Source organism: Mustelus asterias, chromosome 16 (genome assembly GCF_964213995.1).
Source record: "Mustelus asterias chromosome 16, sMusAst1.hap1.1, whole genome shotgun sequence".
Taxonomy (NCBI): domain Eukaryota; kingdom Metazoa; phylum Chordata; class Chondrichthyes; order Carcharhiniformes; family Triakidae; genus Mustelus; species Mustelus asterias.
In genome coordinates this window covers 42449218-42521306 of record NC_135816.1, presented here as the reverse complement: position 1 = coordinate 42521306, position 72089 = coordinate 42449218, and the positions used below count along the sequence as shown (strand labels likewise).

The following is a 72089-nucleotide window of genomic DNA, read 5'->3' as shown; positions in this document are numbered from 1 at the left end:
TCCACCTCCGATGTACATTCTGGGGAGTCACTGAGACGTGGTGGTAGGCCACGGAAGGTTAGGAAGTTGTAGTTACACTAAGATGGCACGGGTGAAGGGCTGTACTAGTTAGATAGATATTTAAGCACCTTAACTTTTTCCGTTCACAAGTTTTTATGTTAGAACTTATTATTTAAACACCTTTTATTGCAATCATTAAATGTTTTTTCACCACCCACCTGTGACTAATTTGTCTTGAATAGGAATCCTCTTTCATTGATGATCGGCGGAGGGATGCTTCATGTTGATGTCAGTTGGGGAGGTCCCTCAATGCTGTGCCACTGAGAAAAGGAAGCCATTGGTTCCCCCAGAACCCACGAGTGATTCCCTCCTGACCTCCACCATACCTACCCTAGGGCCCTGTATGGGGGTTTCAGGTCCCTTACTCACTACACAGACATGGGCCCAGGTGCCAGCGTGCATGCAGAGCTCAGGTAGGAGTCAGACAATTTGCACCAGATCTTCATTATCATGGAGCTTAGTGAGTTGTCATCACCCTCCTGCCTGCCAAGAAACCTGCTAACACAGAGTATCAGGCCCACCACTCTGGTGTGACAATATTGCAAGAGAGAGAAGGACTTTAGGCAGGGGGATGAAACCCACAGACATAAGCCCCTAGTGACTGAACTGCCTGGTGATCAGGGCCTCCCGAGCCACCCTCGCATGCCTCATTTGAGCTGCCAGCCCTCCAGCACCTGGGTGGTCTTCCTCTTCTTCCTCCTCCTCTTCCTGCTGGTCAGCCTCCTCCCCAGCGACGCCCGGCTGGTCAGCCTCCATGTCCTCCTCCTCCTCTAATAGGTCACCTTTCTGCAGAGCCAGGTTGTGCAAGGCACAGCACACGACCACAATGTGGGAAGTGATCAGAGGGCTGTATTGTAGGGCCCGCCAGAGTGGCCCAGGCACCGGAATCTCATTTGAAGGAGCCCAATGCGCCTCTCCAGTATCGCGCGGGTGGCTACATGGGCCTCATTATAGCGGGTCTCTGCCTCAGACACAGCCTCTGCACAAGCGTCATCAGCCATGTCCGAAGCAGGTAACCCATATCACCCACGAGACACCCCCGCAGCCTGGGCTCAGCCTCAAATGCCTCCGAGATGTCAGAGCTCCTGACAATGAAGCTGTCGTGCGCGCTGCCTGGGTGTCTTACGCAGACGTGCATAATGTACATATTATAGTCACACACTAGTTGAACATTCAGGTAGTGGAATCCCTTTCTGTTGATGAATCTTTGTGGATTGTGTAGGCGGGTCTTGTGGCCTCCTGTACATTAGGCATCCCCGCAATGGCTGCGAACTCTACAGCTCAGGCTTCCTGATGGGTTAAATTTGATGTACTGCCCAGCCCGGGCACACAGGGCTTGTGTGACCTGCTTGACACAGGTGTGCACAGCTGACTGGGAAATGCCACATACATCTCCGCTAGGGGTCTGGAAGGAGCCAGTCGCATAGAACCTGCACACGCACCGCCCCCCCCCCCCCACCCCCCCCCCCACCCCCCCCCCCCCCCCCCACCCCCCCCACCCCCGCCACCTCTAGGTTCCAGCCTTTCAGGGGCGGAGACGTCGGCAGCATACGGTGTCCAACATCTGTTCAAATGACACTCATGCACGGAACTGCCGAGGTCTCTACTCCCTCCTTCTCCTGCGACCCCCTTCTGAGCAAATGGCGGCCACCTCCTGCCTCTGATGGTCATCTCCCTCTACACCTGCAAGTGGTAAGGCCCAGGTCTCCTGTGCCCGCAATTCTTCCTCCTGCTCCTCCTCAGCTCCAGCAGCAACCAAAAGAACATAGAACATAGAACAGTACAGCACAGAACAGGCCCTTCGGCCCACGATGTTGTGCCGAGCTTTATCTGAAACCAAGATCAAGCTATCCCACTCCCTATCATCCTGGTGTGCTCCATGTGCCTATCCAATAACCGCTTAAATGTTCCTAAAGTGTCTGACTCCACTATCACTGCAGGCAGTCCATTCCACACCCCAACCACTCTCTGCATAAAGAACCTACCTCTGATATCCTTCCTGTATCTCCCACCACGAACCCTATAGTTATGCCCCCTTGTAATAGCTCCATCCACCCGAGGAAATAGTCTTTGAACGTTCACTCTATCTATCCCCTTCATCATTTTATAAACCTCTATTAAGTCTCCCCTCAGCCTCCTCCGCTCCAGAGAGAACAGCCCTAGCTCCCTCAACCTTTCCTCATAAGACCTACCCTCCAAACCAGGCAGCATCCTGGTAAATCTCCTCTGCACTCTTTCCAGCGCTTCCACATCCTTCTTATAGTGAGGTGACCAGAACTGCACACACTATTCCAAATGTGGTCTCACCAAGGTCCTGTACAGTTGCAGCATAACCCCACGGCTCTTAAACTCCAACCCCCTGTTAATAAAAGCTAACACACTATAGGCCTTCTTCACAGCTCTACCCACTTGAGTGGCAACCTTTAGAGATCTGTGGATATGAACCCCAAGATCTCTCTGTTCCTCCACAGCCTTCAGAACCCTACCTTTGACCCTGTAATCCACATTTAAATTAGTCCTACCAAAATGAATCACCTCACATTTATCAGGGTTAAACTCCATTTGCCATTTTTCAGCCCAGCTTTGCATCCTATCTATGTCTCTTTGCAGCCTACAATAGCCCTCCACCTCATCCACTACTCCACCAATCTTGGTGTCATCAGCAAATTTACTGATCCACCCTTCAGCCTCCTCCTCTAAGTCATTAATAAAAATCACAAAGAGCAGAGGACCAAGCACTGATCCCTGTGGCACTCCGCTAGCAACCTGCCTCCAATCCGAAAATTTTCCATCCACCACCACCCTCTGTCTTCGATCAGACAGCCAGTTACCTATCCAATCGGCCAACTTTCCCTCTATCCCACACCTCCTCACTTTCATCATAAGCCGACCATGGGGGACCTTATCAAACGCCTTACTAAAATCCATGTATATGACATCAACTGCCCTACCTTCATCAACACACTTAGTTACCTCCTCAAAAAATTCTATCAAATTTGTGAGGCACGACTTGCCCTTTACGAATCCGTGCTGACTATCCCGGATTAATCCGCATCTTTCTAAATGGTCGTAAATCCCACCTCTAAGGACCTTTTCCATCAATTTACCAACCACCGAAGTAAGACTAACCGGTCTATAATTACCAGGGTCATTTCTATTCCCTTTCTTAAACAGAGGAACAACATTCGCCATTCTCCAGTCCTCTGGCACCATCCCCGTGGACAGCGAGGACCCAAAGATCAAAGCCAAAGGCTCTGCAATCTCATCCCTTGCCTCCCAAAGAATCCTAGGATATATTTCATCAGGCCCAGGGGACTTATCGACCTTCAGTTTATTCAAAACTGCCAGGACATCTTCCCTCCAAACATCTATTTCCTCCAGCCTATTAGCCTGTAACACCTTCTCTTCCTCAAAAACATGGCCCCTCTCCTTGGTGAACACTGAAGAAAAGTATTCATTCATCACCTCGCCTATCTCTACTGACTCCATACACAAGTTCCCACTACTGTCCTTGACCGGCCCTAACCTCACCCTGGTCATTCTTTTATTCCTCAGATAAGAGTAAAAAGCCTTGGGGTTTTCCTTGATCCAACCCGCCAAGGACTTCTCGTGTCCCCTCCTAGCTCTCCTAAGCCCCTTTTTCAGCTCATTCCTTGCTAACTTGTAACCCTCAATCGAGCCATCTGAACCTTGTTTCCTCATCCCTACATAAGCTTCCCTCTTCCTTTTCACAAGACATTCCACCTCTTTCATGAACCATGGCTCCCTCACCCGGCCATTTCCTCCATGCCTGACAGGGACATACCTATCAAGGACATCCAGTATTTGTTCCTTGAAAAAGTTCCACTTTTCATTAGTTCCTTTCGCTGACAGTTTCTGTTCCCAACTTATGCCCCCTAATTCTTGCCTAATCGCATCATAATTACCTCTCCCCCAATTGTAAACCTTGCCCTGCCGTACGGCCCTATCCCTCTCCATTGCAATAACAAAAGACACCGAATTGTGGTCACTTTCTCCAAAGTGCTCTCCCACAACCAAATCTAACACTTGGCCCGGTTCATTTCCCAGTACCAAATCCAATGTGGCCTCACCTCTTGTCGGCCTATCCACATATTGTGTCAGGAAACCCTCCTGCACACACTGCACAAAAACTGCCCCATCCGAACTATTTGACCTACAAAGGTTCCAATCAATCATAGAATCATAGAAACCCTACAGTGCAGAAGGAGGCCATTCGGCCCATCGAGTCTGCATCGACCACAATCCCACCCAGGCCCTACCCCCACATATTTACCCGCTAATCCCTCTAACTACGCATCTCAGGGACAATTTTTAACCTGGCCAATCAACCTAACCTGCACATCTTTGGACTGTGGGAGGAAACCGGAGCACCCGGAGGAAACCCACGCAGACACGAGGAGAATGTGCAAACTCCACACAGACAGTGACCCGAGCCGGGAATCGAACCCGGGACCCTGGAGCTGTGAAGCAGCAGTGCTAACCACTGTGCTACCGTGCCGCCCCGCAATATTTGGAAAGTTAAAGTCCCCCATGACAACTACCCTGTGACCCCCACACATATCCATAATCTGCTTAGCAATTTCTTCCTCCACATCTCTATTACTATTTGGGGGCCTATAGTAAACTCCTAACAACGTGACCGCTCCTTTCCTATTTCTAACCTCAGCCCATATTACCTCAGTGTGCAGATCCCCCTCGAAGTGCCTTTCCGCAGCCGTTAAACTATCCTTGATTAACAATGCCACTCCTCCACCTCTTTTACCAGCTTCCCTACACTTAGTGAAACATCTATATCCCGGAACGTCCAACAACCATTCCTTGTTCTACCCACGTCTCCGTAATGGCCACAACATCGTAGTCCCAAGTACCAATCCACGCCCCAAGTTCATCTACCTTTTTCCGGATGCTCCTTGCATTGAAGTAGACACACTTCAACCCACCTTCCTGTCTACCGGTACCCACCCTTGACCCTGATACCTTCCCCAATACCTCACCACCCTCACTGACTTCTGGACTACAACTCCTTTTCCCACTCCCCTGACAAATTAGTTTAAACCCCCCTGAAGAGCCGTAACAAATTTCCCTCCTAGGATATTGGTGCCCCTCTGGTTCAGGTGCACCCCGTCCTGTTTGTACAGGTCCCACCTTCCCCAGAATGTGTTCCAATTATCCACGTATCTGAAACCCTCCCTCCTACACCATCCCTGCAACCACATGTTTAACTGCATTCTCTCCCTGTTCCTCAACTCGCTGGAATAATGGAATATTGGCCTTTATCGCGAGGGGGATAGAATATAAAAGCAGGGAGGTCTTGCTGCAACTGTACAAGGCACTGGTGAGGCCGCAACTGGAGTACTGTGTGCAGTTTTGGTCCCCTTATTTGCGAAAGGATATATTGGCCTTGGAGGGAGTGCAGAGAAGGTTCACCAGGTTGATACCGGAGATGAGGGGTGTAGCTTATGAGGAGAGATTAAACAGATTGGGTCTGTACTCATTGGAGTTTAGAAGGATGAGGGGTGATCTTATAGAGACATATAAGATAATGAAGGGACTGGATAGGGTAGAGGTGGAGAGATTCTTTCCACTTAGAAGGGAAACCAGAACTAGAGGGCACAGCCTCAAAATAAGGGGGGGCCGGTTCAGAACAGAGTTGAGGGGGAACTTCTTCTCTCAGAGGGTAGTGAATCTCTGGAATTCTCTGCCCATTGAAGTGGTGGCGGCTTCCTCGTTGAATATGTTTAAATCACGGGTAGATAGTTTTCTGATCGATAAGGGAATTAGGGGTTATGGGGAGCAGGCGGGTAAGTGGAACTGATTCGCTTCAGATCAGCCATGATCTTGTTGAATGGCGGGGCAGGCTCGAAGGGCCAGATGGCCTATTCCTGCTCCTATTTCTTATGTTCTTATGTTCTTATCACGTGGCACCGGCAACATACCAGAGATGACCACATGTTTTGTCTTGGCTCTCAGCTTCCAGCCCAGCTCCAGAAATTCCTGCTTTAAATCCCCGTCCCTTCTCTTACCTATGTCATTGGTACCAATGTGTACCACGACTTGTGACTGTTTCCCCTCCCCCTTCAGAATCCGGAAAACACGGTCTGAGACGCCACGGGCCTTGGCATCCGGTAGGCAACATACCATCCGTGAGTCTCTTTTGCTGCCACAGAACCTCCTATCTATCCCTCTAACGAACGAGTCCCCAATAACTATTGCCCTCCCGCTCTGCCCCTTACCTTCCTGAGCCACAGAGACGGACACAGTGCTGGAGATCCTCTCACTGCGGCTCACCACTGGTATGTCATCCCCCTCAACCGTATCCAAAGCGGAATACTTGTTGCTAAGGGGAACGACCACCGGGGATCCCTGCACGGACTGCTTCCTCCCAGCCCCTCTCACCGTCACCCATCTGTTTTCATTCCTCGGAGTAACTGTATTCCTAAAGCTTCTGTCTATCGCCACCTCTGCGTCCCTAATGATCCTAAGTTCATCCAACTCCAGCTCCAGTTCCCTAACACGGTTTTGGAGGAGCTGCAGATGGGTGCACTTCCCACAGATGTAATCAGCAGGGACACTGTCATTGTCCCTCACCTCAAACATAGTGCAAGAGGAACATAGCACTGCCTGCACACCCATCCCCTCCAGATACCTTGCCAGTACCAGGTAGAAACAGCAAAAATGAATTAAACTCACCCCTGCTGGCCCTGTCCGCCGAAGCCCTGTGAGCCAAAGCACTCTGCTTCCCACTCACTACACTGCCCGCTCCCGACGCTGCCCGCTGTATACTGCAGCCTACCTTTTATACTTCGCACGCTTAAAAAACCCTTCCCAGACTCCTTAGCAGCCCACTTCCAGTTTTCACTTTAAACTTAAAATAGTACTACAAAAGTAAAGGCCAAAAAAAAACACACACTAGCTGACTAATTAAATAAATAAACAATTCAATCAATCTCTCACCAGCACTGCTGCCTCCAATCACCCCCGCTCAGCTTGCTCCAGTGGAACAGCAAGATCAATCAGTTGCATCGCAAAAGCCATCTCATCACTCTGAAGGGGAGGTGGGGCGGGTGGGGGATGGGTGATTGGAGATGGAGAGGAACACATGTAGAGGTTATGGAATGCTGCTTGCCCCTAGCCCATCAACAGTCACTGTCCATATTGCCCACTTCCCCCAGCCACATGCTCCCCAAAATCACAGCCCCCCCATTCCCCCAGCCACATGCTCCCCAAAATCACAGCCCCCCCCATTCCCCCAGCCACATGCTCCCCAAAATCACAGCTCCTTAAAAAGTTGAGAGGCTGCACCAGTGCTATTTGCAAGGGCTTTGTGCACATCATTTAGCTTGAAGTGAGCTGAGTGCACTAAGACCCAGCAGCATCCGTAAGATCCAAGGTCAGTGCTGAGACCTGGGTCCGTGCTGCAAATCGAACATTGGAGACCCTGCAGAGCAACAGCCCCCCACGCCCCAAACACTCGCAGAGCCCCCACCTACCCGAGACACAAAATGATCACAATGAAAGGACACCCATAAGCAGCACCTCTGTTGCCAATGGGAAGAGGCTATAGAGAAAGTTAATGCCAAAGGTTTAGTTTCCAGAACATGGTTGTATTGCCAAAAGAAGTTCAGTGATCTATCCAGTTGTCAAGATAGGAATCTAAACTCTGAGTGCTTACTCTCTCCTAACGATTTAACACCTATGACCACAATCCTCCCATTCGCAGTTTCACACTCTTAGAATTATTAGACCGCACTTTAATTCTTCTTATTTTGATACTCCTACTGTCTGCGCTATTGCAAATCTTAGACGTAACATACAAATGGCACAATGGTGAGCACTGCTGCCTCACAGTGCCAGGGACCCAGGTTCGATTCCTGGCTTGAGTCACTGTCTGTGTGCAGTTTGCACGTTCTCCCTATGTCTGCGTGGGTTTCCTCTGGGTGCTCCGGTTTCCTCCTACAGTCTGAAAGACGTGCTGGTTAGGTGCATTGACCCGAACAGGTGCCAGAGTGTGGCAACTAGGGGAATTTCACAGTAACTTCATTGCCGTGTTAATGTAAGCTTTACTTGTGATTAATAAATAAGCTTTACTTTTTTAAACTGCTTGATCATGATAGGAACATTTTCTAAATGCCTAATAAGGATATCATTAACATAATTATTTCTTGCAGCAGAAGTTATGCACAACTTGTGATAGGAGGCCATGAGAAGGCCAAACCTGCACATCCTGTCTCCTGTGGAAAAAGGCATGCTTATCGTTGCAGGTTAATGAAGAGTTATGTCTATGATGAATGGCTGCATTGGAAGGGACATTGCACAGGATTTCTTCATATTTATCCTCCTGGCAGGAGTCATGTGCCATATCTGAAGAAAAGAGGTATTGTCACCTTTCTCGACCTATGACCTGATACCCAAAATGAGATGGAATTTAGTTGAAGAGACATTGGTCCTGCAAATGCATTCAGAAGTGGATGGAACTTCTTTCATGTCGAGAAAAGCTGACCCATAGGTGATTAAGCATCAGAAAACAAAATACATCATGCAGAGGCATGGGCCCCAGCCAATTATGCAGCAAGGATGGGCAATAATTCAATGGATCTACTGTCAGCTGATGAGGTCAAAGGTTTAGGTGCCATTATAAGTGGCACCTGAACATGCATCCATGCCCCATAAACAGCAGCATCACTTCTGCTGTGTCTTCACCTACTGGAGAAATCATACACCTGATGCCATAACATACCTACTGAAGTTGATTACCTAATGCCATAACATACCTGTGAGAACTCACTGCTCAACCACTGAGTAAAGGAGAAATTTGAGGCCAGTCTTTCCTTAACATTGGTTTTTTTTCACAAGACCTAAAGAAAACAGGCACAGTTCCCACTTTTGTTTCTCCCAACAAGTCAGAATAATGCCCTCACCTTTCCCCAGTTAATAACAACAATTCTCACGTACAACTAAAAACGTTTATTTATTAGTCACAATAAGGCTTGCATTAACACTGCAATGAAGTTACTGTGAAATTCCCCTAGTTGCCACAGTCCAGCACCATGTGCCTAACCAGCACATCTTTCAGAATATGGGAGGAAACCGAAGCACCCGGAGGAAACCCACGCAGACATGGGGAGAATGTGCAAACTCCACACAGACAGTGACCAGGGTTCGAACCCGGGTACCTGGCACTGTGAAGCAGCAGTGCTAACCACTGTGCTACCATGTCATTCTATAGCATGCACTTCGCTGCACCAGGATTGCAAATTAACAGAGTTCCTTTTTCTTTAATATAAAACTAAATTAACAAGTACATATTTACAAGACAACATTTTTAAGGACTGAAGAAAGAAATAAATCACACACTATCATGTTTGGACTTTCCTCTCATTCACACACTTTATGGAGTACACATTATCCTAAAGATTGTTTGTATAACATTCTATTGGTACATTTTCTTCAGCATCTCCTTGATATTGAATTTCCCCTCGTATCTTTGATAAAAAGAGTGCCATGTCAACAGCCTCGACAAGTGCAAGATTTTCAGCATCCTGGATACTTATTTTATTTTCCTTATTTTCTTGTTTTCTCAAGCCAAGAAGCCTCATTTCTCACTTTCTCCCGTAAGAAATATTAGAAAACTGGCTGTACTTTAAAATGCAAAACAATCACTACAAACAAGCAATTTTATATTCTTAGGCTCACCAAAAGATGGAAATTCCAGCACAAATTTTCCTAACTTTAATTTGTTTGCCCGTAAAATGTCGTTAACCTTTGGATATTTCAACACGGTGCTCAGTTTTAAGACATCAAAACTTGCACCCAGCCTTGTCTGTGTGCCCAGCCAATTCAATTGACCAATTCAGCTTTGCATCTGGTCTGTCTCAGCTTTGGAAGCCCCTATATATTTTTGGGAGGACTTGGCACAATTGACTGTGATAGGGTTAATATTTTCTAAGAAAGATTATTTATTGGTATGAAGAAACATAAGACCTATACTGCCTTATTTCTTACTTAATGTATTCAAAGGCCCCTGACTTCCAATCTTAAATTCTGCTCTAGTCCTGTCAATAACATTGTTTTGGAACTCGCAAGTGCCACCCCAGAGAAGTCATCAACATTGCATCATAAGATGTCCAAGAATTTCCTGCCATGGTGCCTATAAAATATGATGTGGAGATGCCGGCGTTGGACTGGGGTAAACACAGTAAGAAGTTTAACAATACCAGGTTAAAGTCCAACAGGTTTATTTGGTAGCAAAAACCACAAGCTTTCGGAGCCTTGAGCTCCTTCTTCAGGTGAGTGGGAATTCTGTTCACAAATAGGGCATATAAAGACACAAACTCAATTTACAGAATAATGGTTGGAATGCGAATACTTACAGCTAATCAAGTCTTAAAGGTACAAACAATGTGAGTGGAGAGAGCATTAAGACAGGTTAAAGAGATGCGTATTGTCTCCAGACAGGACAGCCAGTGAGACTCTGCAAGTCCAGGCAAGCTGTGGGGATTATAGATAGTGTGATATGAACCCAATATCTCGGTTGAGGCCGTCCTCATGTGTGCGGAACTTGGCTATCAGTTTCTGCTCAGCGACTCTGCGCCGCCGTGTGTCATGAAGGCCACCTTGGAGAACGCTTACCCAAATATCAGAGGCCGAATGCCCATGACCGTGCTTGTTGGGGAGCACTTCAGCGGTCACGAGCATTCGGCCTCTGATATTTGAGTAAGCGTTCTCCAAGGTGGCCTTCATGACACACGGCGGCGCAGAGTCGCTGAGCAGAAACTGATAGCCAAGTTCCGCACACATGAGGATGGCCTCAACCGGGATATTGGGTTCATATCACACTATCTATAATCCCCCATCCAGAGTACATTTTGCACCCTTGCTGCCCTCAGTGCTTCCTCCAAGTGTTGTTCAACATGGAGGAATACTGATTCATCAGCCAAAGAAGGACGGTATGTGGTAACCAGTAAGAGGTTTCCTTTCCCATGTTTAACCTGAAGCTATGAGACTTCATGGAGTCCGGAGTCAATGTTAAGGATTCCCAGGGCAACTGCCTCCCGACTGTACATCATTGTGCTGCCACCTCTGCTGGGTCTGTCCTGCCGGTGGGACAGGACGTATCTAGGGATGGTAATGGTGGTATCTGGGGTGTTATCTGTAAGATATGATTGCGTGAGAATGATTATGTCAGGCTGTTGCTTGACTAGCCTGTGAGACAGCTCCCCCAATTTTGGCACTGGCCCCCAGATGTTTATAAGGAGGACTTTGCAGGGTCGACAGGGCTGTTTGTTTTGCCGTTGTCTTTTCAGGTGCCGAGGTCGATACCAGATGGTCCGTCCGGTTTCATTTCTTTGTTGAAACTTTGTAGCGATTGAAACAACTGAGTGACTTGCTAGGCCATTTCAGAGGGCAGTTAAGAGTTAACCACATTGCTGTGGCTCTGGAGTCACATGTAGGCCAGACCAGATAAGGATGGCAGATTTCCTTCCTAAAAGGACATTAGTGAACCAGATGGGTTTTTCCGACAATCGACAATGGTTTCATGGTCATTAGTAGACTCTTAGGGGCGATTCTTCCAAAAGTGCTGAATTGGCGGGAAAACTGTTCTAAACCCGACTGTTCTGACAGTTCAGCTTCTCACCTGAATCTCCGCACTCTGTGCACTGAAGAGGTCCCAGTCATGAATCTCATTAAAAACCCAGGTGGGCGGGGCCTATTCACGCTGGAGTTTGACAGTTCTGGAGCTCTGCACATGCACAGTGACCCCAAACTGTCAAACTCCCGTTTGCTGGCCAGCCCGATCGCACAACAATTCCCAGGCCAGCCCTGACCCCCCCCCCCCCCGCAGCCTGGAGCACCCCAATGCCCAGGCCCCACCCCCCCAGCAGTGGTGATCTCCCACCTCCCTCACCCTGGCAGACCCCCCCACCGCCCGCTGACCCCTCCCAGGGTCAGACCCCCCCACCGTAGGCAGGCCCCCCTGGCAGACCACCGCCCCACCCCCACCCCAGCACGCCCCAATCACTGCTCTCCCTCCATCCCAGACCGATCCCAATGCAGATTGGCAGCAGGACCCCCCCTCCCCCACTAATCGCACCTAGGCCCCACCCACAATAGGCCTCGCCTCCTTGGCACTGCTTGATGCCCGGTGGGCAGCGTCAATGTGCCCCCTGGACATGGGCACGTTGCCCTTTGGGCAGTACCAGGGGCACAGGCTGCTACTGCCAGGGTGCCCATGCCCAAGGGGCACCACGCCCCCGCTGCCCAACCCTCTGGAGAGCCCCGATTGCCCCCCCCCTTCACTCTGGCAGGGTCTCCCGCTAGCTCCCCGAATGTGGGGAGCTAGTCTGAACCCCGCCAGAATGAAGTACTCCTGGCGGGTTGGGAGATTCAATTGGGACCTGAAAGATCCTGATAATTAACAAACATATATTTTTAAAATAGATTAAAAACAGATTTAAATGACTTACCTGCCTTCCCGCCAGTTTCCAGCGTGGTCTGGCCGGCGACTGTTCGCCTGCTCTGGAAGATGCGCATGCACAAATCCCTGTTCAAGGCCACAGATGTCTGTCTCCCGGCCAGATCCACCAGAAAAGTGGCGGGCCGCAATGGGAGAATCGCAACCTTCATTTCAGATATTTTTAATTGAATTCAAATTCTACCACCTGCTGTGGTGGTGGAATTTGAACCAGGTCCCCAGAACATTATCTGGATTTCTGGATTAATAGTCGAACAATAATACCACTAGGCCATTGCCTCCCCCTTAGATAGTTGGCCTCCAGACAAAAAAAACATTTCCAGTTCATCATGATCAATTTCTCTGCTGGCATCTAAACCCTGACCTTTCATATCTTGTTTCTCTGGCTCTACCTCACAAAATATATGAGTATGCAATGCACAAGGTACTTCATCATCCTCTATTACATGTGTGGAGCACAGAAACCATTTACTAGGGAGACCTCATTCTCCCTCAGAGGGATATATGCAGCTAAGGGAGGTATCTGCCCATTGAGGTGACACTAAATCTCCTCTTCTGCTTGCAGTTAAAACTGCAAAGGAATGGGCGAAGACGGGTGGAGAAAAACAAAGCAGAGTGAAGATGTTTCCAAACTTGTGATGGCTTTTGGGCACACAGGAGCCATGATGGAAGTAAGGACTGTGATTAATGGGGACCTTATTCTTTGTGTTAGCCCTTGCATTCCAGAGGGATGGACAATAACCGGCAATCCATCCATGAGGGTGAGGGCATGGCAGACTCAATGGATGCACCGTCACATCTGTCCTCTGTACCCTCCTCCAGTGCAGACATAGTCATCTTGGAGGGGGGGGGCGGAGGGGCATACGCTCAGGGTGAGCACATCATAGGGGCCTGGAAGGTGGAATTAGCATGGGTGACTAGTTTATTTTTCAGCTGGCTCAGACACAATGGGCTGAATGGCCTCTTTCTGTGCTGTAATTTTTCTCAAGTTCGATGCACACATCACACCAGCTGATAGGACCTGGAATTCGGAGGACTGTTGAGACCAGGTTCTTGCTGATGATGGGCCTCTGGTCAAAGCCACAATAACCTACAGAAGATGCAGAGGCATGCTGGGGAACACTTGTCGAAACTACAAGTGGCCATGTACAGCCGTGCACTGATGGTGGAGAAATCCATTCAAGCTCTGAGTGCTGCCATGTCTAAGGCATGTCTTCTTTCATGGCGAGCTAGCTTTAACAGGTCACTCAGTGACTACCTGAAAGCATTTGGGTCTGTATTCTGTTGATCTGGTCATGGACTCATGGGCTGGCTGAGAGGGAATAAGGCACTTGGACCTACTTCCAGGTGCCCCTTCTCCTGTGGGAGTCAGGGATATGCCATCATGCACACAGAGGGAAGAATAGCAACAGCCAGCTGCCTTGAGGGTGTCATCTCAAAGGCAGAGACTCTCAGCACGCTGGAGCCAACCAGACCTTGGACAACCAGAGGACAGACATCAAGGTCCGCCTCAGGCAATGGGACATCATACTCAGCAACCTACCTCCACCTTAGCTGCGGATGTCAGGTTCACACTAAGGCATAGTGAGCGTAAGTGCAAGATATAATAGCACAAAGGAGAAATGACTGTTCGACCCCTTGATTGAATTTCCATGTTATGTGTAAATATATTATTTTGTTCACTCATGCACTGAGGGGTTATGTTGGTGGGATTTGGTTAGCCAGATGCATCATAAGTGGCAATCACTTATGGGTGATGGAAGTTAGTGACATCTCAGTTATTGGGTTGGCAAGGATGTAGTAGCATGCCTGCATTCATTGTTGATTGGATGTTGAGAGATCTGAAGGCCTGGAAAGAGGTGCAAGGAGGATTGGGCAGCAGTGAGATCAGAATCTTAGCTAAAGAGAGGATACAATCAAGGCAGAGTAGGTCAGCTATAAGGTGAGAGCTGGATGGAGTCAGAGGCCTTATAACAAAGAGGAAAGTAAAAGGAAATGTATGATATGCAAAAAAGGCTCTACTGGGAAGGGGAGTTGGATGCCATGAAAGAGAGCAGCAAAGTGCATCGTCATATATTATTGTGGAGAGCAATGATTGGACAACTGAGGGAAAATGTATTTAATGGAATACAGCACTATTGATAATACAAAAACCAATTCAGTAGCATTGAAAATAATATGGTTAAGGATTTTATTTGTTCCCTGTATGTAATTTTAAATATTTAAATGTTCTCTTGTTTTTTTTCTGATCACAGTTAGTACTAGGATGTATTTATATAGATACATTTTACTCATGAACCTGAAAGCCCATCACAGTCTTTGTGAGATAACATCATTTACAGAAATATTCTTGTTGCCACTGAAGCATGTCAGCCTGTACACCTGTTAACCAATCACATTGCAAAACGGCAAAACAATTTGCTTAACAGAAAACATAACTGTCATTTGGCTTGGGTGGTTAGGATGGATGATGATTCAAGGATTTATGCAACCGATGAATTTGTTTATCCAGCATAAAAACCTGCACGTTCCTGTACTTTACAGCGGCACTTGCTAAAGGTAAAGTGTAAATTTTGTAGTTTAACTTAGAGACAAAAAGAGCAGCATAACAGAAAAGAATTGTATCAGAATGAAAGACTGCCTGCCCTTTTAATTCGTAAGTATTTGAGTATTTTATGAATCGTTATACAAAGTGGACATTTTTTTAGTTTGAATTTTGGTTTCAGATTTTCTGTAACAGTTGCGAATATTGAACATGGAAACTGTGTGAGAATCTTTTGTCATTTTGCTTTCTATATTGTGTAGCAAATGATCAAGTTTGCTCTTGCGTTAAGGGAGCAATATTACTTTTCCATTTGTTGCTGCAGATTCATGGTTTCATAAAGATAAAGCATGCATGTTTGGGCCGATTTTCACATGGGAAAATTAATAACAACAGGGAGATAGGAGCTTAGAAATGAAGTAAGACTCACTGCCCTTGGACCCTAACAGTTGGCCCAGCTCAGCTGCCTGAAAGAGACTGGCACTGATCGGTCAAAGTGCCTGATTGTTTCAGGTTGTAGTATCCTTTTAATATCGAAATCTGTGGGTGATATGACATACATAGGAGATGGATTGACTTTTTATGAGAGAACTGATAGAAGCATACACTCTTTGAACAGTTCCATAGGTGATACAGAAACAGAAACCTAGCAAAAGTCGACTTGAAATTATTTTTGTGGCACCAGGAGAAGCAGATGTGATCCTCTCAGTCATAAAGCATAATCTGGACCACTGCTGCCCAGAGCAAATCCCACAGAACTCGCAATCATTCTCCTGCACTTGCCTCGCTGCCGGCTGAGCAAACCGACATCAGTCAGCCTTAAACTTGCAAGGTCCATTGGGACCTCAGTTTGTCTTTTGCAGCTCTTCTTGCAACACAGTATAAACAAGGGCAGGGCCTCAAAATTGCAGATGTCTCTTTGCCGCCGGGACGAATGGTCAATAACTGAACCCCTTAATATGTGTGTGTATGGTTGTCAATAATTAATCCTTGTGTGTGTGTGAGAGAGAGAGAGAGAGAGATAGAGAGAGGGAGAGAGAAAGAAAAATCCATGATCAGTAAATTGCAAAAGGTCATTTAGTCCTTTAGTCACTTGAAGATCAGGTGGCAGGCTTTAGATTGTGACCACAGTTGTGTGTTAAGGTTTCACTTCTGCTTTATAACTGCCTTGCAAATGGTAAACACTACTGGAGGAAGTGACTGAATGAGTAGAGATATAGCCTACCAATAACATAAGGTTGCCTTGTTGTTTTTATAAAAATTAAAATAATTTGTGTACTGCTTTAATTTTTAAATATTCAAAATGCATCTGCGTCTACTAGCAAATAACATCAATTTCACTAAATGTTTTAATCTTAAACATTTGAAAAAATTAGAAAATGTACGGAACCATAGGATCATTTTTGATTTGCAAGATTCTCTGAATTAACGATCTGTAGCTTTGTTATTGCCACTTTTATTCAAGGTGATATTATCAGCAATCTATGTGATGGAGAAAACTACATCAATATGTACATTTAACCTTTCACTTACCATTTCCTTTAATTCACACAATCATTCAGACTTAGAACGTACTGAAAACATTCTGGTTAAATATTAAATATTAACTATGACTCTGCAAATACACATTCTTGGAGAGATTGTAAAACATACAGATTTTAGCTGATTTTATTTGGTTGCAGGATAGGATTGTCAGTGGTCAAGGCATAAAAATCAATGTGCACATCTTACAATGAGGTGTCATAATGTTAACATACTGTGGCACCACTTTTCCAGCAAGGCCAAGCAGTGTGCAGATGGCTGCTCGGTGTCAAGGGGTATCTTCTACATTCCAGACTATTGAAACCGCTGCTCTATTCTCTCTCTTTTACTGACAATAACTCTAACAGCTATGGAACTAACCATCATCCAGCTGGTCATTGGGATTCTTGAACACTGGTTAAGATGCCTGAACTGGCCAAGGATAGATCTGCCGTAAAGTCCTCAGAGTGCCCTGCACAATGGTGGCATACTACCTTTTCTACAGTATGGCCATATGCATCGCAAACTGATCCTGGACATGGAGTAGCAAAAAGCTTTGCATAACTCTGAAGAAGAGGAGCTGGAAGATGATGCGGGTGCAGACCAGCACCAGGCAGAAGCTTGTAACGTGACAGACCATCTGCTCGCCAGCAATTCACTTGAATTCAAGATGAAATGCCAAGTAACAACAATCACTCATGCACATTCCATGTGACAATACAGATTCTGTAGCTGATATAGAAGCACTTAATTCAGCAACATGGTTGTAAAAGGTCTATTTCTTTAAAGGTTTCAACAGCAACCATGAAATAATGTATTTACCCAGGTGTTAACCAATGGTGTCTTTCTTAAGTGTTATTTTACCTACTCTGGTGCTCCGACATGGTTTTGTCCCTCTGTCTTTATCATGGCTGGTGGAAGGCAGTTGTCACTCAAATGTGGGAGTTGAAAATACTAATGGTCAGTATCCTCTAGGAACTCAACTGAAACCTCCAGTCTCTTTATCCGACAGTTTCAATCCTCAGTATATTCAGTGCCTCCTATTCCATAGATATTATGACAAGAAGAAAGGGGATTCTCCATCAGTTCTGTGCCTCTCCTTTTGAGTTGGGTGACATCTCTTCCTGCGGGTGGAATTAGGGCTAAGGATTATGCATATGTTAATGACATCATGATGTGCTATAAAAGCTGAGAATGAGATGCAGCACTAGTGCACATTTAAAAATCTAGGGGCTCTTTTCTCAATCATGTCAGATCCACGTTATTTCAATGGAAGCTTTAAGTGGTGCAACCTCCTTTTAATTCGGCACTGAGCCTGCAGGAAACCCCATCCTCCTCATTGGTTAGCTGCGTGCCAGTGCCTGAAAAATTGCCAGCAGCTTGCCGGCCATCGAGTGACTAAACCAGATGGTTGGGGCCTTTCACATTCCATTTTTGTTGGCAGGTAAAACAGTCTTCAAAGTCAAAATCAACCTCACTGATTTCAATGGATTGAAAATTGGATGGCTTCTATAATAGCTGTCAATATTCTATTACAGGTTACCACCAAGGTGCCAGGTTGAAGATTATCCCATGCATGTTTGAGAAGTGAATCACTGTTATAGAAACATAGAAAATGGAAGCAGGAGCAGGCCATTCAGCCCTTCGAGCCTGCTCCGACATTCATTTTGATCATGGTTGATCATCAAATTCAATATCCTGATCTCACCTTTCCCCCATATCCTTTAATCTCTTTAGCCCCAAGAGCTACATCTAATTTCTTCAGGCACATCTGTTTCACCTTATTATTCACTTAGCTCTGCATTAATGGATAGGCTAATTCGACGGGATTAAAAACAAAAAATGCTGAACAATTCAGCATGCCTGGCAGCATCTGTGGAGTGAGAAACAGAGTTAACATTTTGAGTCCATATGACTCTTCAGTGCTCTTTGGAGAGCTCTTAATTCTGTGGGATCCTTTTATAGCACGCACAATAGTATGGTAAGAAAAATAACTTTAACTGTAATTAAATATAGGGTATGTTATAAATAGATTTATCATTTTTGAATGCCATTGGGCCAAATTTTTCTGGAAAACTAACAGTGTGTTCACGACACACTATTGTTATTGTACAATTCGGTCAGCAAGTTCGGAGAAAGATACACCGTGAGTGATGAATTTCAATAACATGCTGGTCAACTTACTCTGCCATGTAAAGTAAAGTAAAGTTTATTTATTAGTCACAAGTAAGGCTTACATTAACACTGTAATGAAGTTACTGTGAAAATCCCCTAGTCATCACACTCCAGCACCTATTCGGGTACGCTAAGGGAGAATTTAGCATGGGCAATGCACCTAACCAGCACGTCTTTCAGACTGTGGGAAGAAACTGGAGCATCCAGAGGAAACCCACCCAGACATGGGGAGAATGTGCAGACTACACACAGACAGTGACCCAAGTCGGGAATTGAATCCGGGTTCCTGGCTCTTTGAGGCAGTAGTGCTAACCAATGAGTCCCTTCCTGCATGTGGTGAATTCGTCTTCAAGATTTTTAAAGTTTGTAAAGTGTTAACTTTATTCTTATTTTTCCTTTCTATCAGTATTTTTCTTTCACTTTATCCAGTCTTTCCTCCGTCTCTATTTCTTTCTCTATCCGGTTGGGGAATTGGCCCGCTGATTTTAATAAAATAGTATCAATTATATTCTGGAACTTGTTAGGTCAACACAAAGGGTCCATTAGTTTTGGAATGTTCTTCAGTTCACTCAGTTTTTACTGATCCTGTGATGTCTTGCACCAAAGTATTGCACAACTAAATCTAATTGGGTGTAAGCTTCGACACTATGACATCTCTAAATCTATTGATTGCAAAACTGTAAATCAAAGTTACATTTTGAGAAGAAACAGCTGACAAAGCATAAATTGTAGCAGATATAGTGCAAGCTTCTGGTCTTTCAGTGACCGCTGTGTGGAGTGACCCTCCGAACAACTGAGTCTGTCCCCAATCACCCCAACACAGTTTCACGTCCTTTCAAAGGCCAATGCAAATGCTTTTAGTTGTTTTGATTTTCACTCTGTTTCCTGAGCCTTTTATTTTTGTCACTATGATTGTCCAACTACTGCCAGTGAACATGCCAAGCAGAACAGCAGGGTCTATACATCTGTAATAGCAATGCAGGGTCACAGATTAGTGTCAAATCTGGTTAGATGCCTTGACATTTTGCTTGACTGAGCTGACAAAATCCATCATACGAAGGTGCCCTGTGGAGATCATTCAGTAGCTCGCATGTTGCTCAGCATTTTTATACTGACATGAATGAAAATGTATGTCGTAATATTAAAAAGGATGTTAAAATGTGCTTCATGCAAAGCACTTAAAATTGTACAGATTTTATAATTTTATGTTTAACTTTTTTCTAGATGGAGAGTATGAACCACTACAATGGTATAGATATAGACTTTGTTCTCAGCTGCCAAGATTTGAACTATTCAGATCCTGCTTCACATTTCAGTAAGTGACTACTATTGTTGTTACTGAATGACAAGGAATGTTTGCTGCTTTTAGTTTACGATGAAATATAATATTACTGCAAAGTTAAGGGCAAATTTCCTCGCCAGCCTAGATTTAGGCTTTCTTGCTTAGCTGCTGACACAAATTTAGCCAACAGAGGTCAGCTGATTGTCCCAAACCTTTTATGGTAAACCTCTTTAAATAATTAGTCATAGCATTAGCAGCGATGTTGACCTTCCGCAAGCAGCTAATTAATGAGGTATGTGTAAAATATGGCTAGCATGGGAAATTTAAAGGAAAGTGCAGACTTAAAGGTAAATGGCTGACAACATCTCTATGTCAAACGCGGACGATTGGGACTAGCTTAGGGGTTAAAAAAAGGGGAGGCATGGACAAGTTGGGCCAAAGGGCCTGTTTCCATGCTGTAAACCTATATGATTCTATGACTTCATAGAGCTTCAAAATAAATTTAAAATATTTTGTCAGTCTTTGCCAAGGCGAGGGAAGAGAAGAGAGAAGTGACATTCAGAATGAAGTGAAATGAAACCCAATGTAAAGGTATGAAATAGATTTTAAAAATTCATTTACTGGAATTTTTTGGCCATCCCTAACTGCCCTCCATTTCAGACTGCATTTGAGAGTCAACCACATTGCTGTGGATCTGGAGTCACATGTAGCCAGACCAGGTAAGGATGGCAGATTTCCTTCCCTAAAGGACATTCGTGAACCAGATGGGTTTTTAAGAGAATCAACAATGGTTTCATGGTCATCATTAGACTTTTAATTCCAGATTTTTATTGAATACAAGTTTCACCATCTGCCAGTTTGGGATTTGAACCTGGGTCCCTAGAGCGTTACCCTGGGTCTCTGGATTACTAGTCCAGTAACAATATCATTATGCCACTGCCTCCCAAAACAGATTGCAAGTACTGGAGTGTTAGAGCACCCATAGATGGAAAAAAATGATGTACTACTGCAAATAGAGGGTGGGGAGAGGGTTGTCTTGTTTGGAACTTCAGAACACCTCTCCTTGAGACATCAGTGTAACATTCCTGTCAGCAGTTGGGAAATTAGGCTTAATACTGGCCATAGAATCTGGGACCATATGCAAAGCAAAACAGCACACTTAAAGAATCTGGCAAGGTAAGGTTATCCAACAGTAAAATCTTTTGGGTCCTGGACTTTATGCCACAAATATTGCCTGTCAACCTGTTGCACATTTACTGTTTAAGAATGTGAAGTCCTTAGACAACTGTATAGATTTTTTTCTATTTTATCTCATGTATTTGTATACTTCAGTAGGATATACCTTCAGAAATCAATGTACTGTTGAAGATTTACAAAATCATTTATATTAAGATCTTATCTCAAGTTGTGGTTGCACATTGATCTAGCTGGATAAAACATATTGACTCACTGACATACAGATCAATCTGCAAGTTGCCTGTTTATGTGAACATGTCCCTTCAAGTTCCAGCATCTCAGTACCACTTTTCCGAGGACCCGCACATTTGGGTATCTCTGCACTCTGACTTAAGACCATCAGACTTCCTTCTTTTTATCCAAATAGTTCACTGACTACAAAAGTAATTGCCAACAGAATTCTCACACTATGGGTGGAATCCTGTGCTCTCGCCGGTGCCAAGCTTGGATGCAGGAAAGGAATAAATTTGAGGGAGTTGGGTGGCATATCCCACTGCCTTCCCACCTCCACCTGAATTATGTTCTGGGCGGGAAGGCCAATGATCGAACTTCCCATTCTGCTGCCCTTCAGGCCGTTAAGTGGTGAATTATGGACTATTTAAGGACCTTATTTTGCTGCCTCTGAGATTAACCCAACTACAAGAGGGCATGTTGCCATGTGGCATGCACGACAGCTACTATCATAAAGATAGCTTGTCACCTCCTCGAGGGCGGGGATAGGGGGGGATTGTCCTTTGTTTAAAGCTACTTCCTTGCTCTTTCATCTGACAGCCCTGCCCCCCCCCCACCCCACTCGTGACCCCATCCCATGAAACCCCTCCACCCCACATCACTTAATCTTTGTGTTGTGCTGCACTCCTGCCACTCTGAGGGATGTTATTCCAACAGCAGCCATTCCCTCCTCTGTGGCGCTGCTAAGCGCAAGAGCGGTCAGCCTTTGATTGGTCAGCAGCTCTTGCTAGGTGAGATTTCCACCACCGGCCGGGGACCTGATTCCAGAGGAAGGCCCACCGCTGGCCTTGGCACGGCTTGATTCGTGTGGTATGGTGGGCCTTCCAGAAAAAAGACACTGTGGGTCTCCCACTGTCTGCTGGCAAGAACCTGGACTCCTCATCAAGATTCCGCCCTTGTGTGGAGGCTGCTTCAGTTGATAATATAAAAGCGAAGGAAAGTGAAATAAAATGCAAAATTGTGACAGTATAGTGAACCAAATGCAAAAAGTGAAAAACTAAAAATTATTGTATCTCAAACTAACACTTCGATACTTTTAAACCTAATGCAATAGGTTGTGAAGCGAGGTTAGATGCACCTGCTTTATACTGATTCTCAGTAATGATATTACATTTCCACAGAAACGACCACAGAAAGCACAGGGGAAGGATGTTCTGCTACGCTTTACATAATGTCACGTAATTTTATGCTTATTGAAATGCTTTTTGCTCCAGCAGCCCAAGCCATAACCAACACTAATGTAATGGAGACAAAAATAACTGAAGCTTGAACTCCCATTTTGATGCAGCCAGTGCTGAATTCGGAACTTCTGGGCTTTTCCCTCAGCCTGGGTAAATTCACACCAGTGTAGACTTGTAGAAAATTTCCTTTTCATGGCTGAACAAACTTGCACCACTTGACCAAATGAATCTGACACAAAAAAATGTACATTGGCTAACATTTTCTTGGGTGGGGCAATTCTCAACTGCCGACCATCTCGTTCACCCTCTCTCGCAATATTTTAAAAATAGCTGTTACCCGAGGCTTGCTGGGTTCTATTTCATAGAATCCCTGGTGCAGAAGGAAGCCTTTGGCCCATCGAGTCCGCACTGACAACAATCCCACCCAAGCCCTTTCCCTGTAACCCCACCTATTTACCTTGCTAGAGCCCCTGACGCTAAGGCGTAATTTAGCCAATCCACCTAACCCGTACATCTTTGGACTGTGGGAGGAAACCAGAACACCCGGAGGAATCTCCACGCGGACAGTCACCCGGGGCCGGAATTGAACCTGGGTCCCTGGCGCTGTGAGGTAGCAGTGCCAACCATTGCGCAGCGTGCCGCCCCATACTTTTCAATGCAGCCCACACAGAAATCTTCCCACCTATCGCGCACCCACTCCATGCCACATTTCAGATTATCTCTCCACTTTAAATGCTTATATCTCTGTTGGCTCTCTGAAGGAGATGCCGGATTTCCCACCATATTCCCCTTACAGACAGTAACTTTCCCAGCTCTGCTGTCAGCTCACTAATATGATAATATTATTTAATAAGGCTTCTTTTGAAAATTGATTGGCAAAACGAATTGGTGTCAGTCTTTGTACTCTGTTTAAAATAAATCATGAGGGGTTTGATTTTAAATCATTTGTGAGAAAATTATTTGCTGATTATCCTAGAGACTTTGCTTTGAACAAGCAGTGGGTAAAGTGATTGCACTTCCAACTGTTCCAGTGAGAGGTCGGATCCATTTTTATGGTCAGACCTCATTTGAATGGGATTGGCGAAGGACCAGCATGCAATGAGCATTGGCACTCTTTTAAAAGAGGTGAGGCAATCCAACTGACAAAGGAAACTGAACATGGTGCATTCGGTGACAAGATTTTGTGGGACCAGGAAGAGCATTCAATCTTTAGTAACCACTGCTTAATCTGATCTGCATCCAGGAATAGTGGATAGAGTATGCACACAAACTAACAATTAGAAGCTGAAAATTTGGTCAGGTTCCTATTATTAGTGCCAGAGACCTATTTTAACACTTTATTATAGCTCTCATCTATTTTGGTGTATGTATTTGTTGGACTAAACTTTTATCTGCCTATCATGTCTTCTTCAGTGTGAATGAAGGAGTGGGCATATAAACAGCATCCCATTCTTTTTACTTGTAACCTCCGTGGTTGACAGACTACTAATGGTGACTTTTTTTGTATTTAGCATGTGACCCCTACATTGAAATCATTGAACAGCCGAAACAGGTGAGCTACAATAAATCATGCAAATAATAATTTGGTTTTACTGGAACTGCAAATATTTATGCTTCAATAACCATGCATATTGGTTTTTTGGATTTTTTTTTTCTTTCACGGCATTTGGGCATTGCAGGCTTTGTCAGCATTTATTGTCCATACCTAATTGCCCTTGAGAAGATGGTGGTGAGTTGCCTTCTTGTATTGCTGCAGTCCACGTGGTGTAGGTACATCCACAGGGTGGGATTTTCCAGCCATGCTCGCCCCAAGGCTAGAAATTCCCACCCGAGGTCAACGGTCCTTTGCATGGTCCGCCGAATTTTCTGTCCCACCCGCTACAATTCCCGTGGCAGGCAGGACGGGAAAATTCCGTCCACAATGTTGTTCGGAAGGGAGTTCCAGAATTTTGACCCAGTGACAGTGAAGGAATGACGATATTTCCAAGTCAGGATGGTTTATGGCGTAGTGTCCTCATGCATTTGCTGCCATTGTCCTTCTTAATGGTAGAGGTCGCAGGTTTGAAAGATTGTACAGTGCATCTCATAGATTGTACACACTGCTGCCAGGGATGGGGTGCCAATCAAGCGGGCTGCTTCTTCCTGGATGGTGTTGATCCTCTTGAGTGTTGTTGGAGCTGCACCTGTTCAAGCAAGTGGAGTGTATTCCCTCACACTTCTCAGTTGTGCTTTGTGGATGACTTTGTGGATAGGCTTTGGGGAGTCAGAAGGTGTGTTCTTGCTGCAGAATTCCCAGTTACTGACCTGCCTTTGTAGCCACAGTGCTATTAGCAATTAATCTGTGCCACACAAGTACCATTCATCGACCATCTCCAACAAAAGAGAATCTAACTATCGCCCTTTGACATTCAATAGCATTGCCATTGCTCAATCCCCCACTATCAACATCCTGGGGGTTACCATTGACCAGGAACTGAACTGGACTAGCCCTTTAAATACTGTGGCTACAAGAGCAGATTAGAAGCTTGAAATATTGTGGCGAATAACTCACTTCTTGACTCCCTGAAGCCTGTCCACAATCTACAAGTCGGGAGTGTGATAGAGTACTCCACTTGACTGGATGAGTGCAGTTCCAACACCACTCAAGAAGCTTGACACCATCCAGGACAAAGCAACCCAATTGATTGCTACACCCTCCACAAACATTCAATCCCTCCACTACTGACCAACAGTATATCATCTACAAGATGTACAGCAGGAAATCAAAGGCTCCTTAGGCAGCATCTTCCAAACCCACAACAGCTTTAATCTTGAAGGACAAGAGCAGCAAATACCTGGGAATACCACCATCTGGAAGCTCCCCTTCAAGTCCTGGGCAGTATGGTGGCACAATGGTTAACACTGCTGCCTCACAGTGCCAGGGACCGAGGGTTCGATTTTGGCCTTGGGTCATTGTCTGTGTGAAGTTTGCATGTTCTCCCCATGTCTGCATGGGTTTTCTCCCCGGGTGCTCCGAGTTCACCCCACGGTCCAAAAATGTGCAGGTTAGAAGGACTGACCATGGTAAATGTGTGAGGTTACGGGTAAAGAGCGGGTTGGGGCGGTGGGCCGAGGTAAAGATGCTCTTTCAGTAAGTCAGTGCAGACCCAATAGGCTGAATGGCCTTGCTCTGCACTGTAGGGATCCTATGGGATTCTATGGGACTTGGAAATATATTGCTGAGTCAAAATCCTGGAACTCCCTCCCTAATAGCACTGTGGAGGTACATACACTACGGGGACTCCAGTAGTTCAATAAGGCAGCTCCCGCCACCTTATCAAGGGCATTTAGCGATGGGCAATAAATGCTGCCGAGCCAGCAATGCCCACAGCCCATAAATGAATTTGAAAAAACTTATATGGCTGGTCCAGTTCAGTTTCTGGTCAATGGTAACCAACAGATTGTTGATAGCTTGTAGGACTGCACAAATTAATTCTCATACACAACACCTGGGTCAGTAATGTCAAAGAAAAAAATGCAAGAATATGAAAACAGGCACCAAGTAAACTCCTCATCCTAATGCATTATTTGTCAAAAGAACAAACAAAAATCAAGTGAGAACAAAAATATTTTGTCCTTTGAATCCACTCCATCCAATATGCTTATTCTTCCCTCATTCCTCCTCCACCACCTCCTGATCCCCATAATTATTGACTAATATTAATGTTTCCACCTTGACGGCTGACAACAGCAGCCATAAGGCCTTAGGCCTGAAGATAATCCTGGGGCGACATTTATAAAATAAGCTATTGCACTTGTCATTTGAATCATCAGGATACTCTCAGAATGCTTGCTTTAATTTTATAGAATTTGTGATTACTGAGTCGTTCATTTATAATCAAGGCTGTATAAGCATTGGAAAAGAGAGGCTCCCAGAAAAAACCCCATCACCATGTTTCTTCAGGTTCCCTTTCACTGGGGAAAACTGTGGGACACCAAAGGGAACCTGAGGTGGGAGCAATGAGATGTCCCTCTGCCTTATTTTCATCGTTTTGTTGGACCTGTGACTACTAGGAATTCGGGCTTATTTAAATCGCTTAGGTAAGCCCGAGGATATCCAATTGCTGAGCCGATACATAAATCTCCACCTGCATTTCCTCTCAGCTGTGCCTGAGAACCCAGTGTTTCCAATTGCAATGAAGTGGAATATCTACCCATCCTTTGTTGCTTTATGATGATTGTTCAAATTGAGTCGCTTTAAAAATAAACATATTTCAACAAAGAGCAGGAAAAATAATAATTTTTTCTTCAATAAAATATCTAATAAGATAACACAGTGAGGGCATATTATCCCTTGTGTTGAGTTGTTAAGTTCAGATATGGGAGGAGGAGGAGGAGGCAGAAACTGTTTGGGGAGTTGTGCAGCAAAAATTGGGTACATTTGCATAGCAAGTGATCTTTAGCATCTCACACCCCAGTCTTCTAATATTCATGGGAATAAGTCCCTGACCAGGATTTCCAAAGGGCCATAGGATTGGGAATATGTGAGCGCAGGATTTGAGATTCCATGATCCTGGAGGTCATATTGGAATCCCAATACCTCTGGGGAGTTTTAAAATTTTTTAAGGGCCAGCAGTGGAGGAGGAGTGGGAGGGAGGGAGCAAGAAACATGATCGCTACAAGTTTATGGTTTTTTATCTCATTAAAGAGCTCATTAACAAGCCAGTCCTTTTGAATTTTTAATTTTTTTTTTCCTGGCGAGTCCAAACAGTCTTGTGCAAGTTAGTTTGCTCTGATTGTGCCATAGAAGATCAGCATCTAGCTATCATCTGCATGATGTATCACAGAAAGGTTAGTTGTAGAATATATGGTGACTGCTCAACCTTTACTATTCCACTGGGACATGAAAAAAATCAACATGAAAAATATTCACTGTGGGAATTTGAAATTTCTCTGTTGTTACTTTGAGTTGAAATGTGAGGGACCAACTAGTGCCGGCAAGAGCGCTGCACCAAATCTTGGTGTGTTTGGTTGCTTTCGACCTCCTGGCTTCTTTCCAAAGAGCTGCCTGCTCAAATCAGCAAGGCAACAGCAACCCCCTAATGCGGCTGTTGTCTACCACATCGCCTGGTACTAAGATTGTCTCCTGGCCAATTAGACCATTTAATTTTAATAATAGCATTGCAAGAGCATTGAAAATCCAATCCCCAGAATCAGCTAATTTGGGAAATATTGAGCAATGGAGAGTATCTAAGATGAGAGCCAAATAATTCAAAAGGAAATATAATAGTATCACTGAATTAAATAGAAGGTTTAATTCTCTCTTCAGTGCTCTCATTGAAGAGAGACACTCTCACTCCAGGGATGCCACAATGGTTATACAACTCACAACAACACTATAGTTAAGGAAGCCCATCAATGCTCTACCTTCTCCGAAGACTAAATTTGGCATGTCTACTACGACTCTCACCAACTTTTACAGATGCACCATAGAAAGCATTCTTTCTGGTTGTATCACAGCTTGGTATGGCTCCTGCTCTGCCCAAGACTGCAAGAAACTACAAAAGGTCGTGAATGTAGCCCAATCCACCACACAAACCAGCCTCCCATCCAATGACTCTGTCTACTCTTCCCACTGCCTCAGCAAATCAGCCAGCGTAATTACGGACCCCATGCATCCCGGACATTCGCTCTTCCACCTTCTTCCGTCAGGGAAAAGATACAAAAGTCTGAGGTCACGTACCAACCGACTCAAGAACAACTTCATCCCTGCTGCCATCAGACTTTTGAATGGACCTACCTTGCATTAAGCTGATCTTTCTCTATACCCTAGCTATGACTGTAACACTATATTCTGCACTCTCTCCTTTCCTTCTCTATGAACGGTATGCTTTGTCTGTGTAGTGCACAACAATACTTTTCGCTGTATACTTATACATGTGACAATAAACCAAATCAAATCAAACTTTTCATATGTTCAAATTCAGTGAGTGCTGGCCTTGCTAGAAATGGATAAAATAAATTTAGCCATATTGACTGCTGACGATATCCTCAACTCTGAAAATAGAAGTTCAGTGGGACTTCCCTTACTGACTTCATTTCAGTATCAAATCTGATCAGGCAGGACTGTTGTGATGGGAGATACAGATACTGTTTGGGAGAAGGAGTCTTCCTGTAAATTACATCATGCGGTATCTCTCCTTTAAATTTGGGAACAAACAGATATTTTCTTGTAATTATATAAAAATAAATAAAAGTAGGAAACTCCTCTAGCAACGGAGATTTTGATTTCAATATTTTGTAGTTATCGCATCCTTTCTTGAGAATTCTCCACCCCCTTTTGTGTCACCATTATTATTTTGGTGTGACTTCAGCCAGGCAATTTAATCCTTGGTGTCTGTTCCATGATTGGCAGCCCGGGTGCGCTTGAGAAGTGAATGGGGTGACTTGCTCATCAAAACAGTTGTTTCATGTGGAAAAAAGTTTTCTTCTGTCCCAGTAGAACAGCAAAGATCAATAACTCACCATTCTGCATCAAACCTTTCTGTGGCACAACACGTGGATGGGCCACAATGGCACAATCAGACCAAAGAACATTGAGTTTCAAGGGTTAATATTCAACTTTGATACGTGAAGATCAGTGTGGGGAAGTGTGAGATCATCCACTGAGACCTCAGAATGATTGTTCAGAGAATGTATCTCTTAAGCGCTGAGAAACTGAGACTGGAGGAGGCAAGAATTTCTCTGTACAGAAATTGATAAAAGCTAGTGAGCAGGTACAAAAATAATGAAGAAGACTAATGAATGTTAGTCTGTACTTCAAGGGGCTTGGAAATCAAAGAGATGGAAATCATGCAACAGTTTTGTAAAGCTGGAGTTAGACCATTTCTAGGGTGCTTCATTCAGTTCTGGATACCACAGCTGAGGAGAGACAAATTCACCAGAATGATAAAAGCTAAATACTGCAGATGTTGTGTTAGCGGGGTTCCCTGGAGACCAGGTATTGCCAAAACTTCAATCAATGCAAAGACTCACGAAAGCCAGTGTCCCAGTTTAAAGACATGCTTTTTATTTGACCAGCGATCGCAGGGAGAGATTATTGAAAAGTCCTAAGCCTCTCCAATAACGATGACGTACAAAGCTTAGATTGATCAATTAAAGATTTCTCTTATCAAACTCTCCCGCCTTCCATTAGCTTTGAATCATTCGTCTTCAATACATATAAAACATTAATATCACATACTTTATCCGATTACATTTTACCCTCTGACATAATGGGATTTCACTGGTCCGTAAAATCTGGATACTTCCTCCCTCTGACTCAACTTCCTCTATTGCTTAGCAACCTCAGACACTGAGCTACAAAGGTCAAAGTTAATATTCCCACCAATTTTCACCCCGTCACTGGCCAAACCAGACAAATGCACGTTCTCATGTCTGAGAAGGCATTGCCTTATCTGGGCAGTGAATTAATCCTATTCATGAAGCTGCCTTGAGAAATCTGCTGTTAGCAACTCTCGCTGATGAGAACTTGCACATTCTGAGCTTTCATTGTTTCCTAAGAATGTGGTTCTGTCAGTTTGCCGCCGTACCATCATGCCTTGCACCAATCTGCTCTTGGCTAAAGTGCACAACTACTTTATAAAATATAGTTAATACATTTACATTATCAAAATCCGTGTTTAAATCACAATCACTTGTTTAAATCTCTTACTGCATTCACATGTGTGTAAACTGTTCCCTTGTTAGCTTGTAAGTCTGATTTAGAGTCATTTAACTCAATGCTAGTAGTTCTATTGGTGTCTTAAATGCCTAATGGTTTAAAATTTTCTCCCCAACATGCTGGAAAGCTGAAATAACAATAGAAAATACTGGTAGAAGTCAGCAGATTTGGCAGCATCCATGAGGAGAGTTAACATTTCAAGTCTAATATGACTCTTCATCAGAACTCAATGATGAAACGCCATATTAGATTCAAAACATTAACTCTGTTTCTCTCTCCACAAATGTGCCAGGCCTGCTGAGTTTTTCCAACATTTTCTGTTTTTATTTCACCAGACTGATGCTGTGGTTAGAAATGGTAAATTTGATACAACAGGTTGCATAGACTAGGCCTGTTGGCCCTTGAGTGGAGAAGACTAAAAGGTGATTCAATTGAGGTCTTTAGTCATAGAATCCCGACAGTGCAGATGGAGGCATTTCAGCCCATCAAGTCTGTACCAACCACAATCCCACTCAGGCCCCATCCTCACAACCCCAGGCATTTACCCTTGCCACTCTCTCTGACACTAAGGGGCAATTTAGCATGGCCAATCCACCTAACCCGCACATCTTTGGACTGTGGGAGGAAACCAGAGCACCCGGGGGAAACCCACACAGACATGGGGAGAATGTGCAAACTCCACACAGATAATGACCTGAGGCTGGGAATCGAAACCGTGTCCCTGGCGCTGTGAGGCAGCAATGCTGACCACTGTGCCACCATGCCTCCCCAATGATGATTAAAATAATGAAAGAATTTGATTTGACAGATAGAAAATAACTATTTCCTCTGTTATGAGTACAGAACAAAGGGACTTAGACTTAAAATTAGAACCTCACCATTTAGGAGTGATATCAGGAAATTTGGAGCTGTCCCCAAAAGAACTGTTGAGGTTAGGTCATCTTAAAAACTGAGATTGATAAAGTTTTATTCGACAAGCGTATTAAGAGATATGAAACCAGTGCAATATGATTTAATTTAATCTTGAAACATGCTTGAGGAGTTGAATGGCTGACTCCTGTTCCAATAGCAAACATAATTTGATATTTATTAACAGTTAAATATTTTACAATAATGGAGAAACAAAATAATCTGTTCATCTTCTGTTTTGAAGCGAGGTTTCCGCTTTCGTTATGGATGTGAAGGACCATCACATGGCGGCTTACCAGGAGTCTCAAGTGAAAAAAACAAAAAAACATACCCAACAGTGAAGGTATTCGACGTTTGCTAAACTATGAGCTATCAAACATACAGCATTAACCTTGTAAATCTATTTAAACATTTGTTTTTTTCTAATAAACTTTCCAAAGTAAATCATCAGGTGGAAGCTAGCAACAGTAAGATAAATTCAAAGATATTTGGAAATAAATCAAAACTTCCACATTTGGGCGACATGGTTAGCACTGCTGCCTCACAGTGCCAGGAACCTGCGTTCGATTCCCGGCTTGGGTCACTGTCTGTGTGGAGTTTGCCGTTCTCCCCGCGTCTGTGTGGGTTTCCTCTGGGTGCACCAGTTTCTTCCCACAGTCCAAAGATGTGCTGCTAGTTGGATTGGCTATGCTAAATTGCCCCTTGTGTCAGGTGGGCTAGTTAGGATAAATGCATGGGGTTATGGGGGATGGGGTTATGGGGATAGGGCCTGGGTGGGATTGCGGTCGGTGCAGACTTGATAGGCCGAATGGCCTCCTTCCGTACTGGAGGAATTCTATGATTTGTGAATTATGGTAATACTTATAGAACCTACAGTGAGGTGGGAGTGATTTTGAACATTGATACAGAATGGATACTCTTACTCCGTACAAACATTCTCTCAAAAATGTTATTTTTGAGGCAGCCTTCAGAAATTCCTTTAGAAACTGCTGAATAGACTGCTCACTGCCTTATCCAAGTGGATAGATCACGCCCAGACCCAATACTGCCCATTTCTACTTTAAAATTGCAAACATAGTACTACACCTACTGTAGGAAACCAATTTTCCTCGGCAAGCAGTTTTGGATGTTAATGCCTTGCACTCATGGCCTGCGTTAAAATTGTACTAGGTGGGCATTCAGTGTGAAGAATCCTGCTTCAGACACCATGAAGTAGGTTTCCAGCCTGGAATATGTCAACAACTTGTCTTTATTAACAACTCTTAACTATGTACATACTTACAGTAGAAAGTACAGGTATGGAGCTGACCCCATTCTAGGTCTTAACCGAACTGTGTCCATCGCCAGACTGACCCTGGGTCATGTATCTTCTTATATCATTGTGTGGGCGATACTGTACTTAGTCCCACATTAAGCCTCTATGTACCCAACACTTCCACTACAGGGTATCCAGGACAGCAGCCACTTTGAACTGCTAGCTGCCTCTAAGTGTGGCCAGTTGTTGAAAATTCCAAGGCAATTTCAAACAACGTCCGATGAAATCTTTAATACACTTTAGATGAATATTTTATGTGGGATATTTATTATAGTATAGATACTTTCATAATTGGTGGAGAATATGCATTGAACATTCTGTTATCTTGGAGTAATAGACTAATTTATAATTTGTGGCAATTCAATTACTGCAGAGTGAACTGCAGAAAAGCTGTCTGATTTAAATGTACGTGGGCACTTATAGCGTGGATAACAGTCTAAATATTATTTTGTGTGTAATATATTTGTCAATTTCCACATAGTTAAAAGATTTGGAAAAATATCAAATCCAAAAATCCAGCAATATTTTGCTTGTATCACTGAAATACACAGAGGACAAAGATTGATGGAAAATAGCTGGATTGCACCTGAGTATTTCATCACCTACCACCTACAAATGTGTTATTTGCAGTAAAGCACATTCCTTCTACTTCACACACTTAGGGGTGGATTTTATGGGAAACATGGTTTGTGAGGTGATTGAATTAGGCAGGAGTCAATATTTCAATTTCTTAATGGCAGGTTGAGATACAAAGATTAGATAAGCGGCGTGTTTTTGGCATGCCGGGCCTCACGCCATCCTTTCTTGTCATTGCTGTGCAACCACTTTCACCTACAATTGTTTCTGCTCATTTTTGCTTTGTTTTAAAATCCTAAGAAATAAAAGCAGGAGTAGGTCATTCAACCTCTCGAGTCTGCTCCCTCATTCAATAAAATCATGGCTGATCTGATCGTGACCTTAACTCCATCCTTCTGCCTATTCCCTTAATCCTTGTCTTCTTTGCACATCAAAAGAATATGAACTCAGCCTTATACATATATGTTCAATGACCCAGCTTCCACTGCTCTCTGTGGAAGACTAACAACCCTCTGAGAGAAGAAATTCCTTCCTATCTCTGTCTTCAAAGGGAGATCCCTTATTTCAAACTGTGGCCCCTGGCTCTTGATTCCTCCACAAGGGGAAACATCCTCTCAGCGTCTACACTATCATGTCCTCCCAGAATCTTACATGGTTCAAAAAGATCACATTTCATTCTTCATAGAATCATCCTGTTCAACCTTTTCTCATGAGACAGCCCCTTCATTCCACAAGAATCAGCCAAGTGATCTTTCCCTGAACTGCTTCCAATGTAATTGTGTCCTTTTTTAAGTAAGGAGACCAAAACTGTACACAGTACTCTAGGTGTGATATTACCAATGTCCTGTGCATATAGCAAGCCTTTCCTATTTTATACTCAATTCCCTGAGCAATAAAGGCCAACATTCCATTTGCCTTTCGAATTACTTGCTGTACCTGCGTGCTAACTTTTCTGCAATTCAAGCACAAGGACACACAGATCCCTCCTGGTACCACAGCATCCTGCAGTCTCTCTCCATTTAAATAATGTTCCCCTTTTCTATTCTTCCTGCCAAAATGGACAACCTCACATTTTTTCACATTATACTGCATCTGCTAAATATTTGCCTACTCACTTTGCCTATCTATATCTCTTTGCAGAGGATGGGATTTTCCAGTGGTCTGGTGGCTGAAACAGCTCGCCATTGGCCACTGGTAGGATCTTGCTGGTTCCCCAGCGGTGTGATGAGCGGGCCACGCAAAATGCCTTAGATGTCGGTCGGGCCAAAAGATCCCACCAGCGGCCAAAAGCGAACTGCCTCTCCCCTCGGAAAACGAGCTGCTGGAGGGGGTAGGGCAGAAAATCCAGCACAAAGTCTTTATACCCACCTCACAATTTATTTTTCTACCTTTTTTGTATTTTTCAAAAATTTGGCTATAATACAGTGGTCCCTTCATCCACATCAATACTATAGACCCATAGCTAATTGAGGCCTTAGCACTGATCCTAATGGCACTCTGCTAGTGACAATTCATCAAATTGAAAATTACCTATTTATCGCAACTCTCAGTTCCTTTTTAGTTAGGCAATCCTTTATCGACCACAAATATAACATCCACAACCATCTTATGTAATAACTATTTATGTGGTACCTTTTAAATGCCTTTTGGAAATCCAAATGCATACATTTACTGGTTCCTTTTTAGCCACCCTGCTTGTAACATCCTTGAAATAGAGGCCGGAATCCCTTCACCAGATTCCCTTTATTTACAAGTTATCTCCACTCCTAAGAGTGCTTCAGGTACAAAGTCAGAATTCAGAGTGCCAGTAGAGCTGGCTCTCCTCATTATATACACAGGTGAGACTCCCTGATTGTGCAGGCTTATCTCAATCAGGGATATCTCTTTTGAATACCAAACAAATAAACTAAATCAAATTAACATAGGGACAAATTAAAAGGGGCAGCTCCCCAAAAGGAGGGGGAACAGCCCGAACCAAAAAGCAAAGTACGAAGGAAACTTAAAACATCAAATCAAAATGTGATTATCGGGGTTTATAATGCACCCCAGCCTCTGCGGTACCCAACGGGCGCGGAAGGCGTCAACTGCGCCCATGGACACCGCATGCTCCCTCTCCAGGGACACCTGGCCGTGAATATAGCCACAGTAGAGGGGCAGACAGTCAGGATGGACAACCCCGTCGATCGCCCGCTGCTTGGACCTGTTGATGGCACTCCTTGCCAGGCCCAGGAGCAGGTTCACGAGGACGTTGCCCTCCCGACCTGCCCCTCTCCGCACCAGGTGCCCGTAAGTCAGCGTGGGACTGAAATGCAAACAAAACATTAATAAAAGGTTTTTCAGGTAAACAAAAAGGTTGTGCAATCTAAGGCACAAAACGTAGACATGGTCTATGAACTCCACGAGACCACAGAAGGGGCAAGTTTAGGAGCCTGTGAACCTAAAAAACCTACGGTTGTACAGGTTACCTCAATCAGGATTTTCTTTTCATACCAACCAAATACAAAGAAAACTTAAAACATCAAATCAAAATGTGATTTTTGGGGTTTATAATACACCCCAGCCCCTGCGGTGCCCAGCGGGCATGGAAGGCGTCAACTGCGCCCATGGACACCGCATGCTCCCTCTCCAGGGACACCTGGCTGCGAATGTAGCTGCAGTAGAGGAGCAGACAGTCAGGATGGACGACCCCGTCGATCACCCACTGCCTGGATCTGTTGACGGCGTTCCTCGCCAGACCCAGGAGCAGGTTCATGAGGACGTTGCCCTCCCGACCCGCCCCTCTCCGCACCAGGCGCCCATAGATCAGGAGCAGGGGACTGAAGTACAAACAAAACATTAATGAAAGGTTTTTCAGGTAAACAAAAAGGTTATGTAATCTAAGACACAAAACGTAGACATGGTTTATGGACTCCACAAGACCACAGAAGGGGCAAGCTTGGGAGCCCGTGAACCTAAAAAATCTATGGTTGTACGGGTTACGTCAATCAGGGAGCTCATACTCTAAGAGGCCAACCTCATCGGCCTCATTGAGGTCATTACAATCCTCGCAGAATTTTAATAAATTTGTGAAACACGATTTCCCTTTCACAAAACCATGTTGACTCTGCCTGATTGTATCGTGATTTTCTAAATGTTTTGCTACTGCCATCTTAATCATGGATTCTTGTATTTTCCCAATGACAGATGTTAGGCTAGCCGACCTATCATTTCCTGATACTTGTCTCTCCTTTTTGAATAGAGGTGGATTTTATTTTTGCAGTTTTGCAATCAATTGGGTCCTTTCCAGAATCTAGGGAATTTTGGAAGATTTTCAATCAATACATCAGTTATTTCTGCAGCCATTTCTTTTAAAACCCTAGGATACAGCCCATTAGCTCAGTCATTCAATGCTGCCTCTGATTATCTTGTCTAACTAGTTTCTATTTATTCTCTCTTGGCATGTGGACATCACTGGCAAAACCAGCATTTATTACCCATCCCTGATCGATCTTGTGAACATGGCTTTGTCTTTCTTTGCTACTCCCACAACGTAGTTTGAGAGTGAGTTTCAGGATTTTGGCCAAGCAATGATTAGGAAATGATAAAATTGAGATAGTGTGTAACTAGGAGCAGAGCTTGGAGTTGATAATGCTCCCTTGCATTTACTGCCTTCTAGCTAGTGACAGTTAAGGGTTCAGGAGCTGCTGGAGCAGAAACCTTGCCATGTTGCTGCACTGCCTCCTCCAGATAACACACAGTGCAGCCGTGAGATGCCTGCAAAGAGGATTATGCCATCTTTATAGATCACTCTTTCATCATACTCAGAAACAAATACTAATTAGTTGATAAATAGCCACCCAAGGAACACCTAAAAATGCCCGTGTCAGCAGCAGAACTTCTCAGAAAGAAGTGATGGAAAATCAGTCCTCATCAGCTAACATGACACTGCCACAATGCAGACTAATAAAAAATAAACATATTCTACAAAGATGAACCATGTTTTCAACTTTCCGCAACTTATATTAGTTTGAAAGTTGTACTTTCGTCCTAATCCTGGAATAAAGCATTTCCTGGGACAAGAATCTGTAACAGCTACCAAATCTTTAATGATAAATCCCATACTGAATGAATGCTAACTGGGTGCCATTTCTAACTGTGGTGAATACTTTGAGGTTAATTATATTTAAATACAGCCTTTTGTTTCAAAATTCCACCTTTAAAATGTGTACAAGTGTTTGTCAAAAAGAGTCCATTTGAAACTGCAGCATTTCAGCCGCGGGAGTGGTCATAAATGTAAATCTGATTGTTTTCAATTGTATAAGCTCGTGGTTTTCTGTTGTGATGGAAAACTCTATACACTCATTTCTTGAGAGCATACAGTTAGACAAGACCATTCTCAGCATTCTTGGGGGGGCTATGGCCTAGTGGTATTATCGCTAGACTGTTAATCCAGAAACTCAGCGAATGTTCTGGGGACCCGGGTTTGAATCCCGCCACAGCAAATGGTGGAATTTGAATTCAATAAAAAATATCTGGAATTAAGTATCTGCTGATGACCATGAAACTATTATCGATTGTCGGAAAAACTCATCTAGTTTGGGGAAGGAAATCTGCCGTCCTTACCCAGTCTGGCCTACATGTGACTCCAGAGCTACAGCAATGTGGTTGACTCTCAACTGCTCTCCAAGGGTGTGGTAAACCACTGTTAAGCTTATTGCCTCTGTGTGTGTGTGTGTAACATGCCTGGGCATGTCCCTGCCGGCCCTGCCTGAGACTCCTTCCCCCCCGGTCCAGGTATAAAGGTGACTGCTCCCAACCCCCCTGCCTCAGTCGCTGGACCAGTTCATCAGCATGGGTGTGCTCCAAGTCTTTTGCGAATAAAAGCCTATTTGTTCGTGCATACAAACTAGTCTTTGCTTGATTGATAGTGCATCAAAGGGTAACTAGTGATGGGCAATAAATGCTGACCAGCCAGTGATGCCCATGTCCCATGAGCGAATAAAAAAGAACTCTTGTGTGAATCTTACAAAAAATTTGAATCTCTGTAAGACTTTACTGTTGGTGCATTATTCAGTGCAAACTGAACCATGATTCTTGAGAGGAGCAGATTCTTATGTTAAACCATCTGGTGCAACAATAAGGGCAAATTAAATTCTTCGTCAAAATTTGCTGATAGACTTAACACAGCATTGTTGCAACTCTGCAAGTAACCAGTCAGATCCAACATTAAGAAATCTTTAGAATCGGTTTGCCTATTCACCCTTTCAACTTTAGAGTGTTGTGGAATCTAAATGGGAGCCAATAAAATGTTACTGAAGAAGGTTAAGGAGGCATATGGGATACCTTGTCTTTATTAGCCAAGGCATAGAATACTGAGCTATATAAAACCCTCATTCAGCCACAGCTAGAGTACTGTGTGCCGTCCTGGTCATCACACTTTAGGAAAGATGTGCTTGCACTATTGAAGGTGCAGAGGAGATTCACCAGAATATTGCGTGGGCTGAAGGGTTTCAACTGTGAAGAGAGGCTGGGGTTAGGTTGGAGCAGAGAAGGATGAAAGGGGACCTAATCGAAGTGTACAAAATTATGAGGGACATGGATAGGGTAGATAGGAAGAAACCTTTTCCCTTAGTAGAAGGGTCAAAAACCAGGGAGCGTATATTTAAGGTGGGGGCAGGAGATTTAGAGGAGATTTGAGGAAAGACCGTTTTCATCCCCAGGGTAGTGGGAATCCGGAGCACTTGAAATGCCACAGTATACAAGGCTACGGAACAAGTGCTGGAAAATGGGATTAGAGGTGCTTGAAGATTGGTCCAGGATGCTAGCTTACTGTTGGCGGTCCCTCACGGTGACAGAACACGGTCATGCCAGTGTCTCCCTGGTAATGGGGAGCTCTCTCAGAATGGTCTGGGCCACCCAGTCATTGTGAATGTCTGATCTCAGCACATGGAACCCAGTAGCTAGAGCCTTATGCAAAGTGTGCATCTGCCTTTGGTGACAATGAAACTCAGGGGCACACTGAAATAAGGAGGCTAGATGAGGAGAGGTGAGCCTGTCTGCGTAACACATCGCCCTAATATTATCTTGGTCACTGAGAGTGTGTGAGCTGTCTTCAGCCAGACAGGAGTCAGATACTCACAGAAGCTCTTTGAGGAACAATGCATTGTTCCCACTGCAAGTCATCATCATCCTCCTGTAATGTTGAGACTATGGGGAAACTGCTCCCTTCCCATGACATGAGGCATTTCAAAGGGGGTGTGCACTGCCAGCAGTCAGATGAGAAAGGACGAGTGGACATTATCACCGGCCCTCATCGTCCATGAAGCGGGAGGCTATGAGCACAGTCTGAGCTCTCCTGTTTCTTCTGGCCATCAGCATTGACTTTGCTTCCTCCAGGGCATCCTCATTGTCCCCACCTTGATATCTTCTGCATCTGAGAAGATGTGTTGTTCACCCATCTCCTCCTCAGGCAGCTCCTCGCCCCATTGAAGCACCAGGTCATCGAGGGATAACAGCAGATAACCACAACGAGCGATACACTCTGCAGATGATATTCCAGGACTCCAACAGACCAGTCGAGGCATCGGGACCACATCTTCAACATTCCAATGGTCTGCTCCACCAAAGCATGAGAAGCAGCATAAGCCTCGTTATATTGGGTCTCTGCTGCACTCTGTGGCCTCCACACAAGTGTCATCACCCACGTCCTCAGGGTACCCTCTGTCTACAAAGAGTCAGTCTTGTAGCCATTGTGCTCCCTCAAAAACATGTGTGTGAGTATCTGAGAGTGGACACCACACCTTATTTCCTTTTATTTATTTGTCTTTAGGAGATTGGCAATGATAGCAAAGCAAGCACATCCCTGTTTACTCTTGAGAAGGTGCTGGTGCACCTTCTTGAAAGACCTTATTGAACTGCTGCATTCTATGTGGTGTGGTTGCACTAACAGTGCTGTTAGGAAGAGAAAACCCGTATTTTGACCCAGTGACAATGAAGTAAAAGGAATGTAGCTCCAAGTCAGGACAATATGTAACTTAGAGGAGAACTTGCAGGTGGTGGTGTTCCCATGATCCATCTGTCCTTCTCCTTCAAGGTGCTGGAGGTTGTGGATTTGGAAGATGCTTCAAGAAAGCTTTGATAAGCTGCTGCAGTGTATCTTGCAGGTAGTACACACTCTGCAACTGTGCATCGATGGTGGAGGGAGTGAATGTTTAAGGTGTTGGATTATGTGCAAATCGATTGAGCTGCTTTGTCCTGAATGTTATTGAGCTTCTTGAATGTTGTTGGAGCTTCATTAATCCAGCCAATTGGGAAGGTTTCCATCACACATGACTTGTGCCTTGTAGATGGTGGACAGGCTTTGGGAAGTCAGGAGATGAGTTACTCGCCACTGGGTTCCCAGCCTCTGTCCTGCTCTTGTAGTCACAGAATTTATATGGCTGGCCCTTTTCACTTTCAGGTCAATGGTAAATGCCAGAATGTTGATGGTGGGACTGGGAGTGGGGGTGAATGTCGGTCGGGGTTAGCAATGATAATGTCATTGAATGGTGTGGGGAAATGATTAGATTATTTCTTGTTGGAGATGTTCTGTGGCACAAATATTGTTTGCTACTTAACGGCTGAGTCCTGAATATTTTAAGAAGTACATCTCCCTTTCTCCATTTTATCTCTCCCTGTACCATGTCCCTAAGTGTTCATAAGCCTCAACCTCTGTTTCAATGATAGATCCACAACTACACTGGACCTGCCAAAATTGTAGTGCAGTTAGTAACCATTGATGAACCTCCACTTCTGCATGTGCACAGCCTCGTGGGAAGACAATGTGAAAATGGCATCTGTGTAATCCAAATGGAGTCTGAGGACATGACTGCTAGGTAGGAATGTAGTTTTTAAGTAATACGAATATTTGGGAGCTTATTACAAGCACCTCTAACAATCTTATTTGAGATTAGAGTTTGAAGATTGGATAAATATTATAGAAGAACTGTACTGGCAGAGGTATGAACCACTTCATTTTTTGTAAACTGGTGTACTTTCAATGTTTATTTTCCATTGGATTTATCAGGGTGATGGATAGCCAAACCTATCATTTTCTGACCGAGCGGGTGAGGCTAAAATTGGGATGAAATTGAACTTTGCTAGGGGCACAAAACAGTCATTAGTGGATTATCTGTCTGTTAAACATTACAGGCGGGATTCTTCAATCTTGTCCATGGCTGCCCATCTGCCAGCAAGGATATTGCATTTGGCAGAATCTGGGAGAATCCCAGCCATGGACGAGGTTGGAGCTTTTTGGCATACGTCTGATTTGTCTTTCTGATGAAGTCAATGGCAAGGGAGGCTGAGTGAGGTGTAGGATAGATGACCAACCTGCTATTACCAAATTATGTCCCCACTAAAGTCTGATTTCACAATATAATCGCCAAAATCATGCCACCATTCACGCTGGTGGGATATTTCTGTGCCGCCAAGGGTGCCCACCCACCGCAGGTTTCCCAGTGGCGTGCGGTATGTTAAATGGGAAACCAAGTAGACAATAGCAGGACCATAAGATCTCACCACCAGCGAGCGGTGCGTTGCCTCCCACTGCCACCAAACATGCCACGGAGAGAGAGAAAAATCGCACCCAGCATTTCTCGGTAATGTTCCCTGCATCAAGAGAAAATTGCCCTGGAGATATTGCTGTCCCAATTTGAACTATTCCTGCTATCTTGAACAAATTCCCCTGCTTCACGATTTCCAAGAACTAATAGTTAGTGCTGTGTTAAAGCAGCAGAAGGAGAGACATAAAAAACAAATCTAATAAGTAAGTGGTTGACAACCAGTACAAATAAGATAGCTTTACTGAAACACAAATGCATTTCATTTGCTAAGGTACTCTGAATTGGAAGAGAATGTTGTGTCCAATGAGATAAAATTGACAGTCTCTGAAGTAGATTTCTAAGTATTGGATAGAGGATGATGAGAAGTTTGTAGTGTTGTAATTCCTATTCCTGTTCATGCAAAGAGACGTAATAAAATAGTTCCAATAATCTGGAGTGCCTTGAATTGATGAGTTCTAACACTATTAAAATTATAGTTTAGGAAACTGCTATTTGATTAGAAGAAGTATATTGATTTGGGAACTGGGCCCTTTAGACCTAATTAAAGTAAACCGATTGCTAGCCTTGATGTGAAAATTGATCTCCCGAACATCAGAAGGGATTTCAGTCCCTGAAAACAGTAGGAACAGCAGAATAAAATAAAAGCAGAAAATCTCAGCAGGTCTGACAGCATGCGTGGAGAAAGAATAGAGCCAACATTTTGAGTCTCAGTCCAGACTCAAAACGTTAACTCTATTCTCTCCCCACAGATGCCGTCAGACCTGCTGAGATTTTCCAGCGTTTTCTGTTTCTGTTTCAGGTTCCAACATCCGCTGTATTTCACTTTTATATTATTCTAGAGACAGCAGTAGACCATTCAGCTCCTTCAGCCGGCTCAATCATTCACTTAGATCATGGCTGATCTGCATCTCAACTCCATTTTCTCACCTTTACTTCAGCTTCCTTAATCACCTCACCCAACAAAATATCTATCTCAGTCTTAAAATCTCCCATGGTCCCACCATCCACAGTCTTTGGGGGGAAAAGAGTTCCACATTTCTACTATTCCTTGTGTGAAAAATGCTTCCCATTTCACTCCTGATAGTTTAGCTTTAACTTTAAGGTTATGTCCCCATGTTCACGGTTTCCCCACCAGAAAAAATAGTTCCTCTGTATCTATCCTACAAATCGTTTTAATATTTTGTTTTATTTTTATTAGTGTCGCAAGTAGGCCTGCATTAACACCTCAAATGAAGTTACTGTGAAAATCCCCTAGTTGCCACACTCCCAGCACCTGTTCGGGTACACTGAGGGAGAATTTAGCATGGCCAATGCACTTAACCAGCACGTCTTTCGGACTGTGGGAGGAAACCTGAGCACCCAGAGGAAACCCACGCAGACACAGGGAGAACGTGCAGACTCCGCACAGACAGTGACCCAAGCTGGGAACCGAACCTCGGTCCCTGGCGCTGTGAGGCAGCAGTGCTAACCACTGTGCCATAGAGCCGCCCTTCAGATCACCACTCAATCTCCTATACTTGACAGCATATAAAGCAAGTTTACATGACCTGGGCTCATAATTTAATCTTCCAAGCTCCAGTATAATTTTGATGTCCTCCCAGGTCAGCATCTCCATCCTGAGGTGTGATTTCTAAACCTGAATTAACGCAATGCATGCAAGAAGTCACCTGGAAGCAGAAAACTCTCCAGGAGATGGCAAAAAAGATCTGATAATCCACTGAGGGGCCATCTTTATAAAGGTTTCAAAGCTTTTACTTTGCGATTCCATAAGGTTTTACAGGTGCCTCAGGAGTTGCCACAATTTTGAATTAAATGGTATTGAGCATTGGGTAACATCAGTGAAGTGTATCTCTGGTGGACTAAATGTAAAATGTCTAAATGTAAAAACCGTAATTTAAAATTGTGTCAGACCACAGTTTGGAAGCACAGCAGTAATTACCCAATTTTAATGTCTCACCAGCCCCATGCTTACTGGGTAGTAGGGTTAAATGTTGGTGCATAGGGTAAGTGTTATCACTGCAGAGCAATCAATTGATTAAACATCTTGAGCACTCCCTGCTGAAGTACAGCAGAGGTAGATGCAGAATGATGGTGTCTCTGTTTTTGCCACACTGGCATATTTCAACTTAACTACAGAAGATCAGCTGTTGCACACGATAATGTCTCAAAATGATTTCACCCTTATGACATCTCTGGGTAGCATGTCAAATTGAAGGTAGTTTATCCTGTGAACCTATAGTCATTAGAAATTGTGTAAAGTCTTAAAGCAGACTGTTACAATCCTTTAGAAACCATTTACATCTAAGGAGAAGTTTGAATACTCAGTAATTAACTGGCAGAACTGTGTCACAAGATTTCATTTCTTTAAACAAAACCAAACTTTATTGTGTATATAAAATAAATTAAAGGAAGCTTAACACTACTGTTTATAACTCTATAGGCTTTTAATCCATTTTACTTTTACTGCCCCCCACACAACAGTTTCCTTATCTTGCAAAATCTTAAAGAATCATTCACTTTCCCTGAGACCAATCCAAAGGTATGTCACAGCCAGCTGGACTTCATTTTGATTTATTCTCCGTTTTCCAGCTGCTCTGAGGCACAAGATTTCCTTCCATTGGCTTCTGGCTGAACAATCCTTCAATTTTCTTCAAAATGGCATGGACACCTTAGCTCAAACTTAAGCTTCGCTGCATTCTCCAATAAAACTGCGAGTTTTCACTTTGAGGATCACTGTAGATCCAAACCCCAAGCTCGGCAAATTTTCTCATCTCTTTTTCTCTTAAGAATTTTAAGTGAGTTACTACGTACACAAGACCAAATCTACAACAGCCTCTGTGAGGAAAAACCCAGATAAATTAAACAAAGGAACCTTCTAACCCCCACAGGCAACATCTCTATGGCAACATGACATACATTGGGATGTTCCAAAACAGAAATGCAACTAATTATGTTTTACGCAACTCTGTGACCCACATGAATAATTTATATCCCTTAGGATATGATTGCCCTCTGCAGATTTGCTAGTTCCCCTAAGAAATCCAGAGATGGGTCAACCATTGTTTAAGATTCTCACTTGCAACAATGATCTTTTAAGATAAATGCAGGTTATCTTTCCAACTGTAATCAACCCAAACTTGTTTGATTTGTATTTACATGAGATGCATACTAATTTCCCAGCCAAGTGTTTCTATTTATCTTATATTTAATATTATAATTCCTAAAACCAAAACTATATTCTAAAATATATCAATTACGGAACCAGGTATTTGCAATGCTCTCCAGGAAGATATGAAAATGCATCTTTCTTCTTGGGGGGAGGTGTTGTGAATATTTGATTCCATAATAACTATATTATGAATGTAGCCCAATCCATCACGCAAACCAGCCTCCCACCCATTGACACTGTCTACATTTCCCGCTGCCTCGGAAAAGCAGCCAGCATAATTAAGGACCCCACGTACCCTGGACATTCTTTCTTCCATCTTCTTCCGTCGGGAAAAAGATACAAAAGTCTGAGGACACGTACCAACCGACTCAAGAACAGCTTCTTCCCTGCTTTCACCACCCTACTACTATGCCCTTCTGCCTTCAGAGATCTGTGGACAAACATGCCAAGGTCCCTTTGTTCCACATAACTTCCTAGTGTCTTATCATTCATTGTTTCTATGGGGGGGAGCTGTCAGACTTTTGAATGGACCTACCCTGCATTAAGTTGATCTTTCTCTGCACCCTAGCTATAACTGTAACACTACATTCTGCACTCTCTCATTTCCTTCTCTAGGAACAGTATGCTTTGTCTGTATAGTGCACAAGAAACAATACTTTTCACTGTATGCTAATACATGTGACAATAATAAATCAAATCAAAATCAAATCATATTATAGAATATAACTTGTTGTTTAAGTAATTAAAGTATAAATATATGATAAATGGAAACACCTTGCTGAGAAATTGATATGCATCTCATGATGTGTTTTCATTTATCCCAGTTAAAATATTACAACTTACAACATGATATACGTCTTAACACCTATCTTACCGTATATAATACCCCATTGTCCACAGATTAACAGACCTAAGGTGTAAATTAATACTTCTTAAAGTGTTTTCTGAAGGTTGTCTTTCTATAATAATTATAATCCAAAGTTTCTTTTGCGAAAGCTTTCCTCATTGTTATTCATTTATGAATTTCCAAGCTCAGTTTTTTAAAGCGGTCTGTTCATCATCTGAGCTTGACTATCCTCCATGTTTGCAATTTCTCCTCTGTTTAAATGTGAAATGCAGGGAAGAAGCTGTTCTTGAGTCAGTTGGTACACGTCCTCAGACTTTTGTACCTTTTTCCCGACGGAAGAAGATGGAAGAGAGGATGTCCGGGGTGCGTGAGGTCCTTAATTATGCTGGCTGCACTTGGCTAGGAAATTAATATACATCACATGTAAATACAGATCAAACAAGCCTGGGTTGATTACAGTTGGAAAGATAACTTGCATTTATCTTACAAGGTCTTTGTTGCAAGTGAGAATCTTAAACAATGGTTGACTCATCTCTGGACTTAAATGTGAAAAGAAGGTCCAGTTAATTCCACAGTTACCCCATTTTCTTTTCATTCAACTGTAGATATATCTTTGTTTATAAATCAATTTTATGGACATAAACTTTCAAGGTTCTTCTCCAGAAAAAAGCAAGTTCAAAATTGACTCCTCAAGGTTTAGATTTTGAGAAAACACCTCAATTATTTATGATAATGCTATTAACTGCGTTTTTGCTAATTGTTCCAAAATAGTTCGGGGACGAACAAGACTCTTTACAGGTGGTAGGTTAAGGAAATTTTGACATTGTAAACATTATTTGAGCTAACATTTTAGAGATGATAGAGAAGTACACTAATTCGTCACCCCACTCAGGAATTAGTAACACATCTTGTATAAGATTATCATAAAAATCTTTTTATTGACTCAAAATAGGATATATGGGGGCATTCTGGCGAACTGATTTTATTTTTAATGTCTCTGTGAAAATGACTAACAAATATATTTCCTGATTAGCTTTCCCAACCTTGGAATCCTTCACGTCCCTAAGAAGGATGTTGTAGCAATTATAGAAGAACAGCTGATTACGTCGTGGACTTCAGATACCCAAAATGGGAATGTTTCACTTCCTGATGGAGAAGATGAAAATGAAATGAAATTACAACACAAACAGCTACAGAGTGAGCTAATATTATTTGGCTGCATTGTTCATTCAGTGTTTAAGTGTCTCAATGTGTAATATTCCATAAACTTAGGTTCATGCTCATTGGTGGTAGCTGGTTTCAGCACCAGTGCTAAGGCTTTGAACTCTTCATTTCAGAATCTAAATGCACACCCATTGTACTTCGCAGAAGATAGTGAGTTGTTTTATCAGCTGTTATGGGCATTCTGTAAATTATAAAGGAAATCACTGAAAGCTGAGTTTTGAAATCCAGTTTTGACTGGCTGGATGGAGTTCCCTCTCTCTGTTGTAAATTTGGATAGTCAGAACTAGATATAGTATTTATTTATTAGTGTCCATATACAATTTTAAAGCTTGCAGTTAATGCAAGTATTCCATGGTATTCTAAAGTTTATTTATTAATGCCACAAGTAGGTTTACATTAACACTGCAATGAAGTTACTATGAAAATCCCCTAGCTGCCACTCTCCAGTACCTGTTTGGGTACACTGAGGAAGAATTTAGCCTGGCCATTTTTCAGACTGGGGGAGGAAACTGGAGCACCCGGAGGAAACAGAGAGAATGTGCAGACTCCGCACAGACAATGACCCAAGCTGGGAATCGAACCCAGGTTCTTGGCGCTGTGGGGCAGCAGTGCTAACCACTGTGCCACAGTGTCACTGTAGGAGTGAAATGCCACAACTTTCACCACAAATTAGTATAATTGACTCAGTGGGAAGTGCAACTATTTTGCCTGCACACAAATATAGCATTGAGTTGGAGTTCTGTAAATCTGATTGAAGTTTAATATGTCTGATAATAGTACTGCAATACCAAATATCAAAGGGAAATTGTAGCAGAGAGAAGACTAGCTTCTAACAAATCTTATCCACACTGGCATATGCAGGTTTGTTTTAGAACCACCTTTTCAATGGACTAGTTCCCTATCATCAGCAAAACTAAACAAGGAATCCGAAAGACAGTTTTTATCATAGTGGCAATGGAAAATAATTTTATCACTCCTGTTCAAAGATAAGTGGAAAAGTGGAAAAGTGAATCGTGTGGAGGACGGAGAAGATCTGCAGAGAGATTTGGACAGGCTGAGTGAGTGGGCGAGGATATGGCAAATGGAGTATAACGTTGAGAAATGCGAGGTTATACACTTTGGAGGAAATAATAACAAATGGGATTACTATCTCAATGGAAACAAATTAAAACATGCTACCGTGCAAAGGGACCTGGGGGTCCTTGTGCATGAGACGCAAAAGCCCAGTCTGCAGGTACAACAGGTGATCAAGAAGGCAAATGGGATGTTGGCCTATATTGCGAAGGGGATAGAATATAAAAGCAGGGATGTCTTGATGCGCCTGTACAGGGCATTGGTGAGGCCGCAGCTGGAATACTGTGTGCAGTATTGGTCCCCTTATATGAGGAAGGATATATTGGCATTGGAGGGAGTGCAGAGAAGGTTCACCAGGTTGATACCGGAGATGAGGGGTTTGGATTATGAGGAGAGGCTGAGGAGATTGGGTTTGTACTCGTTGGAGTTTAGAAGGATGAGGGGGGATCTTATGGAGACTTATAAGATAATGCGGGGGCTGGATAGGGTGGAGGCGGAGAGATTCTTTCCACTTAGTAAGGAAGTTAAAACTAGAGGACACAGCCTCAAAATAAAGGGGGGTCGGTTTAAGACAGAGTTGAGGAGGAACTTCTTCTCCCAGAGGGTGGTGAATCTCTGGAATTCTCTGCCCACTGAGGTGGTGGAGGCTACCTCGCTGAATATGTTTAAAGCGCGGATGGATGGATTCCTGATCGGTAAGGGAATTAAGGGTTATGGGGATCAGGCGGGTAAGTGGTACTGATCCACGTCAGATCAGCCATGATCTTATTGAATGGCGGGGCAGGCTCGAGGGGCTAGATGGCCTACTCCTGCTCCTATTTCTTATGTTCTTATGTTCTTATGTTCAGCAGGTTAAAACACTATTTTCTTTTAAATTCAAATTATTGCCAAATTTTGGTGTGTGGTACAACCTATAGCCAGCATGCAGACTTATCGGACTATAAGTTATGATCAAAATAACAGTGAAGGTAATGGCACTCAGTTACTTGTGCATAGACATTACAGCAACTTCAGGTGTTGGCAAACCTGCAGTTAAATGTGCAAACCCAGAGGTTGCTGTCTGAGATATGCCACTCTAGTGTTAGCTTTCTGAAATCAATATGTCGCTCTCTGTCTCACCATAAAAATGTGCCAATTGGCGTGAAATTACTGTCTTTGCACAGTAGATATAAACAAAACTTGCCACAGAAAGTTGTCTTCTCCATTTTAGTCTAAGTACCCGTTTAGTGATGTAATAAGCATTATTTACTGCAAGCAACCTCGGTGGAACTAAACATTAACCAATACGCATGTGGTGTCTCATTCTTTCAGGGTTTATTTGTTGCTGGAGATTTTAAATATGTTAAATTTAAAATTAATCTATTTTTATTTTTCCTTTCTCTCTTCTAATCAAATCTTCCGTTCCTTCTCTCTAGTCCTCTTTCAGAGCCAGATTTGACAATGAATTACTCACTCAAATTTATATTTCCTTCTTGTTCCTTGCGCTGTGAATTTCACAATCCTTCAGTTTGCTTGGCTAAGAAGAAACACTTGCTGCAATATTATTAGCTCACACTTCAACTTAGAACACTAAGTATTGCCACAACTAATTGGGCAAGGACAAGTCTAACTAATGTCAGTTGCTATTTGTTACCCTGCTACAGCAAATTATTGCTTCATATATAATAGTGACAGTCTTGGCGTTATTTAACAAGTAAAGGATTAATGCCATGTTAAACTGTTTTGATGTCAGAAGCAGACAGGGAAAGAATCCATCAGGAAGCTCAGAAGCAGACTAAGTACATGGATCTCAGTGTCGTTCGTCTGATGTTTACTCCATATCTACCAGGAAGTGAAGGCAAATTTACACGTAGACTTAGCCCTGTTATATCGGATCCCATCTATGACAGCAGTGAGTACTTTTACAATGGACAATATATATTTCACATAGATTTAAGTAAAATAAGGAAGTTATGCTTTCATATCATAAATTATTATTCTGTGTAGTCATAAAAATGTTCCTTGATATTTCAAGCAATATAAAGACAGACTTTTCAGTCTCCGCTCATAACATAGCACAAGCACAATATAAAATGTATGGCTTGTTCTGGAACTGTGAAAATTAAATCCAAATTTTGAATAAAGTAATTATTTATTACTCCATTTTCTTAGCATCTTAAGTAATGCAAAAATAATTCTGTCAGGATATTTGCGAGTTTGCATATAGGTGATGAAATTCCAGAGTTCCTAGATTGGCTCCAGAAAAGTACTGCAACAGGACTACTGGCAACAGACTCACCTTCTCAACTGGCAATGGAAATATTGGAGCACACAACGATGCTCCGAAGACCACAAAGGACCAAAGATATGAGGGACATTTTCTAAATATTTGCCTCCATGAGATACCAGCGCCTATCTACTAAACATAATTCACCTGCACTGGGATTTTTATTTTCGATGTGGAGATGCCGGCGTTGGACTGGGGTAAACACAGTAAGAAGTTTAACAACACCAGGTTAAAGTCCAACAGGTTTATTTGGTAGCAAAAGCCACACAAGCTTTCGAGGCTCTGAGCCCCTTCTTCAGGTGAGTGGGAATTCTGTTCACAAACAGAAGTTATAAAGACACAGACTCAATTTACATGAATAATGGTTGGAATGCGAATACTTACAACTAAACCAGTCTTTAAGAAACAAAACAATGGGAGTGGAGAGAGCATCAAGACAGGCTAAAAAGATGTGTATTGTCTCCAGACAAGACAGCCAGTGAAACTCTGCAGGTCCACGCAACTGTGGGAGTTACAAATAGTGTGACATAAACCCAATATCCCGGTTGAGGCCGTCCTTGTGTGTGCGGAACTTGGCTATCAGTTTCTGCTCAGCGACTCTGCGCTGTCGTGTGTCGCGAAGGCCGCCTTGGAGAACGCTTACCCGAATATCAGAGGCCGAATGCCCGTGACCGCTGAAGTGCTCCCCAACAGGAAGAGAACAGTCTTGCCTGGTGATTGTCGAGCGGTGTTCATTCATCCGTTGTCGCAGCGTCTGCATAGTTTCCCCAATGTACCATGCCTCAGGACATCCTTTCTTGCAGCGTATCAGGTAGACAACGTTGGCCGAGTTGCAAGAGTATGTACCGTGTACCTGGTGGATGGTGTTCTCACGTGAGATGATGGCATCTGTGTCGATGATCCGGCACGTCTTGCAGAGGTTGCTGTGGCAGGGTTGTGTGGTGTCTTGGTCACTGTTCTCCTGAAGGCTGGGTAGTTTGCTGCGGACAATGGTCTGTTTGAGGTTGTGCGGTTGTTTGAAGGCAAGAAGTGGGGGTGTGGGGATGGCCTTGGCGAGATGTTCGTCTTCATCAATGACATGTTGAAGGCTCCGGAGGAGATGCCGTAGCTTCTCCACTCCGGGGAAGTACTGGACAACGAAGGGTACTCTGTCCACTGTGTCCCGTGTTTGTCTTCTGAGGAGGTCGGTGCGGTTTTTCGCTGTGGCGCGTTGGGACTGTTGATCAATGAGTCTAGCGCCATATCCTGTTCTTATGAGGGCATCTTTCAGCGTCTGGAGGTGTCTGTTGCGATCCTCCTCATCCTGGATCAGTTGTAAGTATTCGCATTCCAACCATTATTCATGTAAATTGAGTCTGTGTCTTTATAAGTTCTGTTTGTGAACAGAATTCCCACTCACCTGAAGAAGGGGCTCAGAGCCTCGAAAGCTTGTGTGGCTTTTGCTACCAAATAAACCTGTTGGACTTTAACCTGGTGTTGTTAAACTTCTTACTATTTTTATTTTCCCCTTTGCTGAGAAGCAATTTGGGACCAGTATTAGGCTTGCAAAAGAACTCACATCAGGAGCCCATAAAGGTTTCTGTTGAGGCTGCTTGTAGGGTTCATTCATTCCTTTGAATAGACGGAGATGGCATTGGTACAGAGTTGGATCCCTCAACCTTGCTCCTAACCAATACTTGAGCCAGAAACCTGGCAAACCTGTGTTCCTCTCCAAATCCTGCCCTCCTCCAAACACTGAAATTAAATTTTCAGTCATTTAGTCATTTTTATTGGTATGTTACTCTTCTGTATTTTGAAAGAAGCTGGTGGCAGTTTGTGTAGAATGAGTATTTAATGTTGAATTTCCTTTCACAGAAGCACCAAATGCATCAAGTCTGCGAATAGTAAGAATGGCCAAAACAGCTGGGAGTGTGATGGGTGGGGACGAAATCTTTCTGCTGTGTGATAAAGTCCAAAAAGGTAATCTATCTCACAATTTAATTAACATTTCAAATTATCTCTAGGAGGGAGATTCTGCACCCGTGTGCACTGTGAGTATAAAAGACAACGCAGGCTCGAAATCTCGCAAAAGTTGGGAAACAAAATTCTTGCCGACGAGATCTCATTTCCCAATTTTCCCTATGACAAATGGATTTTAATACATTTTAATGTTATTAACGCCCCCCCCCCCCCCCCACATGATCCACCCCTCCCTAAATATTCAAACCAATGAGATGTCACATCGGCGAGGTTTACAACAGCTTCAGAACGACGGGATTCAGTCGCGGGGAACCCACCAAGGTGTCAAGGTAAGCATAGCCCTGGACATTGTTCCCTATCACAAGTTGGCAATGCCAACCTGGCAGTGACAACCTACAGTGACAATCTGTGCCAGAGAGCAGTGCCCGGGGCAGGCCCCATGCAGAGCCCCATTCTGTGGGCTTCCTCTTATGTGTGGTGGGGAGGGCTGATCCCTTTGAATGGCGGGAACTTGCCCGTGAAGAGGAGGGGGAAACTTACCAATGAAGGGATACCCTGTGCGGTTGGTAGCTTGGGGAGGGGTAAAGGCCCCGGTGCTTTGTGTGGTTGGGGGAGTGGGGGGAGAGCCCAATACCTTCATGGTGGTGGGGAGTGAGAGCCCCGATACCTCTGTGGTGATGGTGGTGGTGTGGGAGAGGGTGGTGCCCTGATGCTTGGAGAGTCCTCCGTGTCCATGAGAGTTGATGGGAGTTCAACTTCAGTGCTGTGGAGCAGGCCTCGCCTGCCAGAGAAACCGTGTAAACCACACCTTAGATTTTATTTGTCAGAGTGGTTAAACATCTGGGGCGCGATTCTCCTGGCCAACTGCGCTGCTCGAGTAGTGCAGTGGACCGGGATGTATCAGTGGAAGCCTGTAGTGGGATTTATTGTGACTCTCCCAGGCCCTTCTTTTAAGTGCAATCAGCCCTGTGCTGGAAATCAGTGCGAGACTGATTAGAATATGGAAATAGACATTTCCATATCATTAACGAGCACAGGACGGTATCATCCAGGCTCGCTAATGTTACTCATCCCACCAGGAGTGGTTCCCACCAACGGGGATTAAAGGCTGTCCCCATCAACGGGGACCAGGCATGATCACCCCATTGGTGGGGACAGAGGCCATTGAGGCCCCCCTGGGAGGTCAGAGGCGGGGAGGGGTGCCCCTTGAGCAGTGCCAGCCTGACATCCTGGTAGTATCGGCCTGGCACCCTGGCACTGCCCACTGGGCACATGGCACTGCCCACCGGGTACCAGACAGTGCCAAGGGTGCAAGACCAGAGGGGGACAGGGCCCACTCAGGGGGGTGCAGGGCCAAACAGTGGTGGTGGGGGTTACCCGTTGCGTACTGCATTAGGGATCGGTGGGGTTTGGGAGAGATGGGGCAATCGGAGTTTGCTATGGACAGGGGGGGTCGGGGGTCATGGAGGCTGTTGATCGGGGGTGGGGGGGGTCATGGAGGCCGGCGATCGGGGAAGGGGGTCACGAAAGCTGGTACTCGGGATGCCAACGATGGGGGGCCCAGTGCATGTGCACCCATCTCCCCACTGACAGATCAGTGCACACGCAGTGGCCCGCTCAGCGCAGTGATGTTGGCCTCTCAGGCAGATTGAGGTCCCACCCTCCACCGATGTGAATTCCCCCAGTGGAATCTGTTCCAGAGATTCATCCCAATCAGCTCTCCCAAAAAACAGGTGGGAAAAACTCCCGTATTCCCGTCTGTTGAGCACTTAGTTCCTCCCCCCCAGGTTTGTAAACTCACTGTGCATCTGGAGAGATACATGCTGGTTTTCAGTCAGAGTCTGACACACTGACAAATTATGGAAATTCCACCCTAGGCTTCTTTCAAATGCCTTTAAAACTAATTAGATATTGATTGTTTGACAGGTTATATCTTAATTTTTTATGTACTGCATGTAAGCTGAAACAAATCATTGGGCCAAATCTTTCAGTCTCCGGATTGTCAGGAACTAGATGCACAGCTGGAGATAAGTAACTGCAAAAGGTCATGAATGTAGCCCAATCCATCACACAAACTAGCCTCCCATCCATTGACTCTGTCTACACTTCCCGCTGCCTCGGCAAAGCAGCCAGCATAATTAAGGGCCCCTTACACCCCAGACATTCTCTCTTCCACCTCCTTCTGTCGGAAAGAAGATACAAAAGTCTGAATCACGTATCAACTGACTCAAAAACAGCTTCTTCCCTGCTGTCATCAGACTTTTGAATAGACCTACCTTGCATTAAGTTGATCTTTCTTTACTCCCTAACTATGGGCCCGATTTTAGGGCGCAAAATCGCGGTAAAGTTGGGCATCTACCACTTACCCACTTCATCCACTGTGCCCACCTATCCATTCACACACCCACTCACTCATTTACTAACTTTAGGGCTGGACCTCTAAGCTTACATTACGGCAGCTTCTGCCTTAAAAAAGGGGGTATGTCCTGTCTTCCTCCAACTCTACTCCACTCTGATGAAGTTCTCCAAGGGTTACTGTGCATTCATGTCAAGGCTGGGATTGTAAGGTCCCAGAGGAAAGGTGCCACAGTATTGAGTCAGGGGGATTTACGAGTGCAGTGGCAACCCGACCATCATTGTGCCTGCTCGGAAATCCCGGGCCCAATGTCGTTTTATTAGTACACAATAAAGGAATTTATAATTATCAAAGTTTGGATTGTTGTGGTTTCTTCCTCAGATGACATTCAGGTACGTTTCTATCAAGAAGATGAGAGTGGTCACATTTGGGAGGCATTTGGAAAATTTGGTGCTGCAGATGTTCACAGACAGGTAGCTATCTAAAAATATTTCACAGCTGGCAAAAGAATTGACACTATTTCAAATTAATACAAAGATGAAATGAAATGGTTTCAATTTGATGGCATGGATTTTAAATTTGATGTTGATCACAAGAGCCCCCTAATCATTTTTTTTTGCGTCCAATAGAAAGAATCAGTTCCACAGGCAAGTCCAAGTTCCCAAGCAACTGAAATATGAATTTATATGTGAAGTAGTCTCAGTGGTACCATGTTTGAGACAAACAATTAAAACCTATGTTGCTGATAACCTCACTGGATTTAATAAAAGATACCTCACATTCACCTAGTCTCTCTGATTGACAAGTAATGCTCTTGGCAGAATGTATATTGCAGGCAATAAACTACAAACCAGCTTTTTTTAAGAAATAAAACAAAGTAAAATCTTGAGTAAAGCAGATTTTACTTGATTAAAATTCCTCACATAAGTTCCCCGTGTGCCTTTGAAAGAATAAAGTCAAAATACTTTAACAATGTTTAAACAACTTGTCTCTGATGAATCATTTTCACTTGGCGTAAAGTCATAGACTGATCTTCCTCTTCAGCATCTAAACACAAGTGCTTGGTGCAGGGGACGAATTTATCTCAAAGTTTGAATGCAAGTTCCTTGCAATTTTCTGACCATTTATTTTAACACACAACAAATTGTGGGCATCTTGGGCTGGATTTCTCCTTTGACGAAGGAATCAAGAGTCTGACCATTCCCAATGTCACAATCCCACCTCTCGAATGGTCATGCTCGCCCACCAAATTTTCACCCGCAGATTCAGGGCTGGGGTGGGGTACCACCTCCTGAAGCAAGGTGAAGATGGAAACGGAGGTGGGTGGATGCTGAGGCAAGCAAGTTTGAGGGCCTGCCTCCAGTAGCCAGGATGTTAGCCCAGTTCTGCACATGAATATGAGGACGAGGCCCCTAATGCTCCAACCCCTCCTCCTTCTCCCACCCTCATCTCCATGCTGATTTCACTCCCCATAACACCCATTCCTCCTGACCCATTCACCTCCTCATTCCCACTCAACCAGCCTACATACCCCTCAATCTCCATACCCCCTCACCAAGTATCCAGTATGTACAGAGCCATTGAGCCCTATCTTTGATACTGCCTGCACAGCTGGACAGTTCCAATGAGGTTATGCATTAAAAGTGCATAATCATGTTTAATTCTAGCAATCCCAAAGGGTGCCTTGCCTCTCCCAAGAGGTACCTTATCTCTCCAAAGAACCCACCAAGTTCCGACCTCCTCTTACCTGGTCTGCTCCCTGCACTCTGGAATTCATGTAGCTAGGGTCCAAAGATCCCACTTCAATGGAGGCAGCTGGTGATTTGAATGGCCAGCTGTCTCCACGATTTGTGCAGGCACAAACTCCGGTCCAACTCCAGATCCGCTCCAGCGAAGATGAGAAATGCAGGGTTTGGGAAAGACTTACAATTTCATCCATTGCCAGGATTTTCGCCATTACCGAGAGCCTCTCCATTGTGGGGAAAATCCAGGCCTTAGTATCACAGAATTATAGAATAGTAAAGCACCAAGGAAGCCAATCAGCCTTTGCTGAGTTTGCACAGGCCCTTTCAAAGAGCATTCCAGTTAGTCCCACTTCCTGGTTCTCTCCCCATATTCCTGCGATCTTTTTTCTACTTCAAGGATTTATTCAATTTCCTTTTCAAGGCTATTATTGAATCTGTATCCATCACCCTATCAGGCCATGCAATACAAATCCTAAATGCTTATTATACATAAAAAGCTTTGGCTTACATCCTCTCAAATACTTTTGCCAATCACCTGAAATCTGTTACTTCAGGTTATTAACCCTTCAGCCATTGGGAACAATTTTTCCATATTTGCTCCACATAAATCACTCACGATTTTAAACACCTTGATGAAATCTCCTCTTAACCTTCTCTGCTGTAAGAAATGCAATCTATCCAATTAATTGTAATTCCTCATCCCTACAATAATTCAAAAACATTCTTAGTAATAGTGGTCCCAATATGATCTTCATCCTTTTCCAAGTACTTGTATCATTAATATTAATTTCCTTTGTTTTGCAGAAATCCCTAGATTTTATTTCTTCTCCCTCTAATCAATGCAAGACCAATATAGCTTGTTGCATATTGTTGGCTATAGATTTCTCAGTGATGTACTGGACCAACAGTTGTTCAATTTTTAGGAATGTGCTATGGTCTAGAAATCATTTCACTTAAAACCAATAATAGGTATTGAACATATTAATACCTTTAGTAACAAAACTAAATTTATAGGCACATTGGATTCAGTGCCCTTTCAATGCAATGTGTTCTTGCTTTTGATTCTATTCATAGTCATGTGGGTTTATATTCAGATTGTTTCAAAAGTGTATAGTAAATTATAAAATTCTGTATGTTTTTCAGTTTGCCATTGTTTTCAAGACACCAAAGTATTTTGACATTCACATTGCAAAACCTGTCTCAGTGTTTGTCCAGTTACGGAGACGCTCTGATGGTGAACTGAGTCAACCTAAACCATTTATATATTACCCACATACAAAGAGTGAGTATTCTTAGGCTATGGTCCTGTGTTTCTATTGTTAATTACAGTTTTTAAATGACTGACAAATTGTATATAGAATTTGACATTCTATCTCATTTTTATTTGTGAATTGCTGCCTGCAAATAATTTGTAAAGCATATAAAATTTAACTCTAGCTTCTACATTAAACTATTGACTTTCAACCTTTTATGAGTTACTCTATTAACCCTCCTTTGGTTGTCGTAGATGGGCTCTCTATGGCTTTCATTAATAATCAGTTATCACAAGTTTCACACTTCACTACAAGATAGAGCATTTCACCACAGTGAAATAGCTAATGGATTAGCCTTTTACTAAGCAATCTTGTTTGAAGAAATGTAAAGTGTTTGGGTTAGAGGCAGACTTGGAAATGGAACCTGAGTTTGTGATTTGGTGAGTCTACACTAACTAGCCACTTTATCCAACAGCATAGAAATTCCAGGTAGTAGTAACTTTGACCGGTACAAGCAAAGCAATTCTCCTGGTGGAAATGAGCCTCAGCTCTTCAACCAACAGTCATAATATCTCCCCTTTATTGATCTGGAGGAAGTATAGTTTTATGTGGTGCAAACTTGCAGAGAAATATCAGATCAGAATTAAGCTACTGCAAATGAATTTGAACAGAGGTGAGCAACTAAAAAACATAGATTTGACATAGTACATGATGGATTTGTTCACAAACCATGTGAAGTTTAGTGAAGCAGGGAAAGCGGAGGAGGCTGGACTAGCAAACTCACCCACAGCCAGTAAAGACATCTAAGGAGCTCATTAGAAGCTTGCCATTTACTTTTCTAAATTTTTACAGGGATGGATTTTTTTCAAACATGCAAGTTACTGTCCAAACAGCACCCACAGCAATGGCTGTCAAAGTGAGTCAGAACATGGCTTGCATTTCCAGGGACCCACCTCTAGCCCTGCTACCACAAACCCAACCTCACCTCCAAATTAATGGGCAAACCCATCCCCGATCCTATTTATAAAGCCCTCTAAGAAAATACTGATAAGTGTCTGCTTCCTATGGGTTCACAACCCAGAAACAAACCTGCCTCCCAATTCCTAACCCCCCCCCCCCCCCCTCCCCGCCAGAAAAATGTGGCCCTTAGTTTCTTGCTCTGAAGACTGAGTTGAACAGGTATTCACATGTAGGAAACAAATTTCTCCTATTACTCAGTTACTCAAATTACTCTAAGAGAAATATTAAAGGGAAATAATTTCTGATGGCTTCACACTACATGTCAGCATTGATGCTTAAGATTGATTGTTTCCTAGCTGTCTTGGTGTCAAAAATTATTTGCTTGTGGAAAGAAAAAGCTTGTTTTTACCGCAACTGAAATCCGCAATATCCTTCAAATTAGTTTTTTTATTTCCAATACCCTGTAAAAATTATAAAGCTAGCAAGTTGAGATTGTTAAAAATTTAATGGCATTAAATAAAAGGTGGATGGATGATTCATGTGACCGAAAGACCAATTACTATCACCAGAAACCTGCATACAAAAGAGATACATATATGTATGCTTCTGCATGCATTGAGTGCAGCTGACTTGGTTCAAACTGGGTTTTAAAATTATTCTGAGCAATGAAGGAAATGCAGAACTGTGCTTCTATCACTGGTAATTCAAGCAAGAAGGAATTGTGAGGTTATCTGTGCTAATTGGAAATGTTGGCAGTGGATACCAAAGGTTATCCGTCTTTGAACTCAGGCTCTTATTCATGAGCAATGGGTTTATAATTTGTTTAAAAAAAATAAATGCTAACAATGTATGAAAAATAGTTAAGGTGGAAGGTCAAGGTGGAAGCTCATGTTTTTAGTTGTAGAGCTAAAATCGTCTCACTACTGACTCTCTCACACAGAGAATGAGAATGTGAACAGTACAAGTTGAGAAGGACTTGATTTAATATCTCGAATAGTGCATCAATTTCATTTTTAAAATTGAGATAATTTGAACTTTATTAGCCTTCATTTCTGCAGCAGGTCTCTGCTGGAGCCTTAGGGAAATAGTGGAAGTATCTAAACGTGGCCATTCCAACATCCTATTGAAAATAGAGCAAGGGACCCAGGACAATCCTTTGTCATTTTTCAGTCCCTGTTATATTAGTAATAAAATTCATGCGTTTAAGTCGGATTTCTTTTCCCCCTTGTGACACTAATGTGTAGTTTCTATGGAAATATAGAGAGGGGGGAGAGTGGGTGAGTTGGTGCTACAATGTAGTCATTGGACATAATCCAGGATCCTGCTCAGATATGCTTGAATATATTTAGTCTTAGTGCCTGTGGTGAGCAAGCTGATAAGAATAAACAAAACCTAACAAAATACTTTAAAGAACATAGATAAGTGGAAAAGATTATCCCATTATTATTCAGAATATAATATTTGTATAGGTATGGCGTGTTAGTAACATGAGTGATGTTTTAACCGACTTTCAGGAATGACAGTTTTAAAAAGACCTGGAATTTTCAAAGCACCCTCCTATCCAGACAAAGGTGACAATGCTTCAGGTGAGTCCATTGGTTTTACCTGTATAATAGCATGGATTGCACATGAACAGAAATATTCTTCATCTTCCATTATTGAAAGTGTTTATCATTCTTGTATTTAAATATTTATACATGTTGCACAATTTTATTTATGATTTTCTAATACCTAAACAAAACTATGACCACTCAACTTCCATAATGGATTTGTGTATGTGCCAATGCAGTACGGATATATAAGCACCAGACGATCAGCTACAATCTTTGATCTGAGCCAAGTTAGCTGATCTAGACGACAGCAACTGTTGTCCACAAAAATTAGCCTTTACACCATTGAATGATGGACAGAGGTGAAAGTGAACCATCCAATCCGGTAGGGTGTACCAGTAAGAAAGTCGCTGAAGCATTTGTGTTTTGGCCTTTCTGGTAGTATTCTGAACACAAACTTAGCAATAACTCATGTACACAAAGGTAGCTACAGTTTAATCTTAACTCTTATTTAAATATTTCATGCAGGTACTTTTTTATTTTAAAGCTAAAGTTTTAAAATGTTTCACTCATTAAAGTCTCAGTAACTTGGTGTGGGCACATGTTTGGATACGTGTATTTATCGAAACCTTGGTGACCCCAGGATGTTTCTCTCATTCCACTTTGCTGTTGAGCTACAATAATTAATTAATTGGTAGATCCTTCCAACATTTTTCACGCTATTGGCAATTTGACTACTTTGGGGCCTGGCACCTCATGACTCTAGCCATTCTCTCCAACTAAAACAGACGCTATTGTGAATTTGGGTCTATTCTTAATTATCATTAGCGTAAGTTGTTTGCACATTTTTTTCTCTACACTTATCATTTAGATAGCACTTCTTCATCACTTTCTTGATATCCTTCAATTTGCATTTATTCTGAATTTCTACACATTCTGCCTTGTTTTCTATTTGGCTTGACCATGGGCTCAATGGGCCGGATGTCCCCATTTGTGCAGTAAAGACAATGGCCCTGTTCTAATTTCACTTGATGCTTTATTCTTGAAAATGTCTGATTTCTCTGGATTTTGCTATTTATGAAAATTCTAGGTAGTTTTTGCTATACATATTCACAATCTCCCAGTCTATAGCCTCTCTCTCTCCTCTTTCACAGCTGGGACTTTCCGGTGCCGCTGAAAGTGAATGAAGTTTTGGCTGGAATTCAAATTTTTCGTTGTCGCTCACACCTGGCCCTGCCACAGACGAGACCGGAGAATCCTGCCAACTTTCTCGAATCACAATAACATTTGCGCATCCCTTCTTTGCTTTTTCATCACCCACTCTCTCTTTACGCACTCCTGCACTCTGCTACTTAATGGAGCTCTTTTAGGCTGCATTCTGACTTAGAGGCGTTCAGTCATAATCCCACAGAAGGTAGTTTTGCACCATTGGCTCCTCAGCCAAGCACATATACCAAATGTCTGAACCTGTGGTACCCCTCGCACTGAGCAGGATTACTATTGCATCAGCACTTTTATCATCAGTAGGATAAAACTTAGCTGTCTCACAATGGTCTTTATTCAACATACACACACACGTTTTCCAATTTAGCTCAGAGGGTTGAGAACTTTGGCTGGTTTTCTTTTCCAATAATCAGGGGTGAAATTAACTTGAATTTCTTAATGGTATGGTTGTATTGCAACCCTCTTCTCACCTAAATTGTACCAGTGACAACACTTCAAAAGTAGTCAATTGATATGAAATGCACCAGAATAGATGCTGCCCAATATTGGTGTTGAGGTGAGCTCAGAGCTTATGGACACAGGTATTTGCGGAGATTCATGCAAAGCTGGCCGATGCAAAGCTCAGTAAGAAGTTTAACAACACCAGGTTAAAGTCCAACAGGTTTATTTGGTAGCAAAAGCCACACAAGCTTTCGGAGCTCCAAGCCCCTTCTTCACTCACCTGAAGAAGGGGCTTGGTGCTCCGAAAGCTTGTGTGGCTTTTGGGGAAAATGGGGAAAAAAAGAGATGGAAAAACATGATGTAAGAGAGAGAGAGAATTCTCCATGTGTGAATATCTTAATGATAGTCTTCTCCAGTATTTCAAGTGGTTTTTTATGAGTTGCCACACAATTTCCTAACATATATGCACTCATTGTTGTTGGAGATGCTTTTTTTATTCTTTAATGGGACATGGGTATCGCTTGCTAGACCAGCATTTTTATTTCCTTTAATTTTTAAGTATTTCACTATTTGTCACAATTATTGCCGGCGACGGTGATTCCTTTATCAGTGCAGATATGAATTGAGGTTATATTTGTATCTTTTACCTGCAGGTTCACAGTTTCCTGTAGATAATGATATCATGGCATATTTTCCCGCTGCTGAACTGCAAGGTTATGGGGAAATAAAAAAGCCATTGGCTATTTACAATCACATGGTAACAACACAGGAAACCAGGAATAACGTGTAAGTACTGTGTCAGATCGGAGAGCTTTCTAGGCAGTAATGATTTAGCTCAGTCAAATCCGATCAGTGAAATATGTAATAACACTATGGGAGTGATTCTCCCATCGTGACATGCTAATTGTTTGGCGCGTAGGGTTGGGAGAATCGTGCATTCCCAACGCGCGCACATCTCCCAGTGACGAATATCCGACGCAGTCGGGAATGCACACTGGAAACCGGTGGGAACAGCAGGTAAGTTATTTTACTCTTATTTGAATGTAAGTTAAGTGTGATTATCGGGCCCAGGACTGAATTCTCTGGGCCTGATAGCATCTCTCACCCCACCAGTGCAATTTCACTCCGGTGGGGTATAGAGTAGCTCCCCACTTTCAGGAAACTAGCCTGCTGGAGTGAAGGGGGGTAATTGGGGCCACCAAGGGGGTCGGGCAGCAGGGGGGTGGTGCCCTCTGGACATGGGCACCCTGGCAGTGCCAGCCTGTGCCCCCTGGCACTGCCCAAGGTGCAAAGTGCCCATGCCCAGGGAGCACATTGGCACTGCCCATTGGGCATGGGGCAGTGCCATGGGGGCGGGGCCTAAAGGGCAGGGCTTGTTTGGGCAGGACCAGCTGGGGCAGGGCCTATGGGCGATCAGTGGGGGTGGGGGTCCCGCTGCCACTTTGTATTGGGATCCAGTTGGGACAGGATCGGGGTGGGCTGGGGTGTGGGGGAGGGTCCGCCGGGGGGTTCTGCCTCCCGTGGGGGGGTCTGCCGTGGGGGGTGTCAGCCGGGGGTTTGGGGTGTCTGCCAAGGTGGGGAGGATTGTCACTGCTGGGGGGATGAGGGGGGAGGGCTGGAGATCAGGGTGCTCCTGGATGGGGTGATGCTGGCTGGCCCAGGAATGGACGGGGGGGCTGCGATCGAGCCATGGGGCGGGCCCGGGGAGGCACATTGTGGGGATCCTGGGCTGGCCAGTGATTAGGCTGATCAGCAAAATGCAGGCTGACATTTTGGGGCCACTGCGCATGTGCAGAAGCCCGGAACTGTCAGACTCTGGCGTGAATAGACCCAGCCTCTGAACTTTTAATTGTATTGACGATTGTGACCTCTGCAGTGCACAGAATGTGGGAGATTCTAGTGTGAACTCCCACTGAAAATACAATCGTGATTTACACCAGTTTTCCCGCGAATTCAGCACTTAGAACGTTTTTGGGAGAATTGCCCGCGATATGTTTCATAATTCAAGGATATTCCCTGGTTGCATAACAAGATAATATATCCCTATGTATCGATAAAGTTTTGTGTAATTAAAAATTTTATTTTATGATTCATTATTGTAACTTGGAGAAAGATACTTTAAAAGGGTGCGATCACTATTTCAAATTCGGACAGGTTAAGCTCTTAGTCCAGACATGGGCAATCATTGAAAATCACACTGCAAGTCTGTCAGGTTAATTACTAGTCTAAATTTCTCCAGGAATGCTGGGACTAGTGGCCCAATTGTGTTTTTGTGTCTCTGATTATGGCACTGCACACAACTTTGATTTCAAACTGCTTAAAATTTCTTGCAAAATACTTTAAATAATAGGTAGGAATATTAAATTTACATCTTGCACATCAGAGCCTGATTTTAATCTGCACTCAGCTGTCATAGTTTAATGTATCTTGCATTATTTTAATGGTCGCATGTTTACTTAGTTTAGCATAGTACATGGTCATTAGGCCTGAGTTGGAAGAGTATTCGAAAGACATCAGAAAAATGCATACAGTCCTACATTTTATGTTAACTGTCAAGAAATGAAAATATTGCACCCTGAAAATGACAAATTTCCTCTGCTCCACTATGGACAACAAATTAATTGCAAAGCATCCAACTTACCAAGTTTTAGATAATGTTCATGCAATTTTTGCAAAGAGAAAGGATAGTAACTTGTACAAATATCTCATTAGCATGGAAGATGTTTTAGGATACATTGACACTAAAATTGTAGCATCAGTCCACAGTTATTTCACTTCTCAATGATGCTTCAGTTATATTGTCAAAGCAATTTGGAGTCAGAGCACAATCTAACATTGGAGCCATCCCACTGCTTCAGAAACATTTTGGGTCTTGATGTCAATTTTACAGCCCACAAGTTTATTCTCATTGCAAATCCAGAACAACTTTGCACTTATTGTTGCAAGTGTTAAATAAATTGCAAAGTGATTTCAACTGTGACGTTGATATAGTTAATTACAATTACTCTGCACATTTAGTTACAGAAAGTTTTTCCTAACTGTTTCAATTGTAAATGTAACATACTTTCACAGAGAAAATGCTTTATTTAACTAAATTAATCCTGAACATTTATCCTGTAAATATATATTATTTGTAAGTGTGTTCAGATTAGTTTTATATTTGATGAGACTCTGACCATGATTTTTATGTTATCTTTCTTACTATGAGTGTTGTAATTATTTTTTTTATTTCTTAGAGCATGTTTTGGGTATTGAACATGGGAACTGTCTAAAGCAAAGGAAGTGCCAGAACCTTCTGCATTCTTGTACAGACTTTTTTCAATTTATTTTTATATATAAATTCTATTAAACTTTTTTTCTGAAATTATCTGCCAATTATCTATTTTCAACCTTATATACAATGATGTGTTGTGAAAAAGTGTATTTGTCTAATCTATGCAGAATAATATTATCATTCAAATAAACGTATTGAATTAAAAATGCAGAACATATCTTAGTTTCTAGGCAAGCTAAGCAGGAAACATAAGCCTGGAGGAGATTTCTTTAAAGATGAGCTGAAATTTCACTTTGCGACATCAGCCTGAAATTTGCAGTAGAAGAATAAATGCAGGTATCAGCACTCACTATTATTAAAAGGTAAATCAGACAGCAACTTGCACCGGATATACATGCACTGTTGAACACAGAAATCAGGAGGTTGCTGTCTGTTGCCCGAGTGCTGCAGAAACTTAATTATACCAGCATCTTGCCAAGAGAATTAGCATTGAATAATATAGTTCTGCATGAGGTTCCTGTACCTATGTGTTAGATATCCATTAAATGTACTATACGAAGGGTGTGTCTGCTTTCATGTAAGTAAATGCTCAATAAAGTGATGACTCTTAATTACTGTCAAACATCCTCTCTGGCTTTGAAAATTAACTTTTATATGTGTGGAGTCCCATTCCTTCAGCTTTTAATTGTTGTTGGAGACTTCAAATAAATAAAATTTAGATGAAACATTTGCTTTCACTTTTCCTTTCTGTCCTTTTATCATTCTCTCTTTTTTCTTTCCATCTCTTTATTTTATGTTTTGTATACATGTTGACATTGAATTCAGTGTTCTTAACTGATACTTGCTGGTTCAGACTCTACTGCTCATTCATGATTCTTCAATCTGATTTGTTAAGGAGATGCACTTGCTTATCCTTGTCACACAAATCCCAGCTGTCTTGTTGAACGTGTTGACCAAACTAATTTTGAATCAAAGCAAGTTCCAGTGCAAAAGCCTACATAAAGTCTGTGGGCAAGTACAAGTGTCGCTAGCTGTGAAATTGGACAATCTAAGGCTAAGATTACTACTATGTGTATTGTATTTTGCAATGATTTTCAGCAATATTCATAAATTATTTATTTTCTAAATTCTTGTCATTTACGTTTATTTTGTGAAAATGAAGACATTATTTCAAAGCAGGAGAAATACATTTTATAAACAGATCAATGTTTTGTCTGCTAAATCGTTTTAAATGATCATTAGAAACATAAAATCACAACCTACTTTCATAAGTGTATGTTACAAAGTGGCAGTTAGCAAAGCAGAAAAAGACCCCTCAAAAATATGGAACTTGTCCAATGTAGAGAGTCAATATTCAGTCATATACTAAGAGTATATTCAATTTTGGGTTGAACCAGTTAGGCTAATTAACCAACCGAGAGGCAAATTAAAATAGAAGCCCCTTGTTGGGTCCATTCATTCGTTTGAACAGATGAGGGGACGGCACTGATACAGTTTTTAAATGGTTTTCTTTTACTGAACAGAACTTAAAACAATTATTAACATGACAGAAGTGGAAAGAAAAAGCAAACTTGGAGACTGGCTTCTACTGCCAGCCCCTGTATTCTACTTGAACACACTGAACGGATCTCGGAAACAAACTGAAAACACACACACTAAAATCCAAACTATGGCCGGAACTTTACTAGCACGCCCACCCCGGAATCAGGCGAGGCTCGCAGAACAGAATTCTCCGTTGGCCTCGGGCGGGATTTTGCAAGCCTTGCCCGAGCGAGATTGTAAAATACCAGCCTGTATATCAATTCTTATCTCGTTATTGGAAATGTTTTCCACAGGCTGTCTCAGTCTAGAAAAACAATCTTTGCAGCTGCTGCTATGAAAAACTTGTTTGCCTGCATTGTGTACCCTTCAGGAATGCAATCAATTTCTAGCTAACCTTTAGCTTTCTGATTCTACGTGTAGTCAAGTTAGCAGAGTTAGTTGCATCGGCAGAGATAACTTAAAATGAAGTTTTTGCATTGACTGAAGCAGACAGGGCCAAGCATAAATAGGATCATACAAAGGGATACTGCATCAAATAAAAACAAATCACAAAGGAAACTTAAAACACAAAATCAAAATGTGATTAAAGGGGTCAATGAAGCATACCAATCCCTATGGTGTCCATTGGGGCATGGAAGGCCTCGATGGTGCTGGCAGACACCACATACTCACACCCCAGGGAAACTTCTGAGAGTATATAGGGCTACAATAATATAAATCTCCATCAGTATAAATGGGAGGAAATACAATACATGTTTTGTGATAGGGTAAATGAGCTCAATAACTGAAACTGTGGAATGTCAACAAAGCAAAATCTCAAAAATAGATTAAAAACAAAAAATTAAATGACATTTGAGTCACTGAGAAAAGACAATGGGTGGGATTTTACAGCCACGCTCATCCTGAAATCCTAAAGCTCTGCCGGAGGTCAATGGACCTTCCCATTGCCTGCCCCTCACCCGCTCTGATTCCTGTGGCAGGGGGAAGGGGGGGGAGACAAAATTCCAGCCTACATGACATGAAGCTAATTAAGATCAAACATACAAATGGAACAAAATCTAATCGGCTAGTTCCGGTTTGTGACCAACCAATGTTCCTGCATTTTCTCTCTAAGGCTACTGGAAGGAAACAGGTAGATTTCAATCTTGGACCAATTTCAGGCAGGCAGGGTGAGTACAAAGCACACCTACTAAGCCAGATTTTCACACAGTCATGGAGACTTAAAAAATGGTAGATTGGACCATGAATGAAGTCCCACCCCCATTTCTGGTAGATCCTATTTTCACAGGTAGAAGGGGTGGGGTATGAAGCTTTTTCACGTTGGACATTTTGTCACCTGGTGTCAGAGACTGTTATATTAATATTGAATATCACCGTTAGGCAACAATTTCATGATCGTTTACCATGCAACTACCAAGATTGTAGATGGTGAATAAAATAGACTTAATTTTTCTCATCAGGCAATTGCTAAGTTCCAAACTGGAGATATGTCCTGGCACTTAATAAGCAACATCAATAGGGAAAAGATCCAGCCTTAAAATAACTACCTTTGTTACAGAATGACCAATGAAAGAATTGAGAACTAAAATGCGATTGGTCCTTGCCTGGATTATGATTATAGGTCTGGTTGAAGAACAGGTGATGTTTAATCTGACTGAATGTAGGAATACTGCTGAAAAGACAAGGATAGGGGCCGGGATTCTCCGACCTCACCTGCAGCTGGGATTTTCCAGTCCCGCTGCAGCGAATGGAGATTTGGCTGAGTGCCAGATTCTCCATTCTCGCTGACAGTGGGAGAGGACCATATGAGACCAGAGAATTCTGGCCAGGGTCTGAATAACTTCTGCCCTGAAAAGTAGAATCTAAGTCAGCTTTTATGCATATATCAGAAGTGTTTGAACAAGTCTAATAAGAAGTGAAGTAGCTTTGGAAATATGGACTAAACTAGACTTATTCTGGAGGAACTCAAACTAACAGGTGATGCCTTCTGAATTATATTGCCAATTTTACTATGATGTGTGCCCAAAACCATTTAACATAGGTTAAAAAGCATAAATTCAGGCTTGGATCAGGATGACATTGTGGACAATCAGCTACGTGAATTTACCTGGTAAAGTAGAATTATTTAAGAGGGAACAGGGCGACAAAGTAAATCTTTCTAAGGTGCACAGAGGTTGTTAGTGCTATGTTAATTACATTCTTTGTAAACACAGGTGAAGGTATGTTTAACTAAGTTTTAAGCACATTTAAATAGGGAACATTGATGTTTTTGTTCTATATTTTTAAAAAAGTATAAATGGAGGATACCAGGTGCCTGCGGTGGGCAACTGAAATCCTGCTGCTGCCGGAAGGCTGAATATGCCAGATTGCTTGAGGTCGGGAGTTCTGGGCTGTTGTCATCTGTGCTGATTGGGTGTCTGCATTAAGATCGGTGTGCATATGGTGCTCCTCGGGGAACCTGGAAGAAGAAGATGGGTGAACGAGCCTCTTGTCAGATATGGAGCAGGTCAAAGCCCCCGTGCTGTTCAGCAGTGGGAGAGCACCTGTGGATAGAGGAGGCAGCAGTGCAACCTGACTAATACAGTGGGACGCATCCTGTTCACCACTGTTTATAGCACGGCAAACAAGCAAACAACATAAATAGTGAACACAGCTGGAGCCAAGAGGGAGGAGGATCTCCTTGTAAGCCTGCTGGTGGCCATCAGTAGGTACAGGCAGTGGGCAATCGAAGGGGGTCATCCGACATGACTGTATGCCCCTCTGCCGCAGTTACATTCACGGCTGGGTGGTCTGAATCTTTAAAAAATGTTCTGGGGTAACATTAATTTTTAGCCACTTTCATGACCACCAATGGGACCTCCAGCGCTAACACAAAAGGTGGAGGATTCAATTCCGGCAGAATTTCGAGACAAAGGCACCAATATGGAAGAAGAACTACAAACAAAATAAATGAGGATAGGGACTGTTTTGTGAGCTCTAACAGGTATTGGGTAACCATAGCAGGAGAATGAATCCCCAGGAATAACTGAAGAATGGTCAACAGGTGTTTCAGATGTGACTCAAAAAAGCATCATGCGATGAATTGTCCGAAACGGATGAACAGAGTTTGTGAAGTGACACATGACGTGGAAAGTTCAGAAGGGGAAGATGATGATACTGATCAGTCAGAAGGAATTTTTCTGTTCATTGAAGCTTTAGTCTGGTCATGGGTGTTGTGGAATCATTCAATTGTACTGTGTTAGTCAGTGAGTGCATGTCCACCGTACATGGGATGGATTTGTTGAACTGTTACCTGGATTCTCTAAATAGTAAAGAACGAAGTAAGTTTCTGGAATTTGGAAGTTATATTTATTTCAGGTTCAGGGACAATAACACATTAAAATCACTAAAGAGAATGGTGATTCCCAGTAAAATAGCCAAGGTCAACCATTTTATCAGCACAGATGTAGTATCCAGTGAAATATCCTTACTGTTGAATAAGCCATCTATGAAAAAAATGGGACATTATTATATCCCCTTAATGAGACCTAACATAACTAATCACGGTGTTAACAAAGTGTTGGTGACAACAGTGGGTTGGAGTTCAAAGGAAGAAAAGCAAATTGTTTAAAAACTACATTTGCAGTTTGCCCATCCATCTTGCCGTAGGTTAAAAATCGTATTAAAGGATGCAAGGGTGATGAATATGCTAAACGTATAGAAGAGGTCAATGATTAAAGTGATATGTGTAAAAAAGTACAGCAGCACACCATAGTGAGTCTCCCATTAGCAAGAAACTTTAATGAAATTGGGTGGCACGTGGCACAGTGGTTAGCACTGCTGCCTCACAGCGCTAGGGACCTGGGTTTGATTCCCGGCTTGGGTCACTGTGTGGGGTTTGCACATTCTCCCCGTGTCTGCATGGGTTTCCTTCGGGTGCTCTGGTTTCCTCCAAAAATTCAAAGATGTGCGGGTTAGGCTGATTGGCCATGCTAAATTGACCCTTAGTGTCAGGGGGATTAGAAGGGTAAATATGTGGATTTCCTGGAATAGGGCCTGGGTGGGATTGTGGTCGGTGCAGACGTGATGGGCTGAATGGCCTCCTTCTGCGCTGTAGAAATTCTATGATTCTCTATAAACTTTAATGAAGTTAGAGCAATGGACTGAAGGGGATGGGAAAAGGACAAAAACATTTTTCTCTTATACCTTACAGATATAAAAACTAAATTCAGTCTGTCAACAGTTAATATATAGTATTTGGTAATTGTGGGCAAGATAATAGAAAAATGGGTAGGAACTGTACAGGGAACGTTGCTAAATTCCTAACAGACAATGGAGTGGGGGGGGGGGGGACTGTAATTTGCCAATGATTAATTTGAAAAGATGTGTGAAAATTCAGTACATTATTGTGCTGAACCCAGCAGCAGAAAGTCCCGTTCGTTATGAAAGAAATCACAGTAATTGCGGAGATGCTTCACAAAAATCTTAGCTGACTGACCGAGCTGTAAACTGACATCTGCACTGGCATGGGCAGTCATTGCAAAGCATTCACTTAAAGTAGTTGGAGGCTAAAGCTCCTGTAAGTAATTCATGGGAGAAATCCAAAAATACCTTCGGTGATGTGGGATCATCCCCTGGCCTTGGGAGGGATTTCGATTAGTTCAATTTTTTCTGAGCACTTGAATGCCTTGCTTGTGGGGATTGAAGTATTTATTAATGTTGAGGGTTCAGAACATCCAGCAAACCCTATTGGCATAAGGCCATCAGAAATAAATTTTAATCTGGATCATGGTGTATAAGAAAAGAGAAGAGCAGAAAGGCTCTGGTAAGGTGATAGGCAGTGATGGATAAACAGTAATTTTACAATATGGCAATCAAACCGTTACAGTAAATTCCCATGCACGTCCCTGGGGCAGGTGGGGGAGGAGAGAATCTGTTGTGGGTTCTGGGAATGCCATGGCAGATGCTGTGAGTCACTGCCAATGCATGCAACCCGCTGTAGCCAGTGAATTATTTGATTTTCTCAGCAGCAGTGCGTTGAGGGGCCTCCCCCACTGACATCAACGTGCAGGGTCCCTCCAGCGACCGTCAGGGTGAGTACATCCCTGTTATAGGCTAATTAGAAACAGGTTAGTCACAGGCGTGGGGTGAAATAACATTTATTGTTGCCAATAAAAGTGCTTTCAAAATAAGTGATAATATAAAAACATGTAAACATGAGACTTTAAAGTGCCTAAATATTCTATCTACCTAATGCTGCCCTTCACCCATGCCATCTTAGTGCCGCTACAACTTCTTAACATTGCGTGGGCTACCACTATGTCACGGTGTCTCCCCAGGATGTACGTTGGAGGTGGAGGTAGCCAGCTGCCTACCGCACCTTGTGGCCTGTGATGCCATTGGCGATAGTCCTCTAGAGGG

At 43.1% G+C, this 72089-nt stretch overlaps 1 protein-coding gene across 2 annotated transcripts; it reads left to right on the top strand.

Annotated features, from left to right (window-relative positions):
- The first annotated feature begins 14995 nt into the window (after nt 1-14995).
- On the top strand, nt 14996-66271 carry LOC144505487 (nuclear factor NF-kappa-B p105 subunit-like). Of its 2 annotated transcripts, XM_078231603.1 has the most exons (13): nt 14996-15112; nt 20016-20106; nt 24233-24273; nt 31577-31675; nt 40928-41076; nt 46855-47018; nt 49852-50010; nt 52240-52344; nt 55082-55173; nt 57589-57727; nt 60173-60244; nt 62527-62659; nt 65110-66271. In XM_078231603.1, the coding sequence occupies exons 2-13, from the start codon at nt 20016-20018 to the stop codon at nt 65126-65128; spliced, it is 1263 nt and encodes a 420-aa protein (XP_078087729.1). In that variant the 5' UTR covers nt 14996-15112; the 3' UTR covers nt 65129-66271. The 2 variants fall into 2 exon arrangements, with proteins under 2 accessions (XP_078087729.1, XP_078087730.1); XM_078231604.1 differs by lacking the exons at nt 62527-62659; nt 65110-66271 and adding an exon at nt 61363-61491.
- The last annotated feature ends 5818 nt before the right edge of the window (nt 66272-72089 follow it).

Excerpts from the sequence above, each read along its gene's own strand:
- LOC144505487 (XM_078231603.1), top strand. The coding sequence starts at position 20,016 with ATGGAGAGTATGAACCACTACAATGGTATAGATATAGACTTTGTTCTC. Across the intron at positions 57,728-60,172 it reads ATATTACCCACATACAAAGA|GAATGACAGTTTTAAAAAGA; the intron begins GTGAGTATTCTT and ends ACCGACTTTCAG. Across the intron at positions 60,245-62,526 it reads CAAAGGTGACAATGCTTCAG|GTTCACAGTTTCCTGTAGAT; the intron begins GTGAGTCCATTG and ends TTTTACCTGCAG.